This window comes from Medicago truncatula, chromosome 4 (genome assembly GCF_003473485.1).
Source record: "Medicago truncatula cultivar Jemalong A17 chromosome 4, MtrunA17r5.0-ANR, whole genome shotgun sequence".
In the NCBI taxonomy this organism is placed as follows: domain Eukaryota; kingdom Viridiplantae; phylum Streptophyta; class Magnoliopsida; order Fabales; family Fabaceae; genus Medicago; species Medicago truncatula.
The window spans coordinates 45,036,493-45,098,574 of record NC_053045.1 but is presented as its reverse complement, the minus strand read 5'-3'; the positions used below and the strand labels follow the sequence as shown (position 1 = coordinate 45,098,574).

General features: G+C 32.5%; 8 protein-coding genes across 14 annotated transcripts; 5 read left to right on the top strand and 3 right to left on the bottom strand.

The window, feature by feature from the left end:
* Positions 1–4,638: 4,638 nt before the first annotated feature.
* Positions 4,639–14,658, top strand: LOC11426137 (MADS-box protein AGL24). Of its 3 annotated transcripts, none has more exons than XM_024781174.2 (10): positions 4,657–4,795; positions 4,922–4,977; positions 5,284–5,478; positions 11,490–11,574; positions 11,745–11,809; positions 11,909–12,008; positions 12,139–12,180; positions 13,992–14,033; positions 14,126–14,232; positions 14,399–14,658. In XM_024781174.2, the coding sequence occupies exons 3-10, from the start codon at positions 5,297–5,299 to the stop codon at positions 14,415–14,417; spliced, it is 642 nt and encodes a 213-aa protein (XP_024636942.1). In that variant the 5' UTR covers positions 4,657–4,795; positions 4,922–4,977; positions 5,284–5,296; the 3' UTR covers positions 14,418–14,658. The 3 variants fall into 3 exon arrangements, with proteins under 3 accessions (XP_003608427.1, XP_024636942.1, XP_024636943.1); XM_024781175.2 differs by having other exon boundaries at positions 4,922–4,993; XM_003608379.4 differs by lacking the exon at positions 4,922–4,977 and having other exon boundaries at positions 4,639–4,795.
* A 1,540-nt stretch (positions 14,659–16,198) lies between these two features.
* On the bottom strand, positions 16,199–20,591 carry LOC11426138 (guanosine nucleotide diphosphate dissociation inhibitor At5g09550). Its single transcript, XM_003608380.3, has 13 exons — positions 20,287–20,591; positions 19,989–20,051; positions 19,800–19,883; positions 19,332–19,439; positions 19,024–19,196; positions 18,526–18,637; positions 17,774–17,854; positions 17,636–17,698; positions 17,343–17,444; positions 17,071–17,195; positions 16,774–16,984; positions 16,607–16,681; positions 16,199–16,433 (listed from the first exon to the last, which is right to left on the bottom strand). The coding sequence occupies exons 1-13, from the start codon at positions 20,371–20,373 to the stop codon at positions 16,380–16,382; spliced, it is 1,338 nt and encodes a 445-aa protein (XP_003608428.1). The 5' UTR covers positions 20,374–20,591; the 3' UTR covers positions 16,199–16,379.
* A 1,223-nt stretch (positions 20,592–21,814) lies between these two features.
* Positions 21,815–23,745, bottom strand: LOC25493260 (ycf20-like protein). The gene is made up of 3 exons (XM_013601719.3): positions 23,585–23,745; positions 23,183–23,402; positions 21,815–22,653 (listed from the first exon to the last, which is right to left on the bottom strand). The coding sequence occupies exons 2-3, from the start codon at positions 23,341–23,343 to the stop codon at positions 22,209–22,211; spliced, it is 606 nt and encodes a 201-aa protein (XP_013457173.1). The 5' UTR covers positions 23,344–23,402; positions 23,585–23,745; the 3' UTR covers positions 21,815–22,208.
* Positions 23,746–31,304: 7,559 nt separating this feature from the next.
* LOC11406827 (magnesium-dependent phosphatase 1) lies at positions 31,305–32,460 on the top strand. The gene is made up of 4 exons (XM_003608338.3): positions 31,305–31,477; positions 31,587–31,758; positions 31,884–32,000; positions 32,119–32,460. Exons 1-4 carry the CDS (start codon positions 31,365–31,367, stop codon positions 32,245–32,247), a joined length of 531 nt encoding a protein of 176 aa, XP_003608386.1. The 5' UTR covers positions 31,305–31,364; the 3' UTR covers positions 32,248–32,460.
* Positions 32,461–35,688: 3,228 nt separating this feature from the next.
* Positions 35,689–38,614, top strand: LOC11411828 (beta-ureidopropionase). Its single transcript, XM_003608339.4, has 6 exons — positions 35,689–35,871; positions 36,145–36,252; positions 36,887–37,075; positions 37,166–37,393; positions 37,477–37,701; positions 37,928–38,614. Exons 1-6 carry the CDS (start codon positions 35,749–35,751, stop codon positions 38,288–38,290), a joined length of 1,236 nt encoding a protein of 411 aa, XP_003608387.1. The 5' UTR covers positions 35,689–35,748; the 3' UTR covers positions 38,291–38,614.
* Positions 38,615–39,364: 750 nt separating this feature from the next.
* Positions 39,365–42,563, top strand: LOC11406828 (beta-ureidopropionase). Its single transcript, XM_003608340.4, has 6 exons — positions 39,365–39,745; positions 40,499–40,606; positions 40,826–41,014; positions 41,105–41,332; positions 41,416–41,640; positions 41,950–42,563. Exons 1-6 carry the CDS (start codon positions 39,617–39,619, stop codon positions 42,313–42,315), a joined length of 1,245 nt encoding a protein of 414 aa, XP_003608388.1. The 5' UTR covers positions 39,365–39,616; the 3' UTR covers positions 42,316–42,563.
* Positions 42,564–44,174: 1,611 nt separating this feature from the next.
* Positions 44,175–58,566, top strand: LOC11410418 (protein EXECUTER 1, chloroplastic). 5 transcript variants are annotated; one of them, XM_024781539.2, is made up of 14 exons: positions 44,175–44,692; positions 45,278–45,394; positions 45,504–45,569; positions 46,122–46,228; positions 47,587–47,668; positions 50,387–51,196; positions 51,332–51,455; positions 51,592–51,761; positions 53,287–53,361; positions 53,537–53,629; positions 53,741–53,887; positions 56,040–56,109; positions 57,769–57,840; positions 58,117–58,566. In XM_024781539.2, exons 1-11 carry the CDS (start codon positions 44,303–44,305, stop codon positions 53,831–53,833), a joined length of 2,127 nt encoding a protein of 708 aa, XP_024637307.1. In that variant the 5' UTR covers positions 44,175–44,302; the 3' UTR covers positions 53,834–53,887; positions 56,040–56,109; positions 57,769–57,840; positions 58,117–58,566. The 5 variants fall into 5 exon arrangements, with proteins under 5 accessions (XP_024637307.1, XP_039689452.1, XP_024637308.1 ...); XM_039833518.1 differs by lacking the exon at positions 56,040–56,109 and adding an exon at positions 54,967–55,082; XM_024781540.2 differs by lacking the exon at positions 56,040–56,109 and adding an exon at positions 54,967–55,221.
* An 839-nt stretch (positions 58,567–59,405) lies between these two features.
* Positions 59,406–61,469, bottom strand: LOC11416429 (nicotinamidase 1). The gene is made up of 5 exons (XM_003608344.4): positions 61,056–61,469; positions 60,520–60,703; positions 60,291–60,424; positions 59,973–60,158; positions 59,406–59,771 (listed from the first exon to the last, which is right to left on the bottom strand). Exons 1-5 carry the CDS (start codon positions 61,266–61,268, stop codon positions 59,679–59,681), a joined length of 810 nt encoding a protein of 269 aa, XP_003608392.1. The 5' UTR covers positions 61,269–61,469; the 3' UTR covers positions 59,406–59,678.
* Positions 61,470–62,082: the final 613 nt, after the last annotated feature.

Sequence of the window (62,082 nt, the reverse complement as noted above, 5' to 3'; positions counted from 1 at the left end):
TGTTTCTTCAGACAACTTTCTGCAACTTCACAAGTAATTTTTATCAAAGAAAATGCTGAGTTCATGTTTGGATGAGCGATAATATTAATTTAAAGGGAAATGCTAACAAGTTTATTTGGATATTTGTTAAGAAATTTAAATTAAAAATTGTATCTTGAAATTTGTATATTCAACACGTTAAAACTTTAAAAATCAACTTTTTAAACATTAAATTAATAAATTATTTCATTTTTTAAATCCCTGACAAAGTAACAAATATTTCTAGAACACTCGTTAACATGACTTTAATAAAGTTATGATGGTTAAAGTTCCTTCACAAATTGCTTCGTTCTGATTTTTCATTTTAGTTGATAAATATTTGGCAAGTGTACCAAAAGCTATCGATAGTAATAAAGTTCGTATCCACAAGGACTGTTTCAATTTCTACTCGGCAAAAGCTTTAAAATAAAGGATGTATTAAATTTATGGGTTGCCCTAGACAGTTGGATTTGGTTGCAATAAAAAGTAAATAACAGAAAATAAAATGGTTTGATAATTGGATTAAAACAGCCTATGAGTAATTTGCCTCTCTTCTCTCTCAAAGAAATTAACCTAACTTTATGACGGATTAACTTATTAGTTTTAATCAATCTCATGACTCAAGACCCTACTTCCTGTTGCCTTCTATTCCCTCGTGTTCCCGTTCCTTTTCCTGGCGTGGCTTTGTTTTAAAACGGCGATTCCACTGTGCCGAAACGTGAATACATATTTGTGTGTGTTCCTTCTTCTTATATACACTCATGCGACCTAGTTTCCTTACTTTCTCCTCAAGCTGCCTGTTACGTTTTTCTTTCTTTTTAGTCAAGCCATCTTGATTTTCTATTGGCCCATCAATTAATGAATCTCAAAGCATTTGCTTTTTGCACTACTTGTTTTGCTCTTGTTTGATCATATAACCAATAATCATGATAATAACCCATTAATTTCAATAATTTCCTTGCTTCACTCAATAAACCAAAAAACAATACTTTATTCAAATTGACTCTAAATTAAATACTAAACTAATAAAATAAACTGAAAACTTATGTAAAAGTAACCCTAAAAATAGTGTATGACTGACTATCATCACTAATCATTTTCTTTTTTGTGTTAACCGCTTAATTCTTATAAAAAATAACTTTAATAATGCTACTTCAAGCATATGTTAAACCATTCTATTAAATGATTGTTTACATGTATAAATTAGGGGTGTATAAATCCAAATCGATTCAAATTAAAACTGCAATTTGATATAAAAAAAACGAAAATTGCATAAAACTGAATATCATTGGATGTATTTGGATGCCACTTTGTGAAAACCTCTTGTATTGGATCAGATTTTGGATCGATTTTTCAAAAGTAAATCAAACCGAACCGAATACATATATTTTAATACGTATTTCAATTTTTTTATAAGAAAATATAATATATTAAGCTTTTTTTTAATTATTTTAAGGAAAATGTTAACAAGTGCCCTTGATAAGAAGCTTAAAGTAGCAACTTTATCTTGGAAATTATGCATTCAACTTATTGAAAGATTAAAAAGCACATTTTTCTATATAAAATTTCACAACTATTTTCTTTTTTGAATCCTTAACTAGTGTCTTAGGACATTTGTTAGCATAACCCTTCTTTTAATACTACTTATGAGTTTAATTTAATCAACTTTACAAACTCACTTGTGTTAGCTTAGTAGTAATGACTTCGAACTTGGGATGTGATTCTCCTCAAAGTTTTAAGTTCCATTCCAACATACTCCATTCGTTGCTAATTATAAACAAATTTAAATTTTTAGGTTCATTCAATTAACAATGTATGTGGTCCATAATATAAATCACATACATCATTAATTAAATAAACCTAAAAGTCAAATTTACTTACTCCCTCCGTCCCAAATTGTATGTCGCTTTGGAAAAAAAATTTGTCCCAAATTATATGTCGCTTTACAATACCAATGAAATATTTATGTTACTTTTCCTATTATATCCTTAACTATTAATTACTCTCTCTTCTTTCAATTATTTCATTTATCTTTTCCATACCATTTATTAGGGATAATTTTGTAAAACAACTCATAATTTCTCTTCCCCACGCAATATTAATTACATTTCTTAATACGTGCAAAATGGTCAAAACGTCTTACAATTTGGGACGGAGGGAGTATAATCCATCCGTCCTTAGATGTAAATTCCTTTTGCTTTTTTCACATTTCTTAAGAAAAGTTGTTGTGTAATTAATGTGTCTATTTTGTGTGTTAATATTACCAAATTGTCTTTTGTTTGTATGTGTATTAAATTAGACTTTTCATATTTCAAGATAAGTTAGAAATAGTATTTATTAAGAGTATATTTAGGAAAAAATAATAAATATATCTCATAATTTAAAAATGGACTACAATTAGAAATTAAAATAGAATCAAATAAGTGTTTAGATAAAGAACGGAATGAGTAATTGAAAACAGATGGAGTATAGATTTAAGTGGTTTAATTTAAGTGCAAACGAGGACAATACAATTGATAGGAGAAAGAATAATTAAAACGTGTGAATGGGACCACAATGAATGAATGGCTATCATGCCTGTACGAGGGTTGGCACTGAGAACGAGAGGGTTTCAGTTGTCAATGCAGTGCCATCGATGCAAGATGGCTCCATGTACGGAAATCAGTTTACGAGGTATAGTAGAAATCAAAAAGAGAAAACCAATATAGTATGTGTATTATTTTCGTTTTCGAAAAATCAAGTACTACTTGCTTTCTGAAAAGAAAAAAAAGTCTTATAATAACAGTAATAAAAATAATTTTTCTATACTGTCAGTGGAGAAAGATTAAAATAAACGCATTCATTTATTTTCTATATTAAATATTTAAATATTTATATGACCAATGAATGAGTATCCACAAACACTTGATATATCATGTCTCTGTGAACTTAGCTTAATTGATAAGGATAATGAATAATATATATAAAATATGAAGTTCGAATCTCGACAACCACCAAAAAAACATTTGATATATTGTTAAGTATTCACATATATCCACAACTAATATATTTTGAAGAATTTACATTTTTAAAATAAAAAAAAATTATAATACATTGCACTCACATTTATAACAAAATTACGAAACAAACAATCAAGAAAATACATCACACATTCATTTCAGTCCACATTTTCCAACATAAAAACATGATATTTTGGTACTACCTCCGTCCCTAATTATAGGCCTCTTTTAAAAAAAAATAACAGGAATTAAGATAGTGGATATTTGTATTAAATATGTTTGTAATTACTATTGTTTTTACAGTTTTATCCTTTAAGAGAGAGGATTGGTTTATGTTTTCAACATGTTATTTATTGGTGATTGAAGAAAAATATGTATAATAAATAGGGGCATGTATGTAAAGAAATAATTAATGTAGTTGGAAATAACAAAGGGGTCTTATAAAAAGGGACAAAAAAAACTCTCAAAAGGGTCTTATAATTAGGGACGAAGGTAGTAATTTTTTTACCTTAAAAAAACATGATGTTTTGGTAATTTTATAATTTATTAAAAGATTATTTGAACAACTATTTCTTAGGACAATTTGTGGGACAACCAAAATAAATATATAAATGTAGGCATTTGCATAAAAATAAAAAAGTATACGAACAAAATATGAATATGAAAGAGAAAATTGTTTCAAAATCAACCACAATAATCGTATAAATATTATTTCTCATCTTCTTTTTTTGTGGTGACTGAGATTCGAACTCCAAACTTTACATATACTATGCATTGCCTATGTCAATTAAGCTAAGCTTACGAAAAAGTTCATCTATCAATAGAAATAGATACTTGTTGATATGAAAATCATTTTCTTTACTTATGAATCTATTAATTAATTAGTGGATAGTTAAAATATTCATTTACTTCTTTTTTGACTAAGAAATATCCGTTTGATTTAATTTTTGGATTCCATTAAACTGTACTATCAAGGATTTTTTTCTTTCTTCTATCCCTACTTGGAACTCCCTGCATCCTAGCTGTCTTTAACATACTTTTTACTGTTAAATAAAAAAGTACTCCCTACTTGTCTTTAATATATATACTTTTTCCTGTTAAAATAAAAAGTACTAGTAATAGGCTTGTATCTATTTATTGAAATATAGTAAATATTTTTTGTTTGGGGAAAATCACAGTAAACCAATGTAATACATAAATGAAGGTATTTGTAGGAAAACCCATGAAAATATTTAATAAATTGGATCATCTTGTTCTCTTTTCTATTATTCTCTCTTTTAATTTTCTATCTATTTTAATCTTACTCTCTCCTAATTATAAAATAAGTATACCATGGAAAAGTAAGAGTAAGAGTTTTTTTTTTTTTTTTAAATTCGGTATCCGATCCAAGGATCGACTAATCCGAAAGGATCAATCTCACCGCTCACTTGTAGGAAGCCCGTTTTAAGTCAAAACTTTTTATGAATTTTTCTACCAAAATTGACACCAGAGTAAATCGAATTTGAGACTTTGAGAAGAGCACACTTCAAAATTACAAACCGTCAACCCTAAATGAGTAGGAAAAAGTAAGATTAAAAGAGATATAGAAAGTTAAATGAAAGAAAAAAAAAAAAAGAAAAAAAAAAAAGAGAGTGAGTTAAGAAGATGATCCATATTAGAAAAGAAAAGGGAATAACCTTACCCTCACATCAATTTTATTATTTCTGAATCTGAATGAACTGGCAACAACGTTGCCTTCCAATCAACCCATCGCAGCAAGAACTGTTCCGTTTGCTCTTGTAAGTTCCGCTTTTACTTTATTATCCTATCTTGTTTTGTTATTTTATTCTATCAAATGAAATTAACTGGTTTCTTTTTTTAGTATTTCTCTCTCACCTTCTACTTTCCATTTATGTGTATATCAGTCAGATGTTTTTTTTGCTTTCTATCTTCATGTAAACAAAATAACCTAAATTTCGAGGTGAGTGCAGTTTAAGGTACTGATAAAAATTAATTAGTTACTCTTATGTGCACATTTTTTTACGAAGTTTTAGTGTTAGTCTTATTTTTTTCAAATGCCTCTTTTAGAACGAATCTTTCTCCCTCACAGGAGCTCCCTCTCTATACATTTTTTTCATTCTTTTTTTTTTTGTACAGCACAATTTTTTCATCCTGATTTTCATATTGATCAATATTATTGAATCCAGGCCACTAGGATCTATATAATATATATATATTTTTTTATGTGTAAATATGGGTTGATTGATGTTTTGACATATATATGTAGAGAGGGGAATATTATGACTAGAAAGAAGATACAGATCAAGAAAATCGACAATATCAGTTCGAGGCAAGTGACTTTCTCTAAGAGGAGGAAAGGGCTTTTCAAGAAAGCTCAGGAGCTTTCAACCCTTTGTGATGCAGACATTGCTCTTATGGTTTTTTCTGCAACTAGTAAGCTCTTTGAGTATGCTAGTTCAAGGTATTATTCCAACATAATTATCTTCCTATATAATCAGGCATGTATGTTTAATAGTGTACATGCTTCTTATATTTTCTCCCTTGAATATGAACGAGGGAGAGAGAGAGAGATATTGCTTTGCCATATTTATGATTAATGATTAAGATGATTTATGACTTACGAGTTTATAAATTACCTAAGCTTTGAGTTTCATATATTACTATCAAAAAGTCTCAACAATGTTACATCATACTTACAAAACTTATACTAATTATTTTACTCCATTGATAATAATTATGCAACTCTTAATTAGTCCACACTTATATTTTTTAATTGCATGAAACAATTTGTTACCTCAATGTTACCGCATACGAGATGCTCTAAGGAATAGATTCATTCTCCTATGGAACCTTCTTAGATACATTCATAGGAGTTGTTCTAAGGATTATTGTATTATATTTATCCTTATTAAATAAATGTTTTAAAATGAAGAAAATAAAGTGTTGTTAATGTTTTGTTGTTGTGTCAGCAACGATTAAGAAGTCACAAATTAATATGAATAAACGTGTTGAATAATTTATACAAGTGAATAAATTAACTTATATATTCAATATCTTAAAATTTGAACCCACTTGTGTTGATCTAGTGATATTAGCTTGAGACTTGAGAGTGTGCCCCTCTTTAAAGTCTATCTTGAATGTTTTTGGTTCTTTCACAATATTCACATGGAGTAAGCAAAGTCTCACTTGAAGTTTTAGAATTTGAGACTCTTCTCATGACCCAACATATTTTTATAGATATAACCAATAACTCAAAATTAAAAAAGAGAAAGTATTCTTAACAAGCAATGGTCATATTATTTTTATTATTTTGCTTTTTATATTTTCAAACTCTATCAATGATTTTTTTTAACAATCAATACAATATTAACCTAAATTAACAATGATGTTTGGGTAAGGGATGTTCTACTTAGGGTGAGGTTTCCTAGGTTGTATTTGACCTCAGTTCTTGGGTTGAAGGTGTGGGGAATGGAATCTTAGGTGGAGACATATGTTGTTCGTTTAGGAGCAGGATTTAGTGGTTGAGTTATTGGTTATTTTGGATGGTAGGTCGTTGTCATAAGGTGTTGTTTCTTGGTCCTAGGATCTCTCTTCGTATGGGGTGTACTCAGTTCGATTTGCATATGAGTATTCTCAAGTTATCCCATTTGATGGCGCGGGTTTGGAAGAACTGGGCTCCTTCTAAAATTCAGGTATTCTCTTGGCAACTTTTGTTGGGTAGGATCCCAACTAGAGCTAATTTGCTAATGTGTAGGGTTATCACTGATCCTGCTAGTTATGTTTGTGCTCTTTGTGGGGTTTCTACTGAGTTAGCTAACCACCTATTTGTTTTGTGTGGGGTGGCCTCTAAGGTTTGGTATGAGATTCATAAATGGTTAGGATGGGAGTGAGTTTTCTCTAGGAATTTGGTTGGTCTTTTTGAGAGATTCTTGGGGTTACCTCAAGGAGATAAGATTAGGTGAGGTTTTTTGTTGATCTGACATATTGTTGTGTGGTCTATTTGGACATACCGTAATGATCTTTTGTTTTCTATTAGATGCACGTTATGGAGGAATTAGGTCATAAAATCCATTTGTCTTCATGATATTGGTTTTCTAAAGATAACCTGGTGCACCATGTTCTCATTATGAGTGGGTGGTGGTACTAGTTCTCAGTTGAAGTTGGTAGTCACGTTGTTTGGGGGGCATATTCGGTTGCCTTTGAATGAGGTTTTTTTAGTCTGTTTCTTGATTTTCTATGTCTTATATCTCTAGTGGAGTAGACTTGTTCCATTATGCCTTTGGTTTTGGGCACTAGGAGGGATTGAGGTTTTTGTTTTAGTTTGGTGTTGTTGTTTTAGCTTTTCTAGTGGTGTTTTCTAGTTTTCTAGTGAGGCTACTTCTTTTTCTTTTTAATCACCTTTGGTGTTCCTCAAACCATGTATATCCATTCTCATTTTCTTATATATAATATATCTATTTGCCATTCAAACAAATATATAGATAAATAGAGTAAATAATTAATTTTTATGACAATATATTGAATTATTTATAAAACAAAATAAATAATAATAAATTGAGTACTAGGGTTACTCGAACTCATTCCAAAACTTAGCTAAAGTCAACACAACAACCAACTATTAAACCAATAACAACAACACACACAAATAAAATAATATAGAAAAACCCTAAACCACAAGACCACCCAACGAACGAAACAAGGGAAGTAGGCACAATTAAAGGCGAGCTGAAAATTTTCAAAAAGTAAAATATTACAAAATTAAAATACCAAAAGACCAATACAACACAGCCTAAAAGGAACGCTAACGACTCAAACACAAGGAATGTTCTACAACCCACAAATAGAAAGTACATACATAAGGATTTACCAAAAACCACTTACAAGAGAAAAATAGAAATTTATCAACTAATTGTTAGGACAAGATAACCTTATTTTTCGACTTCAAAACCGATCACACACATGATGTCAAAGCTTGTTTATGACAACAACCTGTCCTAAAGGACTATATTATCGAGAATAAATAAAGAAGATATGGAGGCATAACCAACTCCTAACCCAACCACCTAAGAATCGTATAGCACACTCAAAAGGGGAAATCACAAGCTACGAAAGATGATGTGTTGACTCTTGTGATGTACCACAAAACACACAACAAGAGACACTAACATCATCAACAAACCTATACTGAATAATATTTTTACACGTGGGAACAATGTCTAGAAGTAGTTTTCAAGAGAAAGTAGTTACCTTTGGAAGGTTCTGAACTCTTCCAGACCATTGCCATAATTTGCAGCTCTTCTACTATAGGTTGCCAACTCTCGGCAAGTCCGGCATACAAGATTATGTAAGTAGACTAAACTGAGCATTGACCACTAGAATGGTGAAACCAAGTTCAACCATCAATGAAATGTGACAATCGAACACTCATAAGAAGAGTAGCTAAGTGAATGATTAACTCATTCTCCCAAAAGAGGTCTTTCTTCTAACTGAGACTTCAATGCAACATATCACCTATTCAATGACCCATTTTTCTCACCATCCAATCTGGCTGGTTTGAGACCAAATAAAACTTCACAAAACATTGAATCAAAACTACTTCCATCACTTTAATATAATTCCAAAAAGAAGTCTACAACCATTTTCGACCACTTTCACAAACCTTTAGTGGAATCAATAAGAAGTTGAATACGTGTTAAATTATATCAATAAGACATCCCTTGGCCACGTAGATCAGTCACGACATCCCTAGATGGGGAAAAGTTAAAACCAAAGACCTCCCTCCACAGATTCATGTCCTCATTAAGATCCCTCAACCTCCTCTTCCCAAGAAGCCCGCATTAACAATTTGCAAATCCCTCACAACAAGCCCTTTTTCATGTTTCTTCTTACACACATTAAACGGTCGAACCCATGAAATCATATTCCTCCCTTCTAATCCTCCCCCTAAGAAAGTGTCTTTGAAGCTGAGAAATAATCTTTCAGACTTGAAAAGTCATCTTCATATATTAGAGATAGAAAACAAAGATATTATTCAAATCAAAATAAGGTAGAACTATCCTCCCTCGAAATCTAACATAGTTATTGCTCAGCGGGTTAGCTCCAACCAGGATACCTAAATATCTAAAAGGAACATAACCTACCTTAAAATGTAGAAAACGCTCTACCATCCTAAAAAAAGGGCTCAACAACATTAACCCTTGTAATAATATTTTCTACATTCAAAACACTATAGAGTTGTCTTCATCATCCACATATTTTGTACATTGGTTTGCCTCTAAAGAGAGTATCACCCACACAATGAAGAACGGAAAACAACAAGGCATGAGTTTCCCACATAATCTCAAATTCTACCAACAACAAAAATAAGAATGGAGCTTGAGTCTTCTTAAAAAAATGGAGCTTGAGGATCAGCTTAGTTGAGTTCTTTTTGAATATTAACCTAATGGGGGTGGGAACCCATTAACCATGACCGAAAAATCCCAAATAACACACATGCTCGAATCCACCTCTCCACCACTCATACAAACCAAACTTTTGTAGAATATAATCCAAGAAACCCAAACTAACCAAATCGTACACTTTCTCAAAGTCAACCTTAAAAATAAGCATTCTCACATATAATTTTTTTCCAAGTCAATGATTTCACTCATCACCGTAGCCTCTTTGAAAGTTGCCTGTGATGAACATAAACTGGTTTACAGATATGAGATTATTCATGACCAAATCCAACCTAATCACCAAGACCTTTGCAAATAATTTGTATATGAAACCTACCAAATGGAACTCCATTCTTGCTGACCAGCAACACTGGGACAAGTGAAGTGATAATGACAACCCTAAAACCAGTGACCCTGGGTTCAATGGTTTGACTAGTTCCTTTCATTTCCTTTTCAAGCGCGGAAGACAAATTTTCTTGGTAAGAGAAAGCAACCGAATTCAAAGAGGGATAATGTTGGCATCCCACAAAGAATTCTTTGCGCCAGTCATTAGGCACATGTCCATTAGCTATATTTTTTTTTGTTACGTTTAATGTAACTTTTCAGATTTTGATCCAAGATATTACTAAATGTTAGTTTTCCATGCGTTGCAGACTTGGTTTTTGCAATTTATTTAAATAATAATACTAGATAAATATAATATAAAAAAATGATAGAATTGCTTAACCCACACCCACCTACCGTTTCTCTTCCTTCTGCAGCTGTTTCGAAATGAAAAACACACCTACCTTCCTCTTCTTTCCATGTTCTCTAATGCCCTTATCACCTTCAAACATTCACCTTCTCTAGATCAATGGCAGTTGTGATGGTATAAGGAGGAACACAGGCACGTGATGGTAAATATAATGAGACAGAGAGTCTGTTCAACAAAGGCACAAGATCATGAATACGAAAATCCAAGCAATGTTTATATTGAGAGTTTATTTTGGAGTACCCATGCTTAAGAAGTTCTTCCTTTCAATTATTTTTCAAACCGTTTTCAATTTTAACATGTTATACTCTAACTATCATATGCAGTACAATTTAAAGATTGATTGATGCTTTTGGCCAGCTTGTTTCTATGACCATGTAGATTGTAATTACCATGATAAATCATGCAATTGGAGCATCTGGAATCGTAAGCAAGGAGTGCAAGACCATTGTGTTGGAGTATATGGACAAACGAACGATAATGAACTTGCTTTTTAGCTGAAGTGAGGACCATTTGTAATTTGTTCTGGAATATCTTGTTGAAAATTCTTAGGAAAAACATCCAATGAGAGTGAATTACAATCCGAGAGTGAATTACCGGAAAAGGAGAAACAATTGCGGTGGGAGCGGTGACAACGGGTTTCATTCCTATTATTGGTTTTTATTTATATTTAATTTAATCCTAAACTGAAGTACGTGGATATAGATTAATAACACGCGTTCGTGAAAATTCTTAGGGAAAACATCCGTACAAAATAGCATTTTCCTTACTTAAATCATTTAAATTTAAAAAATGCAACTAGTTCTTTTTTTGAAAATCATTTATTATGTTATAATTGATTTAGTTTATTAGTCATTCAAATTTTTTTTTTTTAGGTAGATAGACGAAATGGCAAAGCCATTATAAACTCACACACACAAGTGGAGGTACCGGGGTTCGAACCCCGATCATGACATCCGGCCTAACAATTTCGGCATTTTGCCAGTTGAGCTAGGACTTCATGTTATACTATGGTATATGTTGTGCATCGATAAATATTCTTATTGAATTCTATAATGAGAGGTGTCTAGGAAGAACCTTACGATTTTGACTGAGACTTTAGGTACATGAAAATTCAAATCTAACTTAATATAATGAGAGGTGTTTCTGAATTTTCACTCTATTTTGGCTGAGATTTTATGAGGCATTGAATTGAAATGGGAATGGAATATTCATTTCCATAATTAAAACCTAAATAGTAGTACATTAGTTCTGAATTTCATGAGCATCATTGCTTGTTTTCAGTATGCAACAAGTAATTGAAAGGCGTAATGGATATTCAGCAAATCATAGATTATTGGACTATCCATCTACTGATGATCAGCTTCAGGTAAACTATATAACTTCAACTTTATTGTAATTTGCATGAATTAGTTGATGAAAAACCCTTTTGATTCTGGAATTTTAGCACATATATACTAGTTATACTGCATGATTGTGGTTGACATTAATTTGGTAACCACAAAAAGGAATGCAACTTTTTTGGACCTTTATTTACAGGTTGAGAGTGACTCAAATCGCGATACACTGCGAAAGAAATTAGAAGATAAATCTCGTGAACTGAGGTACAGTGCTAATACTTTTAGTCCAAATTAGGTGCATAGATATACAAATGTTAATTAATTATATGAATCATAGACTTAGCAATTCCACCTTCAACACAGGCAATTGAACGGAGAAGATCTGCAAGAATTGACAGTACAAGAACTCCAGAAACTAGAGGTGCTTCTTAAAAGAAGTTTGTCTAGTGTTTCCAAAATAAAGGTTTGTTCCCAAGATTAATCGTGCACTAATCTTAATTAACATGCAATACTGAAATCTTCTCATTTGGTTGTGTGGAAATGTATCCATTCATCCATGCTTCTGACATATAGGATATACTGATATGTTTCAGGATGAAATGTTTATGCGAGACATCGACACCCTTAAGAGAAAGGTAAATGCTAAACCAAAAACCTCTCATACGTTTTAAAAATCACATCTTTGTTGTTATAATTTATAAAGTTCCGGTCTAAAGAGTTTCATGTTTGATATGCGATCGAGAGAGAGCAAATTTTTTAGATAAAAAGTTGAGGCATTTCATTAATGATAACAATTTCATGTTATTTGAACATAAATTTTTTGGTTAAGTGGACGCAATTTGCCCTAATAAGGAGGAGAAATGCAAGAAGCAGTGGGTGTAGAGATATAATTTCATGATAATATAAAGAAGAGAGCAAAAAAGTATTAAGAAAAACAACACCATATCCAAACTATATATAAACACAATATTGTCTGATCTTTCACATCAGAAAAGAAGGGTCGATATGTGAAAGTGGTGTTCTGGAAAAGTTGTGACTATGAAAGACTCGATACTTAATTGTTTCCATTGTAACTCACCTTTTATTTCCTGAGACTAAATGGTGCACAATTTACAATATGGCTACAACTGCTATGTCAACTTCAAGTGTGGGAGGTTTGACAAAGACAAATTTTATGTAAAGTGCGATGTGAGATTATATCGATGGTTAAAGAATTTAATGAGAAAGTTAACATGAAAGTTGCACCATAATTTTTCAGTATAATTTTCAACATCTTCCTAGAGTGCTTGAACTCCAAGTGAAGTAAACTATTTTTGCTGTCGTATGATAGTTCTTTTGAACTATAGACAACAATATCATTTTCATTGAGGTGGAGTATTTGAGTTGATTGCAATGAAACACTATAGAACAAGTCTCACATTGCCTACTATGATAAAGGAAGAGGGAGTGACTGAAGTTCTTTACAAAATGCACCAATGACAAGCACTTTAAACTTGTATTTGATTTTATTTTTTGCTCTCTTATACTTCCTCCGTCCCATAATACATGACACAGTTGACCCTATTACGCATACCAATGCATAATTTTGAGCTTAAATATCTTGAATAATATAATAGAAAAAAATTATGAAAATTTGATATTTTGAAAATACTCATCGAGACGACTCTAACGACATCTTATATGATATTATTTATCTTTGTATATTAGTAGAAAAATATAGTCAAAGTAAGTTAGGTCAAAATTGTATATTTTCAAATGGGTCATCTATTAAGGACAGAGGGAGTACTATTTTCTCAAAGTATGGTTAGGTGTAGTTCACATATTTGTTTTGGAGAGTTCAAGAGTACAAGACATAGTGTATGAGAGAAGTCTATGTGTTATAAATTTTTTAACAATGTTATTCTTTTGTTCAGACAACGATCTTGTTTATTTATTTATTTTTTAGTTTGGAGTTTTCTATGTTATCTTTTTTGTAGTGATTTTGTTTCTTAATTTTCCCATGTTGTTTAAACTAACATGATTGGTATACGGAGCGGGAGTGAGATTATTGTGTTTGGATCAAGTATAGTGATGTGAAATGTTTACAAATAAAGGAGAGATTATTGGTACGTATGTGAGTCTAATCGACCGTAAACGAGTTCAATGTTAGATATAAAATAGTGGCGATCCATATTCCTAAATACCTTGAGATTTCGGGCGAAGATGCAGCAGGGTCTTACTCTATTGGTGGTCCTTAATCACTAGCTTGTAGCACTCCACTGGACTCCCCAATAAATTGAAGTGTAGAATATAAAAATTCGGTTTAGATTAAATTTCAGTTAGCTATTTTTGGTTTTTCAGTTATCATTCAATTTTATTTGACACGGTTAATTATCATTCAATGTTTTTATGATTGTTGAACCTAAACTCTCTCGCTACAATGTGTTTGATTATATTTACCACGCAGGAAGTGGAACTGATGGAAGAAAACCGAAGATTGAAACATGTGGTAAACTTTTTCAAACTCTTGTGTATTTGCCTCTATATGGGTCGATTAATTCGCAGCAGCATAGTAATATATGGAATACATGTGAATTTTAGGTACCAGACCTTATAAATGTACGATGGCAACAATCATTGGAAACTGTTATCAGTGGTTCGTCTTTTTCTCTTGAAGACGATGGCAGTGACACTTCTCTCAAGTTGGGGTTAGTTTAGTTTCTTTTAACTATCATATAGTGTTGGGTCTTGCTAACCAGTGTTAGGGGGATTGATTAAGGAATTCTTTAATAGAAATTTTGAATTGAACTTTCTATTTGTTAAGAGGTATTATAAAAACTACTTCATTTGAGTTCGTCTCTCTGTGTCCTGCAGGTTACCATTTCTTAAATAAATAAAATTTGATTCAGAGGACTGTGAGAAGGAGACAACAGTTTCGATGATCAACCTATTAAATTCAGTATTGTTACTTGCTGTTTAAACAAAAGTAATGTAAAGTAGTTGATATAGTTAAGGAAAATGAGGCCTTGGTTGTAGAATTGTACTTCAATGCACAATTTGTTCTATTTTCTTTTGCAAATTAATTCACAGCAAGTGTTTACATTACATATATGCCAAAGTTGATGTATATACTATATTTTGTTTTTTTTTAGAGAATGTATACTATATGGAATGTGTATGGTTTATAATCGTACATTATGATTTTCTTCTTCTATTCGGAACTTCAATATACCCCAAAATAATCTTTAAAAAAAATCTACTAATACCCAAAACACATCATGATCATACCATGCCACTATGTTATGTTTTAATGAATGAAAGGGACCATGTCTAAAATAAAAAATAGAACCGTCAATAGAAAGTTTTCACACTCAAATTTTAACCACTTCCCAAGTTAGCTAGAAAATATGCAACCTGGCTATGCATCATCTTGATGCTAGTATATTAATAAAGGGAGGGGAAGAGAGAGAACATCAAATATAATAAAAAAAAATTGACACTTGAAAATGTTTATGATAGATTAAATAAGATTTAGGTGATTAAAAATTGAAACAATTTTTAATATATGTCGGGGTATTTTTAATATGGTCCTTCATTGTAAAATTGTTAGCTTTGTAAATTAAAAAAGGGACATGATTGGTATTTTACTAAAAATCGCAAGAGTCCACCTTTAAAACATTTCTTTTAGATTCATATCAGAAGAATCCTATGATGCATAGGTATGGGTACGGTATCCGGTACGGATACGGGTACGTTGATATAAAACATTAAAAAAAGATTTTCCAAGTGATTTACTACCACTTTTGCCCTACAAAGATGTGTAGAGAAAAATCAAATACAATAAAATACCATATAATATTATTCGTATTTTAATCATGTATTTAACTATACTTCTATCATCATGTTGCTTCAGAGATTTATTTTTTTGTCCACCTCCTCTATTACTTTTATCAAAAACAAGAGAGGGAATTAAAATACAATAAAAAAGCAAAATAATTTTGGTTATTTTTCAACTGTGTGTATGTTTTTGCTGCATCCACTAGGGCAAATCAACCAAGTAAAAATGGGTACGGTTTGATATGTGCAATGCAAGTATCACATGTGTATCCGGTACTGGCGCGTATCCGATACGGATACTTCATCATGTTTGGAGTACCCGTGCTTAAGTGGAAGTATTCTATAGTTTGACATTTTTTCTTGTCAAAGTTTGACATGACATTTTTATTTTTATTTTAATATATTTATATATTTGATCAATAATATATGTGGTGCAACTCATCCACAATTATTTCCCAAAAATAATATATAGGATTAAACATGATATTAGTCTTTGCAATTTTAGTGTTTTTTGTTTTAGTCCATGTAAATTTTGTTGGTTACATTTGGTATGTATAAATTTAATGTTTTTTGTCTCCAAGATCATACTTGGCTCGATAAAATCACTTCATATGAGCTTTTGCAAGGGTTGAATCCAAACAAGAAAATTTATGTGGATTAAAACAAAAGAGGGACTAAATTCATATCTAAACCAAACATGTATAATATATGTTAGTTTGTTTGTCTGTGTGTGAGAGTATTATATACACTACAATACACAATATGTATTTCTCTTTACTCACTAAAGTATGTATTTATTAAATAGTAACTTAAACACATTTGTTTAATTAAAAACAATTTGTGAATTGCAAAAACTACAAACTAACGCAATCACTTATGGGAGAAAAAAACCAATTAAACAGAAGGAACAATGAATATATTGTTTTATCTTCCTATTAATTCATCTAACCACGGACAAATGGAACAAAAATGAAGGTGATTTGCTTTCTTTCTAATACTTGAGAAATTGCAAGAAATCTTATTCTTCAGCTGCAGCACTTGCAGCACTCAGGTCAACAGAAAGATCAAGAACCTGAAATGAAAAAATAAAACAAAAATAAATCCATATGAAAATAAAAGATAATATTCACAAAGGGATTAAAAAACAAATGAAACACTAGTCTTGTTTTAGAAGTCTATCATTTTCTAAACCAAAGTATATTTGAAAGTGTTTCAACTAGACATATAATGAGTTCAACTACATACCTTTCCAGTGATCTTACTGTACATCTGAACCACATCTTTCACTGTGGTTTCAAAGTGTGTTGTGGGATCATAGCTCTACAAGGATTTAATTTTAGGTTAGTCAAAGAGAAAAATAAGGTAAACAATTTCATTATACATTGTTGTCGGAGATTCTTCTTAATACTTACTGTGGAGATGAAACAACCATCGGTAGCATGATCATTGGTAGGTTCAAATCTGTCATAGATGTCATAGAATATCTCATCGACTGGTCCAAGGAGATCGATTCCAGGCTTCAGTTCCACCTGAGGTTGGTCAGTCTCAGCTTCTGTGGTAACAAAAGCAATATATTTTCCTTTGGGAGCTACATTGTGAGCATAAGAGCAGCAGAAAAGATACCTGCAATAACCATGGAAATCACAAACCGGTTAGCTTTTGTGGAATTAAGAATATGAAAGCAGCTTAGAAGTTGAAAGCAAACTTACATGTCTGATTTACGACCAAGTTGCTTCTGTGGCAGAATGACTTGGGCCGAGTGAGAGTCGTTAGTGTCTGGAATAGGATGGCTCATAATGCATATAGCACGCGCAACTTTTCCAACGTTTTGAACCTGTTGGATTGATTAAATAGTGTGAGGTAAAGATCACACATAGTCATAGTCAGACATTTATGCAAAGTTGCAAATTAACATTTCCAATAATTAAATAAAAGTCTTTAAACGAGAAACTGACAACCCTTGGTAATCTGGCAGATATACCTTGTCAGGCAGATATGATGGATCGCACACGACTTTCTTGCATTTTGCTGTTTCTCCATCTGAAGTCACACCGATGGCTTTCCCATCTCCGTCAAACTCTACCTATGTACCAGAATACTAAAATGTGAGGAGAAATACATAGAAAAGGAGAGTAAGAGTACCATACACACATACATAAAATTGAAACAGAAAAATTCAATGTAATTATCTTGATACAAGAAACAAGCTTCCTAACACAGCTCAAAGTAATTCAACTGGTTTTTCTGAATATAGAAGTATCATCACAAACTTACCTTGCATTCTGGCTTATTCAGCATGTAAGTTCCACCATACACAGCACTCAACCGTGCAAATGCCTTCCAGTAATCAAAAGTATCGAAGTTAGTTTCACAATTATATTAAATTTAAAAGGAAATATAGATATGAAAAACCTGAGGCAACTCTCCCAGTCCATATAGTGGATATATGTAAGGTGAACCTCCTTGAAAGCGTGCGAGGGATTCTGCATAAGTCTATACAAAACAAACAGCATTACATGCGTATAAATTTATCTGAGAAAACAACATATGCCAAATGACTATATGGTCATGATTTCAAAAACAGCATAATGATAGTGGTATCGAAAGAAACACTATTGATGCTAAATTCTAACAATGGTAAAAAACTTTAGATTATTGTCTAGTTTTCCCTTTATCAAAGGTGTTTATCTGTACTTTGATTTAAGGATTTAGCTTCTGGCACAAATCAGTAATACTTTATTGTGGCCTTTTAAGACATGCTTCTATGTTTAGTTGTTAAGACGATAAAATGTACTGCATGTTTTGACATAGAAAATGTTTGACACATCCTGCCGTGGTAAGTTGGTTGCTAAGACTACAAAATAAAAGCCATGTAACTTCTAGGATCTTTGAGTCATTAAGGAATATAAATCATTATACTTTCATGAAACAATTATGTATATCCTTCACAGTGTTTAGTATATCTTTCAGATGCATGATGTAGAAACAAAAATCAGGATTAGTGAGTGATTCTATGATGTCATCTATGCATCTCTACAGAATTTTTCATATATTAGTACTTATTTTTGAGTTCTAAGTCAACCGGTATATGATAAACCGCTGCAAGAGTCCTTCACACCATATCACTCTACAAAAGCATATAAAGAAAATTTGCAAATCAGTACCTTAACTCTGTCGACAAAATCCTTAGCTGGCTTATCCAAGTAACTGTCATCAAGATGAAGTGCTAAGGCATGACCAATAAAGTCAACTGTATCATCTTCCAATCCATATTTCCTGCATTTGGAAAAATCGTTAAGAATGTACAAAAGTAGATTGAATCAAAGTAATGAATTGGGTTAGAATGACTGCTGGTTTAGTAGATGATATGCAACTTACTAACTGGAAAAATAGTTCACTGAATCACTGGAGATGTAAAATAAAACTTATCTTCGCAATGCTTTAGTGATGGTAAACTACACTGTCAAAATGTTATAGTTTATGAAATAAAAATCTGATGTGGTAATATTTTTTTCATTTATTGTGATTTGAATTGTGCTTATACTCATATCAAGTGAGGAAAGTATTATTTTTAAAGATAACAAATTGAACTTAGATTTAAAGGGATGTAAAATCAAGAAATAAGACGAAGAAAAAGAAAAGGAAAGGAAGCAGATATGTACGAAATCAGCTGTCTTGCTGTAACTTGGTTCAAATCAAGTCCTTCGTGAGACTTGGGATCGTTTGCTTCATAATCTTGGACATAAATGAAGAACTTCCGAGCCCGGCGCTTCTCAAACAGACCCATTAAAGGTGACTTCAGTGCCTCAACATCTGTTGCTGGAACTTTGTAAATCTGAAAATGAACAAAGATATTATGTCATAAGATTTTCCTCAATATGCAAGAGGTTTCATGGAATGTAAAGTTTGTAATTTAGAAAAGTGGCAATTATGAAGAACTCAAGAAAGTAAAAAAAAAAATGGTAGATACCTTTCCCTTGTTATACACAAAGCTTCCGTCTACAGCCTTAAAGTTCAGATACTTTGTAACATCGGTGTGGATGAGCACACGAACCAAAGCTCCATTGGCCATCATAAACTACCATAAAACAGATGGAAAATTGGGTTCACCGTAAAAAAATGTTAATAAAAAGCATATATGAAAAAAATACAGTCCAAATTATGGAGAATCCAAGAAAAAAGCATAATTAAAAGCTATATAATGCATGAAAGAGAACCTTATCAAATTGCATAGTTTTTTCACATTATAAATTGTTTTACAAAATAGCTGTATGCTCAAATAGAAAGAAACAGAACCTTGTCTACAAATGCTAACATACAAGTAAGGACCGATAAATATTAATGTTTCGATGCTTTATCAGCAAATTAAAAAACAAATACAAATTCTAACATCAAATTTTCTGTTGATCTAAAGGTCGTGAAATATGAGAAAAGTTACCTTCGGTATCATGTCAACATTGTATTCTCGGCTAGAGCCCAATTCCTCTGGTGGCTTGTCATCTCCCCTATATCGCTTAAATAGCTATACAACAGAAAATGAGCTTTGATATGAAAAGAGAACTACCATGAAACAAAACATATATACTTTACGTGCGTCTATTGAAAATCTGCATAAGAGGAGAGTGACCTGTGTAAGATTAAGAGATGTGGAAGCCCCTCCATAGTAGTCATTTTGATCCATGTGCAACACCTGATTTACCAAGAATTGTCAAAGGCAACAACATAACTAAATTTTAGTTTTCTTCTAAGCTTCTCTAACACCGATATGATGCTGACATGTAGTTACATTTGATCACTATCAAATAATTGTATAAGAGAAAAAAACAACTTATATGACAATCTATAATACATTTGAGTACATAATTGTATAAAAGAAAAAGACACAATCAAATAAATTATAAAGAGTGAGAGAATGAATGAATTACTTTGAGGCCATCAACAGAGAGAAGACCACTAAGGATGCATTCCTTGAGGCCAGTGCCTAGGACGATTACATCATATTCTTCATCCATGGTAGATTGAGATTCAAAGAATAATAAGCAAGAGAGAATGAAATGAAATGCAGAGAGATAGATATAATTTGAAGAGTGAGTGATGAGAAGAATAAGGAAGGCTTGTGTTTATTATGTTTTAGTTTGTGTGAGAGAGATTTGAAGCTGAGCATGTTTTTAGCGCCAAACTAACGAGACTAACGCTCTCCTCCTCAAGATAACTTATCTTACAATGCTTACACGTTTTACACTTTTTAAGGACCATTTTTTTTCTCTCATCTTTTATGGTTCTCATATTAATAGAGAACCAAAGTTATTAGTATGTTTTTATTCAAAAGACAATAATATTGTGGCAAAAAACACATTTTTTTATGAGAGTACCATAGAAGTACTAATATTAGTCTTTTTCTTTTTGACTCACTGATATAACATAAAGTCACAGACATTATCAACATTTAATTTTTTTAAAAAAGAAGGATAAATTTACATTAATATTTTCCATTTTTGAATAAATATTAGTTTAAAAAACTTTTTTCATGTCCCTTTTTCTTAAATATCGAGATTCATAACACCTATTTGTATCAAATTTCGTGTTATCTAAAAAATTAATTGAGTCAAAAAAAAAAATTAATTATTAGATACTATTCTTATATACATTACATGTATTTCAAAGTTATCTTGGATAAGTTTGCTATGTAATGTACTAGAACATGAGTTCGAATTTGCTATTACTCATCTTCTCCACACTTAGTGTATGTGATTCTTGCCACTAGACTCCAAAAAAAAATTGTTTTGCATGTGCCAATAAATATTGTATTTTATGCCAAATACCACATTCTTTAATTTTTGTGTATTTTTAAAATACCAAATTGTTTGTAAAAGATAAAAAAAAAAGTAAGAAAAAACTAAAGGTAAATATATACGGTATCACATACCGTATTTCTATTTTTTTATGTTCAATTCAAATAACATAAGATAACTAGAACCAATGACGTGAAAAACCATCTCCTTGTAGTCATCAAATTACTTGTGAGCTTATATAGAAGAAATAATTACTTTTTTTTTAAGGAGAAGAAATAATTACTTAGCGAGTTGAAATTTGATGATGCCTAAGGTGAAAATCTACCATGATAATCAAGTTGCTCTTCACATCAATGGCAGACTTAATCTTTTATAGAAATTAATTGTCACTGTCAAATAAAAGCTCGGACTAGGGAAATTGTCATTGAATTGGTAAACCTTAATGACCACCAGCCTACAAGTATTCTCACGGTTTCTCTGGTGTTCTCATTCAGTTTCTTTTCACAACAGTTTTGAAAAGTATTTTTGATTTAGAGAATATATTTGGTTTTTATGTAGTATTCAATATTAAATTCATTTTGTTTATTTATGTAAAAATCAATATTAAATTATGAATCTTGAGTATATATATAATATATAATTGATTGTGCAATGGGATTCCTGAAGCAGACGTACAGCCGAATGAATTCAGGTTGAGTCAAGAATACAACAGTTTCAACTTCACAGAAGTGCATTCAACACACAACCGAATTAATTCCGATTGAGTAAAAGATACAACAGTTTCTACTTCACAGAAGTGCATTCAACGCACAACCGAATGAATTCAGATTGAGTCAAGAATACAACAGTTTCTACTTCATAGAAGCACGTGCAACGGCACACTGTGCACAATGCCTCATTAAACAATGATATTCATGTATAACAATTACATGTGCACCATTACTAATAGAACTAAGGTAGCATTGGAAGAAAAAGTAACTTAGCACTTATGAATTACCATGGTTTTCTGGAAGACGAATAAATTGAAGAGAGCAAGAGAGACATGCTTCTGGACCTTAGCTGCCTAGCTTGAAAGCGTCTACAAATAGGCCCAAACATATGCCCGCTTTCCAGTAGTTCACCATCACAAGAAAAGACTGCAACCTCCCGGTCCTGGTAGTAGGTGGCTTTTTATATATTAGCATACCAATACCCTCAATTGCAGCCACAACAACACCAGCAACCAGAACATCCCAGTCACCGGTTTGACCAAGGATTGTGGCTAGTGCATTTGCCGTGTAGAAACCCAAAAGTAGCAGGAATACTTTCGTAGGGAAGTTCTTTCTAGCTGAATTCAGCTTATCTAGAAGTTGTCTGCCACCTGCACTTAGTATCCTACCCAATCGAGTGCCACCTAAACTGGAACCAGAATCATTTAGGCTTTGTTGCTCACCATTACCAGACAATCCATCTGTGTTCAACGCAAAAGCTACTGTCCACCCAGGTCTTCTTCTCAGGAAACTGAATCAAGGTATTGTTAAACATTAAAACAATTGGCATTGCAAGGATTGGAAAAGACAACTTTCGCCCTCACTAATAGGGTAAGAACCAACCAGAAAATTCAATCAATTGGACATGTGACATCCATGTTTCTAGTAGTTATCATCATATAACAGAAAAGTTTTCTGTGGGATATAAAAGGAGAAAATATAAGCTTTAGGTCGAGCAACAAAAAGATATTATACTGTAGTGGGAAGAATGCATAATATCCATTTTTGTAACTTGATAAGAAAGTTTCTACTATAAGAAAGTATTATATACAATAATAACCGACGCCTTTCAATTCTAAATCATTTTAACTGCTTGTAGTTCTTTCCAAATAATCCTCTACTTCTAATTATTAAACTATCTTTTATCTGAGGCTCTGACCAACTCTTTTAACAGAGCTTCTAGTTGTACCATCTACATCTCAAGCAATCAATTATTATCAATATATAAGGATATATAACACATATAATGATTATATAACAAAATGATAAAGTTCAATTACCGGCTTTGTAAAAAAGGCAAAGGCTTCATGCCAACATTTGGAGTTAAAGCACTAAAACGTGGCTGACAACAACAGCTGTGGATAAATGATCTTTTGGAGCCTTCATTCTCTGTAATTGATAATTTCGACGGCAGATTCATAGATCCCATTTGACAAGCCATGTATTCTGAACAGTAATTGTGAAATTCTCAGAATTGTTTAGTGTTCTCAGGCTCCTAATCTGCATAAGTTCCAAGTATATAAAAGCATAAAAATCAACATGACTAAAATTGCAAACTATTAGATTAGTAAAGGTCATGGAAGAAGAAGAAAAAACTAATTTATAGGTTTTAATTGGATATAGCTATATAATGTTGTAAGAGAAACCCAGTTGCGTAAACTAAAGAAGTGAAAGAATGTTACCTATCTGTGTTGTTGAGAAGAGGATTTGTGACAACCTGTTGCCGGAAACGGAGAGAGAGGAAGAGGACCATAGCCTACAGACTTGAATTGTATCGCTTTTGATGCTATTGTCTATTCGGGTCAACCCCATTCTACTTCCAACCGCTCAGATTGGGTCGGGTATTTTTTTTTATGGAAATCGTTAATATTTACATTTTCTGTAAAAAATAAAAAATAAATCCATTGAGTATAAATATTTCTGCTTTTCTTATTGAGATTGATTAATTTATATCGGAGTACTCCCTCCGTATCGAAATATAAGCAAAATTCAACTATCTTACTTGTGACAAAATATAAGTAAAATTGACTTTTTTCATCATATTTAAGGCTAATATACCAAAAATGCCCTTAGTTTAATACTCCAATTTCCATCACAGTTTTCCACGCGAATGCAATTCTCCAAACCAGGTTTTAATGAATGTATTGAAAAACTGAAACGGCTCTCTATACTCCTCTCCCTCTATAGTAACTCCACGAAGCCCAAACCAATGTTTTCTTCCACTTATTATAAAAAGGCTGTTCAGAGAGAAACTTAGTGTTCCTTCTATTCTTCTGCATAATTCAAGAAAATGGCTTTCAAGAAAATGGCTATAAAAGCACCATCTTTTAGTTTGGGAATTGACTCAGATTCTGAGGATCTGCTGAATCGAATTGTTGAAGACTCGCTAGAGAAAGATGGGGAGGTTGAACAGATTCAAAATGTTGAGGGTGAAGTGAATTCTCACCATCATGTTGAAGGTGGAGAAAGAAGCTTCAAACACAACTTTGATCTTAACGAAATTCCTAATGAAAGTGAAGGTGCTGCTGAAACTGATGATGTTAATGAAGTTCTTAATCCAGTTGAAGGTGCTGCTGAAGCTGAACTTGATTTAGATCTAAACAAAATGCCCAACGTGAATGTTGAAAATGAGATTGAAGAGGAGTTGGCAAACCATGAAAAGGATGAGGTTCAGAAAAATGAAAAGTTAAAGAAATGGGTTCATGATATGCTGAAGATTTATATAGCTGGGTTTCCATGATTTTGTTCGACAATGATAAGAACAAGTGAAAAACTACAACTTTTGCTGCTGCTTTTATTTTTTGTCTTTATCCCCTAATGTACTAGCTTATGTTAACAATTTGGAGAAGCAACGTGAAGTACTCTTTTTTGTCTTTATCCATGTACTAGCTTATGCCAATCGGTTACTTTAATATTTCCTTTTTTTTTTTTGCCTTTCATAAAATAATATAAAGAAGTTTCTATCACCAAAAACAAAATTGCTTTCTATGGAATAAAATACTTGACGTACACAATGCATAAAACACAAAAGATAGCTACGAGATATGAGAATAAAATACGCCACGTACAATGCATAAAACACAAAAATGGTTACGTGACATGAATAATTCTTGAACTCCACAAGTCATTCACTCCATACCCTGCAAGAGTTCACTAATTTCAGCAACCAATTCTTGATCGCAATTTAGTGTAGTGGGTAGTGTAGCTTGTCTAAGCATGACATCTTTCTTCATATGAGGAGTCTTGTATTTATTGGACCCTTTAACCTTCATGATTTCAATCATGCACGACTGAAGTGTAAGAAATATTTTGTTTGAATCCACACTAGAAAATTCATCAAACGAAGTTTGCACTGCTTGAATAAGTTCATCAACCGTCCTTGTCACTTTCTTTTGTTGTAATGCTTGAATGGCTGCAAAAAATCCCAAATCCAATACATTTAAATCAGGAGAATTAGGTGGCGGATTAATCAAACGGATGTCAAATCCACCTTCAGAAGCCGCTGCTTGAAATTCTTCGTCATCAACAGAAATATGACACGGTGCATTATCTTGTTGAATGTAAATTGTTTCCGATGCAAGTTCTGGTGGCACTTTTTCTTTGACGGCCGGTAAAATCTTGTCTCTTAAGTACATTCGACTAACTTCTCTAGTAATAGAACCGATTGGTTTTGTTTCGAGTGTCCCTGCGGGTCTATTGACACTGGACCTTCTTGCAGGCACTTTTTCAACTAGAGGCCACACTCCAATTTTTCCCGACCATGTTTCATGACCTGCATAATCAAACCTAGGTCTAGCCACTGCAACTATAAACATGACCTTCATTAGATAATTTTTGTTTTTTGCATGGACGGTATGGATCATCCTCATCTGCAAGAAGGTAATAATTCTGAGATTTTTTGGTCACATAGAACCACTTTTCATCTATGTGAATAACATTGTGCATTGACTTAAACTTTGGCTCAAATGGAATGCTACTTTCCTCCAACATGGACAAACAAAATCTAAGACGAGCTTTCATATTATCATCTGTCATGTGTGGTTTTAGTGCACTTGAATGCCGACGCAAAACACCTTTTTTTATTAACCTCATTAGTTGTCCAGTGGTACACTCTAATGCTTCTGCTAGAGATCGAAGACTGCTACGTTTGTGTAGCGGTATTTCACGTATTTTTTCGATATCTATGACTTTTTTTTTTCCGACCACATTTTGTTTTCTTGTGACAAACATCACCTGTTTCAATTTTTTGCCTCCAAATCGCATAAATAACATCTACGGATATTTGATAGGAAGAAGACAACCGTTTAACAACCCCCTTATTAATTTTTCTACCAGAGCTTGAATTGATCAAAACCTCACAAATATTTTGCCGCTGATAGTTGTCTAAAAAAGTTCGCTTTCTTTTAGATTGTGGCTCACTATGAATGTTGTTTCCTGTTTCATTAAATATAAAATCAAAATAGTTATAAAAAATATAAAAATAGAAATTGGTTTCAGTACATAAAATTGCATGTCATTGACATTTGACACTTTGACAGGAGTAGTAGCATGCCATAAATTTCATGGTCCATTGATAAAAAAGAATAACAAGGTGGAGTACATGTAACCATGTTGCAACAAAACGTGTACTCCTACGTCATATACATGCAGTTCATATAAAACGTGGAGAATATTGAGTGCAAAAAGTGGCACAATATAATAAAGACAAGTGCAAAACTAATATAAATAAACATTCACAAAATGAAAAAAAAACTCCATGTACCTATATCTTCTTCGATGTTATTGTAAAAAAGTTCAGCTACATCTTCTTCATCTTCGGAGACGCTATCTTCAGACTCAAATCCAATATCTTCTTCTTCATCTGATAGATAGTCGAATAAATCATTGCTTGAATAAGTAGCATTCAAATTAGAAGTGTTCAAAACACTGCAGGGGATGTTCAAACTAATCTCTAAAGGTACATTTGAGAGGTGGTTAGAGGTGCTCAAATCATTCAAAGGAATGTTCAGATCAATATTAAGAGGCACGTTTGAGAGGTGGTTAGAAGTGTTCAAGTCATTCAAAGAGATGTTCAAATCAATATTGAGAGGCTCATTTGAGAGGTGGTTAGATGTGTTCAAGTCATTCAAAGGGATATTCAAATCAATATTGAGAGGCTCATTTGAGAGGTGGTTAAATGTGTTCAAATCATTCAAAGGGGTGTTTAAATCAATATCAAGAGTCATCTTGAATTAACAATGTGAAGCTCCAATTTTCTTGCATTTTTTACCTTCAATTTATAGAAATCAAAGTGACACTCCAGTTTCTAAATTTAAATTTCAGATGAATTAGTGTGCCATTTTGTTACCGCCAATTTTTTTATAAAATGAAAGAAAAGCTTGAAAAATTTGCGCCAATTTTTTATAGGAGTAAAACAGTTTTGGAAGTTGAAGAGGCAAATAAATTTTGGCTTGAATTTTGGTGTATTATTGAGCAACGTGTTTCCTCTCTTCAATGAAAGAACATGAAAAATAACCAAGCACCTTAATTAATGTGGTGAGAACATCAACGGTTACAGAAAATCAGAATTCATAAGGGCAAATAAGGTATTTTGGCTTAAATTAAATGACAAAGACATCATTTCTTAAAATATGTGATTTGGTCAATTTTGCTTATAAAAAATTACGGAGGGAGTATGTATTTTTCGTTCAATTATTCAATGATATATCACATTTTTATAATAGTTTATTTTAGAATAAAATTATATTTCAAATGAGTCTTTGTAACCACCAAAGAATTTACCTTAATTTACATGTTTGTTGGTATATAATTTTGGAAAAATACTTATTTTAGTCCTTTAATTTTGACAAAAATACCGAATTAGTCCTTTACGTTCTTAAGTTTCAAATAGGTTCTTATTACCCTTTTAAGGACATATTTGAAACATAAAAACTTCAAATAGATGAATTAAATTAACAAATTAAAGGATCTAGTTGAAACATAAAAAAAAAAAAAAAATTAAATAACCTGTTTGAAACTAAGAAAAACTTAAAAAATCTATTTCAAACTTAAAAAATTTAAAGTACTAAAACATCATATTAATTTTTTAGGGTTAAGTATCATATTACTTGTAAATGTTTTTTCTTCTTCTTCTTTTTACCTTATTTACTTTGTATATTTGTAAATATGCATAAAAATTAATGTCAAATAACAGTAAATAGTGTCATATCAGCGACGAATCCAGAAATTTTTACTTGTGGAGGAAAGATTTTATATAATAAATATTTCTACAAATTTTTTAGTAATGCGAAAGTGATAAAATAATAACATCATTGTTATTGAAAAAATAATAATACTTAAGATTCCCTTAAAAAAAATAATACTTGAGTTTTTTTTGAAGGAAAATACTTGAGAAATAAACACTAAATTGTTATATTTAGAAAAATGAAAGAATCCTTAACTTCTACAAATTAAAATTGTTCTTTATATGTCTTTATATATATTTAAAAAAGTATTGTAGAATTTTGCTCATTTCAAATGCATTTGCACATTTGATTATGTAAAATTCATGATAATTTCCAATTCATGGGAGCAATATATTATTTTAAGGGACAATAATTATAATATTAAATATTTCAACATAGATCTCTTCAAAAAGAAAAAAATATTTCAACACAGATAACATAACATTAGCAGAGGCAAGGGGTGGACAAGGATCTGAAGCCCATCCGAAACCGAGCAATCCGAATGAAAAAATGGGCATATGGATGGTTTGGAGCGGGTCAGCGGGTAAACCGGGTGAGTGTTTTCAGTTACGTGTGGGTTGGTTAAGTCGAAACCGGATGTTGAAAATGAATCCAACGGAAACTGAAACCGACTGAAACACATACTAATTTCTACTCTCTCCGTATCAAAATATAAGCAAAATTGAATGAATCAAAAAGGTCAATTTTACTTATATTTCAAAACGGAGGGAGTATCCCTTACTCCAAATGCTTATTAGGTCATGCTATCATTAACCCTAATTTTTTCCTCTAATAAGCTGTTGTTAATTGTTAATCCCACTTAAACCAAATATTTTTCCCTCCTATTACATTGCCCATTTGAATTTGAATTTTTTTGTTTGTTTGTTTTACCTTCATATACCCTTATGCGCTACTGATTTAATGCAATGGTGCTATCAAGTTAAACCTTTGGTATAACTCATGCAAATATGTCAGTTTCCAATGCAAGTCTCTCAATACATCCATAGTGAAATATATACATTTCCATACATGCTGCACTTTTACTTTCTGTTCTAAACTTCAAATCCCTCCAGCTTGAACATGTCTGGCCGCAACATTCAAACCCTCCTTGCCTACCATTCCCTAAGTGGTCCTTTAATCAACAACCATGAGAGCGAGTTTGATACTGTTCTCAACAAGAGAAGAATGAAATACAGAACGTACATTGTGGAGTATGACGTCGATAACGTTTGTATTCGTTTTTCCTTTACTATAATTTCGTGCTGTTTTTTTTTTGTTCTTTGTTATTCATGCTCATGGTTCATGTTATTTGGTTCTGCTATATTTCTTCTTATTTCTGATTTTTTATTCTCTTTTTTTTTTTTAGGGTGCCATTATGCACATTGTAATTTTAATTTTCAAGGGAGGGAAGTGTATATTTTAACATAAGAGGGGAGAGGAGTGTAATTCAAGCAGTGTAATTTATTCAAAAAAAAAAAAAATGTGGGGTATGGATATAACATACCTTGTGCTGAAAATCTACAGAAGCCAAAGTGACCTTATAGTTAGAACTTAGAAGACACAATTTGTTTGAAGGAATGTTGAAGAGAAAGTGATTGTTCAATCCACACACCATTGGCTACAGAAAGGCGAGGCCGCCCGCAGGAGCAGCGTCTTTGAGGATGATGGAAACAAGCTGAGAAACGAATAAGTTGACATGATTGATGGATTTAAAGTCGAGGAAGTCGAGAATTTGTTGTTGTGTGGGACCCTTGGAGCCAGCAGCGATAATACTTAGAACAACTTGGAGCGACAAGGGCGAAAACACAATGTTGTCCGATTTTTCTAAGGAGAAGAGTTGTTTGGCGACACAGAGGGAAAAGTTTTCTTGGTTGGTGTTTGATTCGCAGATGGAAGTCATTGTTGTTGTGAGGAAACTCGTTCTTCTGTGGTCGAATCAAAAGAAGTGTAATTGCCAAATAGAACAACTTTGAACAACGGCTCAGTACTAGTAGAGAAGAAATAGAAAACCTAAACCTAGGAGACGGAAGAAAAAGAGCAGAATAAATAAGAAGACCTGGGAAGAATATTTTTATTTTGTTTTTATATATAAAAAAGATCTCTCTATTTTTTTTTTTTGAAATAATCTCTCTAATTTTTATTTAATTTTTAAATAATCTCTCTATTTTTCTTTTGAAGAAAATCTCTCTAATTTTTTACGAGTAAAGTTCTCCCGAATCAAGTAGCTTGTTCAAAAAAACAAAAGAAAAGTCGATTGTCAACAATTTTTTCCAACAATATCAATAAAAATATCAATTTTTTCATAATTGAAACATGATTAATTAATGAATGAAGCAAAACAAAGGGAATTACTTACTTCCTAAAAAAAAGGAATTACTTCAATTTAAGTCATTAATTCACCAAAATAATCATTAATTAAATATAGGAAAGGATCTCTTTCAATTTAACTAGGAGTATGAGTTTGAATGCAGTCCTTAGAATGCAACGATGTTATAAGGATTGCATTTTAATTTATGTCTTGAATAAGAGTAGCATAAACATGGAATTTCACAACCGTTCCTATGATGAGGGATATGCACCGAAGCAATACCCAAGTCCCCGTCTCTAGCCGCATTAAAGCCCCGGACCAAGATTAAAACGTGATAGATTGTAGTGAAGCCTGAGACAAAAATGTCAGTCAAATGACATCTCTTCAACAATTGGATAAATTTTCTTTTTCTAGAAAAAAAAAATAATATTGGATAAACATAGTCAAATTACTAAGTTTTGCACAAACTTAAATTTTTGTGAAAAATTGACCAACTTTTTTTTGTGAAATTTGTAATATAAAATTATAGAATAAATTATGAATTTTGGGCATAAAGTGGATTCCTCTTCTTATTCTTATTTTTTTTAGATAGACAAAATGACAATAGTAATTGAAAATTCACTTACATAAGTGAAAAAGTTGAGGTTCGAACTTCAATCATAATAACATTTGACATAACAATTTTGATATTTCTATTTGAGTTAGGAACAAAATATTTTATAAATCATAACTTTTAGTTGATTTTAATAGTTTAAGGGCTAAATTAGTGGGGAGGGTAATAGTTTATGGACAAAATTAAATGTATATTCTTCTTAATATTACCTCCACACATTCGTCTTCTTACAACCGTTCGTTTATATAGTTGGTATTAGTACATTCCAACTAATAATAAGGACCATCGATCCATCATCCACTTTGAGAGAAAGAAGAATGGAGGAGGTGGAGAAGGTGAAGGCTGAGGCAGTGCAAATGATAGGAATGTTTCAAGTGCTACCAAGGCTCGTAGTGTTCGATCTAGATTATACTCTTTGGCCTTTCTACTGGTAAATTTGTACATGATACATCTTTTCATCTTTACTATTTTCTGGAGTACCCACTAAACTTTCTTTCTTATCATGTATTTGACTACACCAATTGAATCTCAAATTTCAGTGAGTGCCGCTCCAAGCACGACACACCTTCTTTGTTTCCCCATTCCAGAGGCATCTTGAGTGCACTCAAAGATGAAGGAATTGATGCTGCCATTGCTTCCAAATCACCAACTCCCGACATAGCAACCACCTATCTTGACAAACTCAAAATCACCTCAATGTTTGTTGCCCAGGTTTGTTCCTCAGTGGAAAGACGAACACTTCAATCCACTTTTCTATTGCACTTATTTGTATGTATATTTATTTTACGGCACGTTGTTGTTAGGTCCAAATTTAATTTCTCTTTTTTATTGTTTAGGAAATATTTTACAGCTCTACACACAAAACAGAACATTTTCAGAAAATTCACTCCAAGACCGGGGTGCCATATAACTCTATGCTCTTTTTCGATGATGATAACAATAACATGAAACCGGTATCTATCATTTTATTTTGTTTTTTAATTAATTAAGTTCTCAAATTCTCTTATTTGTTTGGAGGAGTGATTATCAATTTGTCATATCATGTAACATGATTTGTTGTTGCAATAACAGGTTTCAAATTTGGGAGTTACGAGTATTTTGGTTAGAAATGGTTTGAATCTAGGAGTATTTAGAGAAGGGCTCACAAGATTTTCTCAAAACTGGGATGCCTCAAAGAACAAGCAGAAAAGGCGCAAGTAAATGTTCTCAGAAAGCATATTCTTCCAACCATGATGCTTGAGATTGGATGTCCAAGTCAATTTTTCTGTGTATTTATATGGAATCTCATCAATATTGATGAATTAATATATGTGTCTATATTACTCTCAAAGAGGTAAAATAATGTATGCCTAAAGCATGGCATGATTGCATAAAATTTGATATTTGATCGAAGTTGTGAGTATTTAGAGTTCAGATGTGTACACAAGTTCTAAGATGACGTGGTTAAGAAATAGTGTGAAGTCCACAGATAAAAAAAAAAAAAAAAAAAAGTACTTGTCCATAGATGAATAACTATGTGTTCCCTAAAAAAAAAACTATATGTCATTTCTAGGCTGGAAATTTTACATGATTTTCATGAAAGAAACTGCAGTTTTACTTTTGTAAAAAAAAATAAAAAAAATATATATAATTTTATTTTATTTAATTAAATTTTATCGATCCATTTTTCGGTTTTTTACTACACAAAGTGACAAACACCATAGAAAATTGACACGCATAACTGTGAGGTCCCGTTTTTTAATCTAGAATGTCTAACCTAACAATATCAACATTATGATCTCTCAAAAAAAAAATATCAACATTATGAATTAAGTAAAACATTGTGAATTAACTATGTCCCAGACAATAAAGTTCTTATTCTTTGGATTAAGTAAAAAAATCCATATAAATATATCATATTTAGTTTTTAATCCGTCTAAAAAAATTCTTCAAGCTAAGGTCTTCATAGGTTTTCAATCAATACTTTAGGTCTTAGCTTTTAACTCAACTCGTGTGTCTCATTAAAAAAAATAATTATTGTGTAGTCATGTTTAGTACTTTCTCTTGCATAAATTAATAATTTTGCAACAAGGAATGAATTAAACATAATTTTTTTTATGCTTTTTGCGCTTCAAAATCATATTTATCATCTTTTGGTAAGATTTTAAACCTTGAGCATCCGACTTATTCACCTTATTTCTTTAAAAGATGAATTATATCTATACTATATATAAAGAAAACTACCCCTTTCAGCACTTTTGGGTTGGATTTTTCTTTTCAAAAATGCCCTTGATTTTTAATTCAAACACATGTAACAAATAAATAAGAAATTTAAATATTAAAATAGAAGTGTAACAAACACAAATGTCTAATTTTTTTCTTTATCATTTAAAAAGTGTAACAAACTAGATGATTGTATATATACTTATTTTTTTATTTATCCCAATTATACTCTTAAACAACAACTTTTTTTATAATAGAGATTGTTGATGGTGTCATTAAAAAAATAAGCATTTAGGTTATATTTTTTTTTTGTTATATTGTTGGTTTCATTGAAATAGACAATCATAGTTAGTTTGATTTGTTATACTTTGAAAACAAAAAACATTTATATTTTTACTTTTAATCTAAATTAAAATTTCATAAAAAAACATCATTCATAATTTTCAAACGTTAGCGCAATAAAAAAAGCGGAAAGACGGGTACGGATTTTTGGGTTGGATATTTTTTTTCCAAAAATACCTTCAATTTTCAATACAAATAACACATGTAACAAATAGATAAGAATAAATTTAAATATTAAAACAAAGGTAATAAACACGATATGAATATTATTTTTTTGTTTTTTACCTTTATCATTTAAAAAGTGTAACAAACTAAATGAGTATATTTATACTTACTTTTTTTTTATCATTCCAATTATACCCTTAAACAACTTTTTCTATAATAAAATTGTTGTTGGTGTCATTAAAAAAAGAATTTAGATTGTATGTTTTTGTTATATTGTATTATTATCGGTGTCGTTAAAATAGATAATCATGATTAGTTTGATTTTTTATAACTTGAAAGTAACAAACATTTATATTTTTTTTAGTTTTAATCAAAATCAAAATTTCATAAAAAAAATAAAACACCGTTCATAATTTTCAAACGTTAACGCAATAAAAAGATTGAAAAGATGTGCTCGTCTTTTCGCTAGTATGAGTTTAATGGTTGTGGGTTGACCGTCCAAAACAATTTTGCATGCACAACCAATCAAAACATTAATTAATGTGACAATTCTAAATATTTTGGTTGGTTTAAATGTGCAAAATTGTTTTGAACCGTCAACCCACCACATTAAAATCATAAAATATTATATTTTTTCAAAAAAAAAAAAATTGATTTCTATTCCCCTGCAAAATATTTACCTAAAAAAATGCATACTAAGGATATGATAGATATTTTATTTATTTACTTTTTTACCTAAGGATGATGTATTTTTTATTTTTTTAAAGAACCTAAGGATGATGTAAGACATCAAGATTAATCTCATAGAGAACAAGCTAATGAATGGGGTGGCATTTAGGGTGGGTGGGGGAAAGAGTTTCCCAACATGGGAAAGTTATTTTTAGCCATTAGATTAAAGAGGTGTGTTAATTTTATCATGGTCTATCTATACAATATTTTTTTCTCTTTCTCTCTCACATTGTCCTTCAACCTCCATGGTATTGATTTTTTCAGAGATCTGGAATTTTAGATGCAAAAGCTCAATCAACGGTGATTTTAAACGAAATTTGTCAAAAGCCCAAAACATCTTATGTCTCTGCTGCAATTTTTTTTCTCAACATGTGCTTTTCTGTTTTCAAATTCTTCACGGTTCATCGATGACTTTTCAATTCCGTGCTCTAAATCTTCTTATTACGTGCTCCTTAGCCGCATCAACTAGGTATGGGTTTCAAAGATAGAAAAAATAAGAGAGAAGAAGAAGGGTTATAAATTTCTGGGTTTTTTTTTTATTAAAAATAAACTTGGTTAATTTGAAGTATATTCATAACATTGCAGAGAAACAAAACCCACGAACAATGTGTTGAGTAAACTATCAATTTTTTGAGGTTTTATTTAAAAAAAAAAATCCAGAACAATATAAATAGAAAAGGATCTAAGAATTGTTCAAAAAAGAAAAGATCTAAGAATGAATTCTTAATGAAAGGTTCAAGAGAGACTCGATTGAACATTCAATATAAGTTGATTGTAAATTTCTCCACTTATGAATGTAAATTTCCAGATTAAAAATGTAAATATTGATGAGGTTGAAGACAACATGAAAGAGGAAAATTTTGTTCAAAAAACATGAAAGAGGAAAATGATATAGTGTGCACAACCCATGATAAAATCAGTACTCCTCTCTAATTTAATGGTATAAAAAAACTTTTTCATAGTGGAAAACTCTTTCCCTGACCCACCCTAAATACCACCCATGAATGGATGAGATTAAAGCAGGATGGACATGATCCAAATCCGTTAAAACTACCAAAAAAACTCACAATTGTAACAAAAAAAAAAAAAAAAAAACAGAGAATTAAAAAAAGAAGCATTGATTAGTGGCAATTCTGGTAAATACATAAAATAAAAAGAACACGCAATGAAAGATAATACTAATAAAATGGATTCACGTGCGAAAGAAAACAAAACATAAACTCATCATCATCATCATCACGGCGAAGAAGAGTTTTCCCCAAGATGGAGAAGTCTCAAAACGGAGAAGAAAATGCACAACTCAACCTTTCCAACGATGGTTCTATTTGTGGCTACGATTCCCTTCACCATCTTCTCAAGGACAATCTTAAACCGCATCATTTCCAGGTCAATCTTCTTTCAAACCAATTATTAATTTATTATCATTACTATATCAGTATCTATACTTCAATTTTTATTGGATCTTGTTCACATGCTGAATTCATCATCTTATTGATCATCATGTATAGTGAAGCCAAGTTTTGTGACTCTCATCAAAATGATATTATTCAATCTTTATGGAAAGTGGATCGTATATAAATCCTTCTAAAATTGGTTCAATTGTATTATTTCTTGTATCAATCACACATTATCTGATGCTATGTGAGTACCGTGTTGCAGGAAGTAAATCGTTTGCTTACTGGGCTTAATTGTGGAAAAGTACTTGAAACAATTACTCTCCCAGAATCTGCTACATCTCTCTCTGTCAAACATGGTTTTGATGCCCAGGTATGAATACAATTCACATTCACTTTTTCCCAAATGATATCACAAGATGACAGGTACACTGGGTCTGGGTTAAATTGCCTGTTGTATTGCTTCCTTAAAATGGTGATAGATAGTTGGATATATAAATTATGAAAAATATGCCGTCTAAAACAATAGTATAGATAACTCAGGAATATATGCTGCTTCTTTTTAAGTCATGGATTTTATGTTTTTTCTGCTAAAACATTTCATAAAGTGAATCACACATTTCTTAACTTGTTTCCGTCAAATTACTTGGTTTAAGCTAGACAAGTTTGGACTTTGAATGAATAAACTTTATTCATTCAAAGTCCAAACTCTCTCTTTTGAGATGGCAGGACCGAAATATGGAAGGAATAATCATATAAGAATGATTTTAGCAAACTGTCAAAACACTTTCACTTCTCATTTATCTCTTTTTCACTCTTGCCTAACTAGGGGACGATTAATCTTTCTTTTTCTTGTATGGTTGTTGTCTATCATATTATTGTTGGAATCTATTAGCTCGTATTGGTTAAACGAGATGGCACAACTTTTTTCCTCAGTATTGAAACTTATCTGTTATTTAGGCTATAATATCTAGTTGGTCTCAGGATTTTAAGTTTATTTCTCTCAGGCTTTCAGCTTTCGTGCTGATAAAGAACTATTAAGGGAACCTCGAGTTGTGAGGGTTGGTTTGATTCAAAACTCTATTGCCATCCCAACAACGGCTCACTTTGTGGACCAAAAGAAAGCACTTTTTGAGAAACTCAGACCAATTATTGATGCTGCCGGTTCATCGGGGGTCAACATATTATGCTTGCAAGTAGGTTGCATGCATATAAGCATTTGTCAGTAGATTTCTTATTTCTACCAGAAATCCTAAAGTGTTTATTTTTATATAATTTGATCGCAGGAAGCATGGATGATGCCATTTGCCTTTTGTACACGGGAGAAAAAATGGTGTGAATTTGCAGAACCTGCCGATGGAGAATCAACAAAATTTTTGCAAAGCTTTGCAAAGAAGTATAACATGGTGATTATAAGCCCAATTCTTGAAAGGGATGTGAACCATGGAGAGGTTATGTGGAACACTGCCGTCGTAATTGGGAATCACGGCAATATAATTGGAATACACAGGAAGGTAAATTTCCTAAACTTTCTACCTCCTCTTCTAATGGAATACCCGTCTTTCAGCTATCTAAATGAACACACAACATTTGACAGAACCATATACCAAGAGTTGGAGACTTCAATGAGAGCACATATTATATGGAAGGAAATACTGGTCACCCTGTATTTGAAACAGAATTTGGAAAGATTGCCATTAATATATGTTATGGTAGGCACCATCCTTTAAATTGGTTAGCTTTTGGCTTAAATGGTGCGGAAATTGTTTTCAACCCTGCTGCCACCGTTGGAGAACTCAGTGAACCTATGTGGCCAATAGAGGTTCGTTGTTTTATATTGATGGAAGACATGTTAGACTCCTTTCTGCTGATTATTGTTTCTGATCGATTTCTGAGTATTTCTTAATGTTCATGACATATTATTTTATGCTAATACCTACAGGTTGACATTTATAAATGACTAAACAATAAGAAAAGTTAGTTCATAATTGACTAAACAATAGAAAATTGGCATGATTATATGGCTTATAGGTGTTATTGTTTTTCAGGCACGAAATGCTGCAATAGCAAATAGTTACTTTGTTGCTTCAATCAACCGGGTTGGGACTGAGACATTCCCCAATCCATTTACATCTGGTGATGGCAAACCAGCACACGCAGATTTTGGTCATTTTTATGGATCAAGTTATATTTCAGCACCAGATGCATCCTGCACACCATCTTTATCACGCAACAGGGATGGCTTATTAGTAACAGACATGGATCTTAACTTGTGCAGGCAATATAAAGACAAATGGGGCTTCCGAATGACTGCACGATACGAGTTGTATGTGGAGACACTTGCTCAATATGTGAAACCAGAATTTGAGCCTCAAGTCATCCGTGACCCCTTACTTCATAAGAGATGCTAATGACCTGTGCTAGAAAGTGTTCATTACATTCTTTTCAAACTGTTTTCTGTGTGGTATATTATGCATTATGCTCGAAAGAAACAACTTCAAATGAAGTTTCCAATGTTCAGCTCTTAGTAAACCGCCAAGAATAGTGAAAAATCACTTTTTTTTTTCCTTTCCTAAAATAAACTAATTCACTTATACATAAATAAAATGTATCTGAAATTGTTTTGGCTTTGTTTTAGTTATTAAGGTGTGTTCATCCTGATTGTAACATTTCATATTTAATTACTCATTCATCTTCATTGTTTATTGAAAGAGTGTATTCAAAATTCCACAATACATTAATTTTTGTTGCCATAATTACCATCACTGTCTACAATTGCTAGCCCTTTGGTCAATATTAGGGCCTGTTTACTTCCTTACAATGTTTTCAATTTTCATTTTAGATTCTCTGTGCAAGTATAACAAGAACTTTCCTCTTACGACCACCAATTCATCATATGCTCAATATCCATGGATATGATAGTATAAAACTTCTATGATTAAATGACTTTCACTCATTTGACTAAATAACTCTTAATATATATATTTTTTATACAAAGACTCTTAATACACTTGTAAAGTTGTAAGATGCAAGATTTATGTCCTATAAATAGAATCATGTGACATATTATAACGATTGCACCTTAAAGAGGATAATACAAAGATTCTATTCTTATTTAATATATTGCTATTAGTTTGCTTTTTGCATAACAATTTTTATTTAAGGGTCTTGTTAACGAGTGTTCTGGGGCACTCTTTAAGGAAATCAAATTTAGCAACTATTCTTTTAAAAAGTCAACTATTATAATTTCCAATGCACTCAATACACAACTTTTCATAAAGAACTTTCTAATTAAATTGCTTAAAGAGTGTCCCGGAAGCACTCGTTAACATTTCCTTTCATTTAATCGACGACAAGTCAATTTGGACAAGTGACAAGGTTTTGTTTTTAGTACCCCAAACACTTGGTTCAATCCCATCCATTCATTCACGCAAACATTTCAACTCTTATCACATTTTTATTAGTTGATTAATCTAACACTTTCCGAGTAACAGCACGCAGCCCAATACTGCAGTGGCTGCTATTGACTTGTAGTCCAAGTCTGATATATGTTATGTTGATGGAGACCATGGAGTTTGTTTCTGTTATGCATGTTCCTCGTAATTTCAATATTATTTTTTACCAAATATCTCTTTACCTTTAGTCAATAGTATTGCACACCAAAACATGAATAAATCATCATCACAGCAAAGAAGAGTGTTCAAACTGTCACTCTTCCAAACAGTCTCAAAACGGAGATGGACAAGTCCGAAAATAGAGCAGAGAATGAACAACTCAAGCTCTCTAAGTATGGGGATGGTTCTATTTGTGGCTACAATTCCCTTCAGCATCTTCTCAAGGAAAATCTCAAACCTCATCACTTCCAGGTAATCTACTCTCAAACTCAAACCAATCGTTATTATACTCAAAACTCAAACCCATTTATTTATTCTGCTCACATGCTGAATTCATCCTTTTAGCTTGTCTATTATACTTTCAACTACTCTTTTGACATTCCCGGATTCTCTTATATACCATCATGTGAAATTTTGTCCAATGAGGTGAAGTTTTGCGACTCTCTTCAAAATGATATTCAGAAGAGTGGTGTTATTTTGACACTCAAACTACTATATGGTTAATGCAATTCAAATATTTTACTTGACACAATTAGTTAAGGAATCTAACAAGATGTCACGACTAATTAACCAAATACTGTAGACAATTAATTAATAACGAATGTGAATGTAATTAATCATAATTTTCAGATTAGTTATGCAAATTATGTTCAAATGCACATGATTTGCAAGTTTTCAAATATACACTTAAAAATTGTGGTTATTGATGCTCAAAATCGTGATAATTGTGTTCAGTGGATGGCTAATGAATTGCGACACCTTGCTATATTCATTAACCACTTAATGAACTGTTACATTGCAGTAGCATCTAAACAATTGTCCGATTCCATCTGTCTTTAAAAATTTAGCTTCCTTGATACTCATGTTTTTGCTTTTGAATATTCGATCTTCATTGGAGGTGGATGGTATATATTCCTTCTAAATTGGTTTAATTGCATTGGTGCTTGCTTGCTTGCATCAATCACATATTTTCTGATGGTTCGCCATGTGAGAACTGTGTTGCAGGAAGTCAATCGTCTGCTTACAGGGCTTAATTGTGGAAAAGTACTTGAAACAATCGCTCTACCGGAATCTGCCACAGCTCTCTCCATGGAACATGGTTTTGACCTCCAGGTATGAATACCGTTCACTTGTTCACTTTTTCCCTAATGATATCACAAGATGAAGTTATGCTGGATTAATTTAGTTGTGTTGATTCCTTAAACTGACGGAGTGTATGCTCGATTTCTCGACAAGACGGCACAGCAGCTTTATTCCTCAGCATTGAAACTTATCTGTTATTTAAGCTATAACTTTTGGTTAGTCTCGTGATTTCAAGTTTATTTATTTCAGGCTTTCTGCTTTCATGCTGATAAAGAAGTATTAAGGGAACCTCGAGTTGTGAGGGTTGGTTTGATTCAGAACTCTATTGCCCTCCCAACAACTGCGCACTTTATCGACCAAAAAAAGGCTATCTTTGAGAAAGTAAAGCCCATTGTTGACGCTGCCGGTTCATCAGGGGTCAACATATTATGCTTGCAAGTAGGTTGCATGCATATGAACATTTATCAACTGATTTCTTCTTTCTATCAGAAAACCTTTGATGTTTGTTTTTAAAAAATTCGATTGTAGGAATTTTGGATGATGCCATTTGGTTTCTCTACACGAGAGAAGAAGTGGTGTGAATTTGCAGAACCTGTTGACGGGGAATCAACTGAATTTTTGCGAAGCTTTGCACTGAAGTATAACATGGTGATTATAAGCCCAATTCTTGAGAGGGATATGAACCACGGAGAAATTATTTGGAACACTGCCGTTGTAATTGGGAATCACGGCAATATAATTGGCATACACAGGAAGGTAAATTTCCTAAACTTTCTACTTTCACTTCTAATGGAATAGCCCGTGTTTCTGCTATCTAATGAACACACAACATTTGTCAGAACCATGTAACAAGAGTTGGAGACTTTACTGAGAGCACATATTATATGGAAGGAAATACAGGTCACCCAGTATTTGAAACAGAATTTGGAAAGATTGCCATTAATATATGTTATGGTAGGCACCATCCTTTGAACTGTTTAACTTTTGGCTTGAATGGCGCCGAAATTGTTTTCAACCCTTGTGCCACTGTTGGTGGACTCACTGAAGCAATGTGGCCAATAGAGGTCAGTTGTTTTATATTGATGGAAGACATGTTAAACTCTTATCTGGTATTTCTTAATGTTTATAACATTATTCGATGCTAATACATGTAGGCTGATATTCACCAGGAAATTTGTTCATAAATGACTAGATAAGAAAATTGGCGTGCTTTAATCTTCCTGTTTAATCTGGACAGCTGTGACTAATTTTATATGCAAATACAACCAGATTTTACACCTGCAGAACATCTGCATATATTCATAATCATACACGGCTTAAAGGTGTTATTTTTGTTTACCAAAATTAATAAATGAAGGTGTTATGTTTCTCAGGCACGTTATGCTGCAATAACAAATAGTTACTTTGTTGCTGCAATCAACCGCGTTGGGACTGAGATATTCCCCAATCCATTTACTTCTGGTGATGGCAAGCCAGCACATACAGATTTGGGATATTTTTATGGATCAAGCTATGTTTCAGCACCAGATGCATCCTGCACGCCGTCTTTATCACGTAACAGTGATGGTTTATTAATAACAGACATGGATCTTAACCTGTGTAGGCAGTTTAAAGACAAGTGGTGTTTCAGAATGACTGCGCGATACGAGTTGTATGCGGAGACACTTGCTAAGTATGTGAAACCAGACTTTGAGCCTCAAGTCATCCGTGATCCGTTACTTCATAAGAGATCCTCATGACCTGTGCTAGAAAGTCTTGATATGCTTTCATTGCATTCTTTCCAAACGGTTTTCTGTGTGTGATATTATGTCCGAAAGAAACAACCTCAAATGAAGTTATCAATATTCAGCTTGATGTATTAAATTCAGTTCTCAGTAGACTGTCAAGAACAGGCAAAATAACCTCTCTTTTTTTCCTTTCTAAGATGCACTAATTCAATAATGCATAAATAAAATGAATGTGAAGTAATTTTCCTTTGTTTTAATTATTAATGTGTGTTCATCCTCATTGTAGTATTTCATATTATTCCATTATTCACTCAACCTCACTGTATGTTGAAAGAGTGTACTATAAATTTCATAATCCATTAATTATATTTTTGCCATCAATAATTAACTAACGTGTTTGCCAAATGCCTACAATGGCTAGTCGTTTGATCTATAATATAGCTAGCAAGAATCCATGAGTCATAGCGGTTAATTGTTTTGCTTACCTCGTTGGCAACGAATGATTCATATATTATTCATGTTACACGTTTTTTTAAAGCCAAAATATAATATATATAAATATGAATATGAACCCGCAATCATAACATAAGGAGTGCTAAGATCAAAAGTTATGTCGCTAATTATTACATGTAAGCACCAAAACAAATGGTGACACCAAACCAAAAATAAAAACTAATCATCTAGTTAAAAAAAAAAAACTTACTCCTAACACATTAGAGTGGTTGAGTGCTCAACTGAATAAGTTTTATCTTTGAATTTCATCTATGACTATATCAACAACTTTAATAAATCTAAAGAAAAGCGAGTTAAACACCCACGATGATCAAATATTGCATAATTGTGATGTTTACATTTTTTTTTTGGCTTACAACAAGTGGTAAACCACTGAAATTAAACTCACACACAACTGTGAAGTTTCGGGTTCGAACCCGGATCATGACATCCGACCTTGTAATTTCAGCATTTGCCAGTTGAACTAGGACTTCTAGACGTGATGTTTTCATGTTGACCATAAACATGACACCAAGTCGCATGAAAATTATTCATTCACTTTCTTCCCACGAGAAACCAAACTTGTAAGCTGAACGCATGATCAAAACAATTATTTATCATTACATGACTAATTTCCAACAAAGATAAAACATCCACTTATAATTTTCTAGAGACCGGACAATCAAAGAATAAATGTTTAGATGTTTTGTTCAAGTTACATCCATCCAACTTATTCCAAGTGACTTGATACAAAGTGGAGTCATCAACTTCTTCAAAATTTGATGGATAATTTTCCTTCAATAGATGATTGGTCTTATTCTTACGGATGAAGAAAATTTAGTTGGAAGAGAAGAATCTACTTTAGGTGTCTATAAATTTTTTCACTAAAATTAATCACTTGTAAACATAAGTAAAAGTTTAGTATCAATATAAAAAAATATATATATGTTGGTAAATATTCTTTCTTGTGAAAAAAATGAAAAGGAAGTATAAAGAAAATTTGTATTTTTTCATTCTTTGAGTCAAATTTTTGTCTTTTTATTTTAGGTTAATTAAGTAAATGGTCCCTATAAATATTTAGAATTTTGTTTTTATTCCCTACAAAATAAAATCACACTTTTTAGTCTCTATAAAAATTTTCATCAACATTTTTAATTCCTATAAATTTTCCATCAACATTTTTAGTCTCCATAAAAATTTTCCATCAACATTTTTAGTCCTTAAAATGCTTAAGAAAACTAAAAACAAAAAACTGTGAAAATTTATAACAACTAAAAACTTAATAATTAACCCTTTTATTTTTATTTATATATTTTGACCGGAAGGAAAATTGAATCCTTATCCCTTTATTATTCCTGAAAAACATTTTCAGCGGTGAGTATCACTCACCCGAAATATTTTAACAGTGAAGATCGCAGCCTCATGTTTCACCAATCACACACCATTCAGCTACAACACTTACACATAACATTTCCCCAATTTTCTTTCTCATTTCTTTGACACCGCTATGGCTTCTTCAATTTCATCTCTCTCCACTCCACACCTCACTTTCCCAAAACAAAACCTCTCCACAACCACCTTCCCTCTCAAACGCCCTTCACTTCTTCACTTCCCTTCTCAACCGTTATGCCTCTGTCTCAACTCCATCTCCGACGACAACCACAACTCCACCAACAACAACGACGCCGACGGGAACAACCGCCGGTGGGATTCGGTGCTCCAGGAATTCGTCACCGGCGCAATTAAACAATTCGATTCTTATTTGAACTTGCTTAGGGGAGGCAGCGCTGCTGCTAAAGAAGGCAGTGATGTTCACGATGATGATTGGGATTGGAATCGCTGGCGTCATTATTTCGATCAGGTTGATGACCAGGAACGTCTTCTCATTATCCTCAAGGTGCATGCTGCTACATTCTTTTCATTTCGTTTACCTGTTTCTGATTCCGGTAGTGTATATTGTGAATTAATCGATGTTAATTAGTGTAGAATGTTTTTATATGTTTTGGCGCTAATGAATCTTTTTCTTGCGCAAAATTCATAACTTACGGTTCTTGAATTTCACGACTCTAGCATCTTTTTCACATTTGTTTACTACACTGTGCTCGTTAATATACGCATTCTTTCTTTATTCAAAGCTTTGATGATTCTGTTATTTGATTCATGGAAGACATTCTTTAATATGAAAGTTTAGACGTGTTCTTCAAATCAACTGTGTAGTTAATTGCTATGTAAAATGAATTGTTAGCTGTTCACCTTGGATTGGTAATGACTTTAGGTTATCAAACTCAGAAGCAATTTGCAAACACCTTTGTCGCACCATGTGATTGCATTCAATTAATTCATTTTTTCCCCAAATATTTACCGGTGTCACGTATAAGTGTTGTGTCTGTGTTAGTGCTTCATTGGTTGGTGTACTTTAGTAGGATTTCTTTGAACCTGTTTATAATTTAATTCTTTGGTTGACGTTATTTATGCTCAACAGTCTCAGTTACGTCATGCTGTATATGTGGAGGATTATGAAGAAGCTGCTAAGCTTAAGGTGGCGATCGCAGCTGCAGCTAACAATGACAGTGTTGGGAAAGTGAAAACTCTTCTCAAAGTAGGGATTTTGATGAATGATGGTTATACTGTTAGCTGATTTTGTGCTTTACTTTTTCACTATATTGCGTATAATTTAAAATATATATGTATATTTTCTAATCTTGCAGAGAGCCATAAAAGAAGAGCGGTACAATGATGCAGCTTTTTTAAGAGATAAAGCGGGTGCTGGACTTGTAAGTTCTTATGGAATTTGTTTAATGGAAGCATTAATGAATGTCTTTGCGTTGTGGTGGAAATAGAATGTCAACTGCAATGTCATAGGGCGACCCTAGTAATACATACTGTTGCTTAAATTGCTATTACTTGGGTTGATAAGACTTTCCTCGCTACTGCATTTGTTGTTAGGAGGTTTTGCAGACTAAATTATTCTTTGAGCTTGCAAATCAGTTGTGGAATCTAATGGCAGTCAATATTTTGAAATAGTCTGATTGCAAATAACAATCTATTTATTGAATGTTTGGTTTGCTTATTATTATTATCATAATTTTTTTTTTCCACTTTCATTTTAAATATGTTTTCAATTCTTGATTTATTTTGTTGATTGTATCCTTTATTTTCTTTTAAATAGATAAATGCCGTGGTGTGACATTTTAGTGTTGTATGCCAAGCCAATAATTTGCACTGTTTGTAACATCTGTTTTTTATTTGTAATTTGCAATATTGGTATGTGTCTTGAACCAATCCAGAAAAATCGTTTAAACTTACACATATATCGGCTCTTGCAGGTGGGTTGGTGGGCTGGTATTTCAAAAGATGTGAACGATCCACATGGTCTAATTATTCGCATAACTCCAGAGCATGGAAGATATGTAGCAAGGAGTTATAGTCCTAGGTAATTTCTATATCATGATAATAGAAAACATATTAGGTAATTTGCCTCCTGAAAGAAAAAACTTATTCCCCAACCTCAACCTGAAACTAAAACACAGAAAACATTGGTCATTTTTTCGGGATAAAAGGGGTGTTCGGGAATAATTTAACCATTTATGCGTCCATCTTTTCTATTAGAGTAGCTAGTCTGTAAAGCATCCGTCTCGGCTTGTGTTTCTATTAGGTCTCTAATGTTGAGGTTTAGTTGGAACCTTTAATATTATGGTCTAACTGCATACATACATTATAGCAGATTTAGATCTCTATATAACTTAGAACGCAATTACAGATTCAGCTCTAGAATATTCAATTTATCTCAAAAAGAATGTTGTATCATAACTTTCTCATGTTATCTCCCTTTCTTTTGATTATTGAAATTTAGCACACTCTGTTAGTCTTAATCCCGAAGTATATCTATGCAGTTTATAAAGTTGTTGTAACAAGCTCATTGAAATATGGTCAAAATTACAAGTGATACTTGTAGTAGATAAACTTTAATAAGCTCATTGAAGGGGACTTATTCATATATGCTTATACACTTGTTTGTAACTCTAGTTTCTGTGTCTAAATAAGATGATAGTAATTATTTACCAGTTACATTTATGCCTTTGTGCTAAATAGACAAAAACCTAACTTCAACCGTAATTATACCATGGGGTTTTATACTCAGATGTCATCAGACAAAGCATTGTAACCTGATTCTCTATATAAAACTTGCAACTATTCGTCTTGCTATCTATTTTCCTTGTATGAAATCTATCTTAATAGCATTGATTTATTACTATCATATCTTGGAAAAAACTTTTCACTTTTTGATGTTTCTGTTTAGCGTTCCACATTAGATAGGATATAGCCTGAAAATGAATTTATAAGTGGAAGATATCCCTCATCTTACAAGCCGGTTTTGTAGGGTTGACTTAGGCCCGGTCAAAAATTCTAGATGTCAAGTTTATAATGACTGACATCCCTCACTTTACCAGCTAGTTTTGTAAGAATGAGTTAGGCCCAATGATAAAACTCAATACAACATAAGAACCTGTCAATCCAAGCTACCCACCGAACTATCCACACACCAAGCCCAATAGTGTTGGGATTGAGGGGGTGTATTGGGTAAAACTCAAGTTTGAAAAGAGATAAGGCCTGAAAAGATTTTATAATGAGAACTATTCCTCACTTTTCAAGCCGATTTTGTAATGACCAGTTAGACCCAATATAAAAATCTAATAGTTTTAAACTATTTCTGCACGTGATACTTTTGGTTATTCTGCCACTACCTTGTGTGGTTTCTGTTTATTAACCCTTCTACCATATTTTCACTAGGCAACTTGCAACATCTGCTGCTGGTGTTCCTCTATTTGAGTTTTTTCTTACAATGGATAAAAAAGGTGACTTTAAGTCGCAGGTATCTCTACTTGACTGACCCTATAACTTCTATGTTTTTTTTTCTCTTGGTTAATGTTATTTAGACGAGAGCAACCATATCTAAAATTTTAGCTAAATTACATGTTTTGATAGAGATAGATCATTGCACTGAAGATGGATTCTCTGTTCCCCTTCAAAATTTTGCTATCTGAATATAGGATCATCTTTCATGCTGACAGTTAAACAAATTTTCTGATGGTTATTCTGCGTAGAAAACTAGCGTTTAGTCACAGTCATAATGCTTGGGGAACTGGGATTACATATGCAAGAATTAAGTGCATTGCTTGTATGATTGTAGCTCATAATCCGTTCACATTTTTTGTATTTCATTCATACACTAATCTCTTATCTAGATTAGCATAAGGTTTATAATTTTGTCATATATTTGGTTTTATAAGACAATCTGGAACACCAACCAATTTGTATTGTAGGTGTTGAGTTGGATTTTAAAATATATGGAAATGAAGCCCTCTTAGGTTAAGTTTTTTTTTAGTTGGGAAAATGTAGGTTCAATCATATGCAGGTTCACATTGTCTTTAAGTTTTGATTTTGGATTAACAAATGCGACCTAGTAGCTATATATTAAGGTTGTTTTGGGTAATGTTGCCATATTTCTCAGAAAATTCTGACTTCAGTAGTAGACCTCACTATTTCTATTAGAATCATGTCGAGTTCCCCTAAATACTAAGCAGGCCCAATGGGGAATGCTAACCTACTCTCCTTCATGTATTGGTTAGCATTTACTCACCTGTATTGGACAAAGAGACATTTTTAATCTCTTTCTGCTGAATAAAATCAGTTAAATGTGACTGTCGTTTTAGTAATTAAAAACCTCAACAATTAAATGAGTAGATATTTATCTCTCCTAATAATAGCTACCAAATATTTCCCTCCCAGTAGTAAATATTTACCAACTTCAGACTTGTCTCTAATTATTATTTTATATAAATTCATAATACTAATTTTTAAAAAACAAAATAAAGAGAAACCACAATGTACTTTTAAACTGTCAATAATACTACAAAAGAGTAATCTGGTCCAAGGAAGGGGCAAATCCATTTTGGATCAGTAGACAATACCTTACATTTGTTAGATGCTAATTCAATGACTTAATAATCCGTGATCTTCTAGTAGATATTAATTTTAAGTATCAATCAATGATAATATAAAAATTACTTTTCATAAATTATACATTCATGACATTTTTTAATATTGTAATATTAATTTATTTATCCTAATAGCTACCAAATATTTCTCTCCCTATCTTCATGAATGTATAATTTTTGACAAGTAATTTTTATATTATCATTGATTGATACTTAAAATTGTCTAATTTTGAAATATTGATCACATAAGTTTAAAGTTTTCAATTGATAAAGTTTATTAAGATGGTAGTTATTGGGAAAGGTAAAGGTTTAATCAGTAGTTATTAAGTTGAGAGAACGATTTATGAGGACAGTAGTGAGTAGAGTGAAACTTAATTTGATTAACTAGGTTGTTAATTACTAAAATAGACATCACCAAGGTTGTTAAGAGCGCGATTAAGATCTTGCGCATTTTTCTCTCTCCACCGTGCCGGAGCGGCACGAAAATCGTTGAAGAGGCCGGAGCTGTGAGCGCGTAGAGGAAGATCTTGGAATCGTAGGATCAGCGCTTTATCCCGTGCTGGTTTCACACGTTCTTAACCCGGGTCGCACATCTTGACCCGGTTGACCCGGAACAACCCGCACCTTTACAGCCCAGTTTCGCACGTTTTGACTCGGAATTCAATCCGTTTTTCATCGCAAGAGAAAGAATAGATTGAGCGTACACTTATTTTGGGACTCGGTGGGTTTTTAATTGAGACTTCTCCTCAATTTGGGAATTTCTCATCCTATTTTTGGGACTCGTATTATTATTATTTTTTTGGTTTCAAGGTATTTTTTTTATTAATTCCCTTATTCCAATCAAACGTTATCCCATCTTTGCATTTATCATTCCATGGTTGGTGGGAATTAATAAAAAATTCTATAATTTATGTTTTGGACTTTGGTCAAACTCTCATCTTTATGATTGAATTAACTAAAAAATGATGGTAAAGTTATTTTTCTTAGTTATTCCTATAATTTTGTCTGTTTGGTGAGATCTTACGATCCTATGATTTATGCTTTTTTTACACGCAAACAATCTTTGGTTGAATCCTGAATTTGACAACCATGGACATCACCAAGTTGAATTCTCTAAAAGGGCAATCTGTTTGTGCTTTCTTAAAGTAAGATTTTATTTTTGAGAAAAAATAAAAAAGGAAAAACTTAAAACAAAATCAGCTTTAGCTATTTAAGGTTGTAACAGCTTCTGAAAAAGGTCGATCACGGGATCATTATTTCTTAAGGTGTAAACAAACAGGCCCAAAATTGGTTTGTTTTGTCAAACGGTACTCATGAAGGAGACTTAGAGAGTAGCAATGTACTTATTAACTACATCCAGAGTAGAGAGAGTTTGAATTGAATTTTTTATTTTTTTTTGGGTTTAAACTAGTTTTTTGTGGTTTCAAGTTTTACTTATGGAACTTAATTTACTACATTTCATGATAAAGTAAAATAACAATTATAATAATTTTTTTATAAAATTAAGAGATAATATATAACCCAGTCTCAAGTTTCAACCTATTATGTTATCCCACAGCAATACTGCAATAAAGTATTCTTTTCATTTTCAGGCTGTGTACCTAAAGCGAAAAGGGTCCTACCACGGTTCCCCAACAACGTCCTCTAAACCATTGGATGCTAGTGGGAGATCGAGTTCAATGGAATCTACAGATGACAGAAGTGAGCTGTTTGTTGTGAGTACTGAAGATCCAGAAAGTGGTGATGATAGGAATGATGGCTCTGACCCTGCTGAGGGAATGCCTGGATTTCAGAATGTCTTGAAAGATATGATTCCTGGTGTGAAGGTGAAGATTTTCAAAGTGATAACTCCAGAGAAAGTAGACAAGGATCTAATGTCTAAGGTGATTGAGGAATTATTTGAGGAAGAAGAGAGTGAGGATGAAGATGAAAATGGAGAAGATGACGGCGATGAAGACGACGGCGATGAAAACGACGGCGATGAAGAAGATGACAGTGAAGATGAAGACAAGGAAAATAATACAGAAATTCTGGATCTGGAAGACATTAAGTTGGAAACTGATCAAGAGGGAGATGATGGGATTGAGATAAATGGTGATCTTGGAACTTTTGCACGTGAAGAACAGAATGAAATTGCTGTCAAAGTTGTCATTGGTGGTCTTGTGCAGAAACTTTCCAGCAATTTATCCCCTAGAGATTTGCTTCGAGTTCCTGCTAAGCTGGAGATCAAGGAGCGTCGTTCATTTTCCTTTACTGTTGAAAACGAAGTCAATCAGCTGGATGGTCCTGACAAAGGGAAATCTTCATCAGATAAATCAATTAAGTTTCAAGGTCGTCGCAGAGTTGATAATGTTATTTCTGATCTTGCAAAATTCATTGGCAAGGATAAAGTACCTGCAAAGGTTAGCTAAGTATTCACATAAAATCTGCAAATCATTATTTTTTTTTATTTTTTATTTTTATGGCAAAATTCACTATCCTTCTTAAAATCTCGACACAAGTTGCTTAGACTATAATGCATTGCTTCAATCTTATAGGTGCTGAAAGAGGTAGGAGAATTGATAAGTCTCACTCTAAGCCAGGCTCAGAATCATCAACCATTATCTGGGTCAACGATTTTCAATCGCATTGAAATACCAACTTCATTTGATCCCTTAAATGGTGATTTTCTTGTTTATTTGTCATTTGATTATTAGGAGGTGCTTGTTATTGACTGACTGCTTCTGACAGTAAAATGATTGTTTTTAATCTTCAGTTTATTGCAAACCAAGTAACAAATATTCTCATTTTCAACCAGGCTTATATATTGGTGCATATGGTGTTTACTCTTCTGAAGTTATTCAAATGAGACGTAGATATGGTCAATGGCAAGAGGATGGTAGGGCGAAGGAGACTTCAGATCTCGAGTTTTATGAGTATGTAGAAGCCTTGAAAATAACCGGGGATCCTTATGTACCAGCTGGCCAGGTAATATCATGAAACTTATTTTACTGACCTCCAACTTTTTATTTTTTTTTATTTCTATCCTTCATTCTGTGATATTGGTTTCTATATATGCAATACACCCACCTGGGAGAAAAAGAGAGGAGGGGGGATGCAGTGTTTTATCAGAAATTGGACGATGTTGGTGCTGATAAATGAAAAATATTTGTGAATTTTAAATCATGATAGCAATGGTTTTTCTATGCAAGTAGTCATTATCAAGATAAATGGACTTATCTTTTTTATTAATTTGAAAGCATGTATTGAAAATAATAAATAATAATGTGTGAAGAAATTTAAAGGTAATACATGATTTTAGAACATTTTCATTTATAATGAATTAAAATATTGATAACTTAATTGATAGATGTATAAACAAGGGTCCCTCACTCCCTCTAATATAGACTTCGTGAAAAAGAGATCAAAAGGTGAACCCATGTGTCAAACCATGGAGATGGCATTTCTAAGATATCCAATTTCAAAATGTGGAACTAGGGTTAACGGTGTTTATGTTTCAATTTCTGATGCCCTAAATCTAAAATATACAAACATTTAAAAAACTGTTGTAACCGGAAGCATCCTGGTCCATGTTAGGATCTCCTTAGATACAATCGTATACAATTTCGAAGTTATAGATACTTAGAAGACATTTACAAAGACTATACCCACACTGCAAATTGGTGACTTAGGTCGTTCTTTGTATGATACGAGAGATGATTTTAAACAGCTTCACAATCATCCTATGCAAAGATCTAGGGCACCGCTTTACTTCAAATGTATCTCATGGACTTTTTTATTTGAGGCCCTGTGTGCTGTTGAGCTTCAAACAGCTCATGGACAGAACATATAAGAGGAAAATGGAACTCCTGTACTTCTAGTTAGTCATAATGTATCGTCTTGCACTTAGATGTTGTTTTTAGAAGTAGTTTGGTATAGCAAGGCTAGTGATGTGCTGGATGACTTGATTGACTGACAATTTTGATTGCTATCTTAAGCTGGCAATTGTTCTAGCGCTGTGTTAGGAGTAACACATACATTATTGAGTGCATCCCATGCATAAATTTTGGGTGTTCTATGACATGAATATAATGTGTTTCTATTACATTTAAAAGCATCATTATGTAATAATAAGTACTGGCATATGGTTGATACTTTATTACATGTTCTGCTGCCCAGCCTTTCAACTTGGTTTGTCTTGTGAAGTAGTTAAACATCTTAAACTTTGAAAACCATCATTATTGTTCTTTTGTTTTTGTTATATGATAACCAAAATTTTAAGCTTGTTACTAGATTGGGGAAGATTCTCAATGTGTTCTGTTGGAAGTGAATAGTTATTTCTTTGGAAACAGTCAGATATGATGGTGGTTTTGACCAATTTCAATGGAACCTAAGATATTTCTTGTATTTTTTATTTTCGTGTGTGAAATGTGTGGTCTCTTTTAGAAGCCGATTTTTGCATTGTGCACTATTAATCATAAATCTCATTAATCATGTTCCTTGATCCCCTTAGGTGGCATTTCGTGCAAAAGTTGGAAAGGGGTACCAACTTCCACATAAAGGCATAATTCCTGAAGAATTTGGAGTGGTATGATTTTATTTTATTTCATATTTTATATTTTGCAGGGTTTCCTATTTTTGTTTCCTTGCTCTCTCCATTCTCTACTCCCTCCAAAAATTTTATTAAATTGTCATCAATTCACATTAAAGAATACAAAATTATTTTTGTTCTGTAATCTTATTTGATATTATTAATTTTTCAGATTGCTCGCTATAAAGGTGAAGGAAGATTGGCAGAGCCAGGGTTTCAGAATCCTCGATGGGTTGACGGTGAACTGGTGATTCTTGATGGAAAGGTTTGTATTCCCGAGCTCGGTCTAGTTATTTAGCCTTTGCTGTTGTAATTCCACCTTTACTTCGGTGCAATTTTTTATAATAGTGTCTTACCTTTTATCAATTTTTTGCAGCACATAAAAGCAGGGCCTGTTGTTGGATTTGTGTATTGGGCTCCTGAGTATCATTTTTTGGTCTTCTTCAATCGGCTTAGGCTTCAACAGTAGGATTTCATTGTCCATACTATCAGAGACTTGTAAATTCTTTCTTCAGATTTTAGTGTAAGTTCTCTTAAAAAAAGGCCTTATAGCTTTATTCGCCAGCTCATCTATTATTTTTATACATGCAAAGACCAGCGTTTTATAAAGTGACCTGTCCAACTTATGCATAGCCTAGCATAACCTTTTTGCATCTCTAATTTTGGGATATTTTTAATAACTTCATTTAAGTGTTTAGCACGCAGTTTCCTAAAAGGTATGCTCTATTGAAATGGCCAAATGTAAAGCGAGATAATTGATGGGTCCAAGTGTAAGGTTGTCAAACTCGAAATTCTAGGTAAACCTGTGGATTCTACGTAGTCGTAGACTCAAATCGACTCGTAGAATCGATTCATAAAACTAGTAAGTTTTTACCAAATATTAGAAATAATATTGAAAAACCTATGCGTGACATATATACGTAATATAACCTCATTCAAACAACGATAGTTCAACATTCCAGCTCCATCTTAAAGCATAAGTATTTTTAAGTGGATAAATAGTTATCATGAAATTTTAGCACTAAAGTTATGGCTGGTTTAAAAATAAGTAGAAAAAAAACAATATTGAAAACGTAAGATTACATTTTTTTTAAGACACGCAAGATTACATTTTAAGGCGCACACACACACACACATATTGCACCTCATAAATAATTAAGCAAATGAACGAATGATATAAAATTTACATTTTAGGCCAAACCAACATAGAATTGTAGAATTGTAAAATTGCTAATAAAGTCAGAAGTTTACCGAAAAAGAGGAGTTTACATGGTTGACTTAGGGTGGGTTCAAAACAATGGATGTGACATGAGCTGGTTTAATGTGAACCAGTTATTTGTCCATGCGATGTCAGCTTACAACTTAAAGGATGGAATTCAAATCCCCTCGAGGAGAGTAGTAAACTGGTCAGAGTGCCACTTTAATTAATAATAATTTCTCCCTTCCCCAATTTTAAAAGAAGTTATTTGTTTCTTCTCTTTTTTTCGATATGGATTCTTTTCTGTCTTAGAATTTGATGCAAACATGTTAACATGCATTAAGCTTCTCATATTGTTCATTTAGTGCGTGTTTTGTCCTGTAATTAGATGTTTCATGTCATAGCATTAATTTGTGCATGGACTCATCTGGTTGCTCGAACAAAAACCATTGAACGGGCTTATTGAGAAGCACAGGAAACAAACTTTGAAAAGGAAACCTGAGCGGAAGTAATGAAATGTGTAAGAATTTAATTATTAAGAACAGAAGGTATCTATAGTTTGCATGGCCCGTACTTTGTTACAAGTTTCTGGTTGAACCTCCCCATCAGGTGGCCTCGTAAAAATATGGGTTATATACAGCTATTCACATTAGCTAATGGTATTCTATATTCCTCACTTAGTCCTTTCCAAATTTATAAATGTATATAAATATTAAGTTTCCTTGTAACAGAAAATTAATAATATAATTTTTGTTTATTCAATTTTAAGTTGTTCCAAGATGGACTTGCATGTGAATTGTTTTCTTTTTTGAGTTGATAACTAGTTTGAGTTTGGGGACATTACTTTAAGGAGATGTCCTTGATAGAACATGATGTAGGAATGAATTACTTTTTTTATGCAAGTCTCTACTTCGTATGATTTGCATATGGAGAATACCTTCTGCATTTTCCTAATTGAACTGTAGTAGTAGTTAAGAGCTTTTTGTTTCCCTAAGAATTCCACAACACACTCAGAAAGAAATAATAAAGAGGAGAATCTGAGTTGTCATTATCTTTTTCAATTACAGAAATCGATACAAACATATAGGCTCTATCAAATCTATTGTAATTAAAGAGTTACATGAAAATAAATTTAGATAATTATGATTGTAACAATCAACTCTTACGTACAACAATTATAATAGCACATATGTTACAAAACTAATAATGGTTTCTTTTTTGTTAATTGCCTTATTACACTCTCAAACCGATGAATGAATATTTATCATTTTTAGCTTACAATTGAGATCATGAAACCACTCTTTGGGAAAACGTCGTAGTTGCAAGACTGTTGTTGAACTTTTTCTTGATGAAATGTTTGTTTGTTTCTATGTGCTTTGACCTATCATGTCGATTTGGATTGCATGATAAGTTAGTAACAAATTTATCACCATACAATAGCCTCTTGAGTTCTTCGTACCTGATTTAAGGTCAACAGGTGTGATCTTTATCCAATAAGTCTCACAGGAGATAGAAAAAGAAGCTCTATGAAGGCACTCTGACTGAAGGTAACCTAAAACTACAATGAAGCTAAATTGGGGTTTACTGCAATGAAGGTGGCTAGGAATTAGGATTTCTATGTACTTTGACCTATCATGTTAATTTGGTTTGCATGGTAAATTAGTAACAAATTTATCACCATACAATAGCCTCTTGAGTTCTTCGTACCTGATTTAAGGTCAACAAGTGTGATCTCTATCCAATAAGTCTCACAGGAGATAGAAAAAGAAGTTCTACGAAGGCACTCCGACTGAAGGTAACCTAAAACTACAATGAAGGTAAATTGGGGTTTACCACAATGAAGGTGGCTAGGAATTAGGATTCTGGTGTGGAAGTTCCAAGGATATAGAATCATGAAATAAATAGTGTACACAATCACCTTCTAACTACAGTAATTATGGTAACAAATTTGTTACAGCAGTAAAGGAAAACAAATCTACACCTTAATTTCAAAATTTGTTGTGCACACATTTTTCTTTATCGGATGATTGTTGGTGGGAGTGGCGCCAACATAGTTGGGATGACTTTCTCTATATTGATGTGTCTGTAAAGTTATTAAGATAGACTCGATAGGTTGCATACAAACCTGTTAAGTTTTATCCTTACTTAATACAAACCTGCCTGAAAACATCTCATTACGTCAATACTCTATCATAAATGTTGTATCTTAGATTATCTCTTAGAAATTGGCCACCGTCCTTATGTATAAGATTTGTTTTCACATTTCCTTATGTATCATGATTTGTTTCCTTATGGAAGTCCAGTATTAGTATAAGGGAGTGTTTGGAAGAATTTCTTTACAGATTATTTGAACTTACCTCATGACATGAGGACTTGGGTAAGTGGTTGGGAAAACTTATATAAATTGTATAAGGGAGTGTTTGGAAGAATTTGTGTGGAGCTAAATTTGGCTTATCTCAGATATGAGTGCTTGGGTAAGTGTTTGGAAAAACATAAGAATAGTTTGTGTCTCTGTGATATGCCCATTGTTTGTTCAGTGATAGGCTATCCAAGATATTTTTATAGAAACAGCTTGTGTAGTTGTTCTCACTTCAATTTCCATTTACCCCAAATTCTTTGGTTATAGTGAGAACTATTGTTGATCATGCAAATAGTTTTTCGATGTTTATCTGCAAATACAAATAGCCTACTTAACATGAGAAGTTATGACGTAAACTGTTATATAATAAGTACTTATTAAATAAGCATTTATTTGAACAATTTACCCCAAATGTATTATTTTTTCGAATTAGGTTCCATATTCTGTATATATCATGATTTGATTCCTTGTTCAATTAAGATTATGAGTCTGGTATTAGTATAAAATAAGGATTGTAACATCAAACATAATTCACATTTTCCCATATAATTTATTATTCTATCATCTCCCTTTTCCCAGTATAATGAAAGACCAAAATCATATTACTTTTGGCGAAACCTTTTAGTAAAGAAAGCAAAGATTCGTTTATAAGCAACAGAAGTTTTCCTTCCGGTTGTTGTTGAGTGCTATGGTTGTCTATCTGTTCTGTATCTTTCTGTTTTTGTTTAAGTGGAATTGTCATGAAGTGTCTCCACTTTTCCTATTAGTTTATTTTATAAAGACTTCAAGTTGCACTCTTTATTAATGTATATGGTTTATAATTGTTGCTGTTTTCTGTTGGTTCCAGGTTTCGAGGAATGCTAAGTTGTGATGCTTCAGTGAAAGATATTATCCATCACTGCAGGCTTTTCTGTTTAAGGTATTCAGTGTTCAATTTAAGAGTTTACTAATTATACGTGCCGGCCATGGAAAGAAGTTTTATAGATGCATCTGATCTTATTTTAGTAATATCTTACTTATTAAAATCTGTTGCATTGTAAAATATGATTGAATGCATGTGTAAAACTTGTTTCCCCTGATAGGATTTATGAATTATATCCTTTATCTAACCATGTAGTGGCTGTTTTATGGTTTTTTTCAATGAACATTTTTCTCTGATGTTTGCTTTTTATGTTTGTGTCTCTCTTACGTACAGTGTAAAATAGCTTTCTGCCAGGCAGCATAGATTTTGAGCATTGGTGGGCTGCTTGTGTAAGTGTACAGTGTAAAATAACCATGTACACTTAAGCTTGATTGCCGTAGCTTAACTAAGTATTATGAAGGGGGATTCATAATATCAGCATTAAAGTACAATGTACTACTCTCTCCATTCTACATATTGTAGGTGGTGTAGTGTTCACATGGCATCCTTCATCAATTTGTATAGTGGTCCAAATTTTTCTTGTATGTCATATCCATTTGTCATAACTACGTAATCATACTTAGCCTAATGTGTACAGGGTTTCATTATTCTTTCTGTTAGGATAAATGAAAAATTTCATTACAAGTAGCATTATTTCATCGTGCCACTGTGGGATATGACAAAACCGTTGTGGTTCTTCTCAATTCTAGCCTTACCTTCAATGAATGAACTTGGGAGTGTATATACCCAGTTAGCCTTGTTGTATTGAATTATTGAGACCTGCTTAAAACATGGTTTGGAATGGAAAAAGAAAAATAGAAATTATGTGGTGGTGGTGATGGAAGAAAAATAGGGTGAAAGTTCATCCTGTTTGGGAGGCTGAGGAGTTATAGAGGAAAAGAGAAAGTGAATAATATTTTTAGAAAGAAACATATAGTCACGTCTTCAAAATGTCACTTATCAATTCCTTTTGAGTCGTCTAAAATCACAGAAAATTATTCCAACGTTTTTTCTTCCCATCATATTCGTTTGTTTTTCCATTGCGGTGATCTAGTTGGACATCCCAAGGCTCGTGAATAATATACTTTGGTTCAATGCCATCAGATTCCTTTTTTTTATAAAGTGAGTTTGCTTTATTTTTTTGGTATCAACTTTACCGTCTCAATTAAGAATTTATTAAAATGGATTTCAACCGTGGATATTATTCATACAACTGAATTTAAAATTTATGTATAATGTAGGGCTTTACAAAAAGGAAAAGATAATTACGGTTGTTAGTTCCTTTCAAAAAAATTACTGTTGTTAGTTAACCCTTGGGAAAGGGTCTTTGAAAGTGAATTTGCCTATAAAAGCAGGGTGTATATGTCTTCGAAACCTAGTAAGGCAGAAGCATTACATTATATTTCTTTTGTTTTCGATAATCAAGGTTGTTTCATATATAATCTCCATTTCTAAATATGAAAGAAAGTTGAATACAAAAAGTTCATGATCTAATCCCAAATTTCTTTTATTTTTAGGACTAGAGGGAGTGTGTACGTGCGCGGGCGTGTATTATTGAGAGGCAATAAAATGTATTGGGATAGTAACTTCTAATGATAGCGTTCTTTATTTATGTTGTATTGTACTAACCAATCGTGATACTGTGTCTTGTGAATATGCATTATACTGCAGGAATTTACACTTTCACAAGACGTACATACGGTCTTAGTTAAAAGCCATGGGGAGTGGGAGGGACTCCTGCTTATACTTTACATATATGATGGTATGTCATCTACGACCATTTGCTTCTTATTTAGACCACCCAAACCTTAATAAGTATAGAGTTTTATTTAGAAGGGCCACAGCACGTAACAGGGTTATATCTTCTCTGCTGCATCAAACAGCACTTCCTTTGCTATCTTGGCTCCACGTTCTTTGGCCATATACAGACCTACATGATGCATAAACTCCTGCAAAAAAAAAAAAAAAAACATTAATTAGCACATTACTTTTGTAGTAAAGATATTCAGCACACATTTTGAGAACATGTGTGTTTAGAGGAAATATTTTCTGTTTTGCTTTTAAAATATATAATTAAAACAGTATCACATTTTTACTTCTCTTTTCAAACTAACTAACAGTTTGTAATTGTAACACATGCATGCATGTACCTGAGGATGGGCTAAAGCTCCTTTGATATTTGTGGCTACTTCAAGAGGGACATTGAAAGTAGCACATGCATTTGAATATACCACCACATTTTCCAGAGGCTTGAGAAAACCACGGTTTTTAGCTGACATTGTGGAGCATACAAAATCCAGAACGCATATATCTGTGCATACACCTACCACCACCATCTTCAATTCACAAATTAATTACTGATTTTAGTAAGATATTCAAGATGATACATAATAGTATTCGAATTTAGAAGATCACAATTAACCGTAACACTAAAGTTGGAAATTAAACAATTCACAAATTATACTCACAGTTTTGATCTTATTCTTCTTCACCCAATCTACAAAAACGTTTGAACCATCTTCTTCCATTGAGCCAACATATCCATCAAAACAATCCTTACGTCTGATTGTTACATTGGTTTCATTCTCTAGCCATCTCAACGCTACAATTACACAATTATTAAAATAAAAGACAGTAATTAAAAAAAAGTAGTAGTGAAAGCATATTTAAAAATATGTCAATGAATGCTAATTGAACCTGGAACTAGATTTGATTCATCAGTCCCAGCAATACAGTGAGGGGGGTAAGGTTCCTCTGGCTTGTTAGGTTGGTGAGAATCAAGGAAAACCATAATTGGCAATTTCTTCTCACAGAATAGTCTAGCTAGCCTTGCTGATTCATTGATCATTTCTGAAATTTGTCTATTGGACTCTCTTGGTGCCTGAAAAAATATAAATAGCATTCATCCCTTATGTCTTGAATTTCATCCACTTCAAGTGTGTAAGCATCAAATTTATAAAGACTAACCCTTTAGTGAATGAAGAAGGAAAAATATAATTTAAAAGGAGTAAGCAAAAACAACACCATACTACTATAGTTTATGATGAAAATTTCACAAAAGAATATTCAAAAATTAAAAACAAGTGTATAGATCTTCTACAACTGTTTGCACGGTGCAGTGGCATGTAAGACTATTAGATCAGGTTCAGATCCGTTGGTTTTACATGCACCTGCATCCTGCAACTGCTTTATAGGATCAAAAATGAATTTAAACAAGTTGTGTAGACAGATACCAGATTTCCAGCACCAACTGTGCAGAAGCCATTTATGATATCGACAAGAACAAGACCATTTACGATGTCTTCAGCTAAAACCACTGATTCTTGCTCCAAAGGAATCTCGTTCTTCAAAAGTTCAACTGTATGTGACACCATCTTCTCAGCCAGAGATGACAAGAAAATAATACGTGTATTCAATTTCAATATCACACCAAAAGCATATAGCATATATAGTTATAATGGAAAAGTCAGGAGATTTGTCCACCTAAGTCACTAGCCGCTAAAATTATCTAACTTTACAAGTTAATTTAATATTTTTTTCGTTTAAAATTAGGAAAAAATGTTGAAGACGTAACTTTTGAATCTTTGATACTAATAAACACTCTTTATCCGTGCTCATTCTTACAAATTAAAAAAAAAAAACTCTTTATCCTTTCCATGTTTTTTATTCATGTGGCTGAGTAAATTATCAAGTTAAAGATATTTTAAGAGCTCCCGTGCTCAACATTGTCGTGTTATAAAAAAAAAAGTCATTTTGGTATGCACACATGCATAAGATAAGTACAAAGCTATCATATTCTTATTTATAGATAGTGAACTTACTTCAATTGATTGGAATAATGCATAAAATATGTAAGATTTAGGTTCAAACTCAGGCCATTATCAAAAAAACCAAAAAAAACAGTCTTACTTGTGAAAAATATTTGGTTGGTCATAAATATTTAGGCACAATTTAAGAAAAAGTGGAAAATAAAGAGCATAAAATTGTTTCATGAGTTGAGTTGATAGGGATACACACTACCCAGAAGTGGGGTATAAATTAGAGGCGACATTTAGGGTCTGTTTGGGAAACCAAAAAAAGAGTTTTTAGCTTTTAGCTTATAGCATATAAGCTCGTTTGACAAAAAAAGTTCTGTTTGGTAACACTTTTTCACCATGAGCTTATAGCTTATTTCACGAGCTTATAAGCTATTTTTCAGAAGCTATTCCAAGTAGCGTTTGAGCTTATAGCTTCTCACTTTTTCTTCCAATTTTACCCTTA

Excerpts from the sequence above, each read along its gene's own strand:
- LOC25493260 (XM_013601719.3), bottom strand. The coding sequence starts at position 23,343 with ATGGCTTGTCAAATGGGATCTATGAATCTGCCGTCGAAATTATCAATT. Across the intron at positions 22,654-23,182 it reads TTGCCTTTTTTACAAAGCCG|TTTCCTGAGAAGAAGACCTG; the intron begins GTAATTGAACTT and ends ACCTTGATTCAG.
- LOC11406828 (XM_003608340.4), top strand. The coding sequence starts at position 39,617 with ATGGACAAGTCCGAAAATAGAGCAGAGAATGAACAACTCAAGCTCTCT. Across the intron at positions 39,746-40,498 it reads TCAAACCTCATCACTTCCAG|GAAGTCAATCGTCTGCTTAC; the intron begins GTAATCTACTCT and ends ACTGTGTTGCAG. Across the intron at positions 41,641-41,949 it reads AAGCAATGTGGCCAATAGAG|GCACGTTATGCTGCAATAAC; the intron begins GTCAGTTGTTTT and ends TATGTTTCTCAG.
- LOC11416429 (XM_003608344.4), bottom strand. The coding sequence starts at position 61,268 with ATGCTATATGCTTTTGGTGTGATATTGAAATTGAATACACGTATTATT. Across the intron at positions 60,704-61,055 it reads CAGTTGGTGCTGGAAATCTG|GCACCAAGAGAGTCCAATAG; the intron begins GTATCTGTCTAC and ends ATATTTTTTCAG. Across the intron at positions 60,159-60,290 it reads AGAAGAATAAGATCAAAACT|ATGGTGGTGGTAGGTGTATG; the intron begins GTGAGTATAATT and ends TGTGAATTGAAG.
- LOC11411828 (XM_003608339.4), top strand. The coding sequence starts at position 35,749 with ATGGAGAAGTCTCAAAACGGAGAAGAAAATGCACAACTCAACCTTTCC. Across the intron at positions 36,253-36,886 it reads AACATGGTTTTGATGCCCAG|GCTTTCAGCTTTCGTGCTGA; the intron begins GTATGAATACAA and ends TATTTCTCTCAG. Across the intron at positions 37,394-37,476 it reads TAATTGGAATACACAGGAAG|AACCATATACCAAGAGTTGG; the intron begins GTAAATTTCCTA and ends AACATTTGACAG.
- LOC11426138 (XM_003608380.3), bottom strand. The coding sequence starts at position 20,373 with ATGGATGAAGAATATGATGTAATCGTCCTAGGCACTGGCCTCAAGGAA. Across the intron at positions 18,638-19,023 it reads ACAGCAAGACAGCTGATTTC|GAAATATGGATTGGAAGATG; the intron begins GTACATATCTGC and ends TTCCAAATGCAG. Across the intron at positions 16,434-16,606 it reads ACAGTAAGATCACTGGAAAG|GTTCTTGATCTTTCTGTTGA; the intron begins GTATGTAGTTGA and ends TTTTCATTTCAG.
- LOC11426137 (XM_003608379.4), top strand. The coding sequence starts at position 4,731 with ATGAACTGGCAACAACGTTGCCTTCCAATCAACCCATCGCAGCAAGAA. Across the intron at positions 11,810-11,908 it reads GATAAATCTCGTGAACTGAG|GCAATTGAACGGAGAAGATC; the intron begins GTACAGTGCTAA and ends CCTTCAACACAG. Across the intron at positions 12,181-13,991 it reads TCGACACCCTTAAGAGAAAG|GAAGTGGAACTGATGGAAGA; the intron begins GTAAATGCTAAA and ends TTTACCACGCAG.
- LOC11410418 (XM_003608343.4), top strand. The coding sequence starts at position 44,303 with ATGGCTTCTTCAATTTCATCTCTCTCCACTCCACACCTCACTTTCCCA. Across the intron at positions 45,395-45,503 it reads AAGTGAAAACTCTTCTCAAA|AGAGCCATAAAAGAAGAGCG; the intron begins GTAGGGATTTTG and ends CTAATCTTGCAG. Across the intron at positions 45,570-46,121 it reads ATAAAGCGGGTGCTGGACTT|GTGGGTTGGTGGGCTGGTAT; the intron begins GTAAGTTCTTAT and ends CGGCTCTTGCAG.
- LOC11406827 (XM_003608338.3), top strand. The coding sequence starts at position 31,365 with ATGGAGGAGGTGGAGAAGGTGAAGGCTGAGGCAGTGCAAATGATAGGA. Across the intron at positions 31,478-31,586 it reads ACTCTTTGGCCTTTCTACTG|TGAGTGCCGCTCCAAGCACG; the intron begins GTAAATTTGTAC and ends CTCAAATTTCAG. Across the intron at positions 31,759-31,883 it reads CCTCAATGTTTGTTGCCCAG|GAAATATTTTACAGCTCTAC; the intron begins GTTTGTTCCTCA and ends TTTATTGTTTAG.